This window comes from Mobula hypostoma, chromosome 14 (assembly GCF_963921235.1).
Source record: "Mobula hypostoma chromosome 14, sMobHyp1.1, whole genome shotgun sequence".
Taxonomy (NCBI): domain Eukaryota; kingdom Metazoa; phylum Chordata; class Chondrichthyes; order Myliobatiformes; family Myliobatidae; genus Mobula; species Mobula hypostoma.
In genome coordinates this window covers 22,413,892-22,480,749 of record NC_086110.1, presented here as the reverse complement: position 1 = coordinate 22,480,749, position 66,858 = coordinate 22,413,892, and the positions used below count along the sequence as shown (strand labels likewise).

At 40.9% G+C, this 66,858-nt stretch overlaps 1 protein-coding gene across 1 annotated transcript; it reads left to right on the top strand.

The window, feature by feature from the left end:
- Window positions 1–17,506: 17,506 nt before the first annotated feature.
- Window positions 17,507–48,568, top strand: ctcf (CCCTC-binding factor (zinc finger protein)). The gene is made up of 11 exons (XM_063066803.1): window positions 17,507–17,684; window positions 22,207–22,968; window positions 35,595–35,765; window positions 37,040–37,173; window positions 38,206–38,326; window positions 38,912–39,061; window positions 40,180–40,340; window positions 40,809–40,991; window positions 43,770–43,905; window positions 44,403–44,585; window positions 46,866–48,568. The coding sequence occupies exons 2-11, from the start codon at window positions 22,212–22,214 to the stop codon at window positions 47,027–47,029; spliced, it is 2,160 nt and encodes a 719-aa protein (XP_062922873.1). The 5' UTR covers window positions 17,507–17,684; window positions 22,207–22,211; the 3' UTR covers window positions 47,030–48,568.
- The last annotated feature ends 18,290 nt before the right edge of the window (window positions 48,569–66,858 follow it).

Below are 66,858 nucleotides of genomic sequence, written 5' to 3'. Positions count from 1 at the left end.
CATGCAGAGAGTGAGAAACATTGCCCAGAATTGCTAGGATTTTCCTTGGGGTCCTTTGTTCTACCACAGCCTACAGTGTGTCCAGTTTAACTCCTATAACAAAGCCAGACTTTCTAATCAGTTTATTGAGCCTGTTGGCATCACCCATGTTGATGCCATTGCCCCAGCACACCAATGCATAGAAGGTTGTACTGGTGACAACAGACTGATAGAACATGTGAAGGAAAGGCCTGCATACTCCAAAGGAACTCAGTCCCCTCAGGAAGTAGAAATGACTCTCATCCTTCTTGTACACAGCTTCAGTGTTGGTGCTCCACTCCAGTCTGCCATCCAGGTGCACCCCCAGGTACTTGCAGGTCCTCACCATCAATAGTAACAGAGAGCAATGCAGGCTTAGTCTTCCTAAAGTTCATCACTATCTCCTTTGTTTTACTGATGTTGAGCTGCAGATGATTCAGCTTGCACCATTTGATAAAGTCCTCCACCAGGGCCCTGTATTCATCCTCCCATCCTCCCTTCATACACCTAACTATTGCTCAGTCATCAGAGAATTTCTGCAGATGACACGACTCAGTGTTGTATCTAAAGACCAAAGTGTACAGGGTAAACAGGAAGGGAGTCAATACATTCCCCTGTGGGGCCCCAGTGCTGCTTATAGCCATGTCTGACACACAGCTCTGAAGCAGCACAAACTGTGGCCTGTCACTCAGGTAGTCCATTATCCAGGATACAATGGGAGTGCCAGCCTGCACTGTATGGAGCTTTTCCCTCAACAATGAGAGCCGGATGGTATTGAAGGCACTTGAGAAATCAAAAAAACATGGTCCTCATGGTGCTGCCCTGCATATCCAGATGGCAGCAGGCTCTGTTACTAATTCAGTTTCTAATCTTGATTTCAATGAGATAGGATTTGACTTCATGGGTTAGTACACGGGAAATACATCCAAGATACTACTACTTACTATCCTAAAGGTTGTGTCAGTCTTTAAAAGCTGTTGCCCAATTTTTGTAATGTCTTACTGTTTTAAAAAAACAAATATTCCACGAAAATCACAGCCTTGCAATAGAGAGACTAGCTGGCCAGCCTACCACTACCGAGATATAATCTTACCAGTCTTTTTTAAAATTCCACTCAATTTTTGGATTATCATGGATTGCAATATCTCTGAGACAATAACAGCATAAAATTTCAATGGTAGGTCATCTGAAAGATATAATGAAAATTTATTTGATAGAAACTAGATTCACTAAAGATTTAATGGATTCCAAATAATACTTTGGGTGCATTTTCAACAATTTAACATTTCAGAGCTGTTAACTATAATGAAAGTTAATAAATACAACATTTTATTAATTCTTAGAACATTTCTTTCTAGTTAGACAACACATCACAAATAGCATTACAATCTTCCACTGCCAACATAGTCTATGCCTTTTGCAACATCCAAGCCACCACATTTGGCCAGATTTTACTGCCATCATCAAAGTTTCTTTTGAAATTGCTGGCATTCAGCCCCACCCAGATAGGTAACACGCCATCCCTCTATAAATCTGTCATCTGCTCAGTGACAGGTGCTGGCACACGTCACTTTGCTTCTTCCAGATGGGCTTCAAATGCAAAGCCCAAATGTGAAAATTGGGAAGAAATGAAAGACTAGTGTATTGCTGAACTATTTACTTGTATTTTAATGTGTTCTAATTTTATTAAACTTTTTAAGTGCAAAAACTTCAGTTTAAACTAAAAATACCTTCATTGACAGAAGGTGAGGTTCTACTTTTCCTCCTTTAATGGCAGTCAGGAGATGTAGGGACAGGTCCTCAAATGTGTATCTGCCTCAGACTTGTTATATCTCACTAGTAGACTCTCAAATGTGTCCAGTTCTCCACATCCACCGAGGTAAATATGGCTGGGTAAGAGTTCCAAGGCATGTCCAGCTCAATCCAATGGGATCTAACAGTCCACAGCACAAGCAATGAATTATACCACTCCAGAACACAGCCAACTAACTTCCTCTTCCACAATCAATCCCTGCACTCTTCCAATGTACAACTAGAGGGCACAGGTGATTGATCTGTTGTAGAAGGTACGTATTATGCTGGACAATGTCTCCGCCTGTGCTGTGTGCCTGCTGGAACTTAGAACCACTGGCTATTCTCCACAATCGTGCCTCAGCAGGAAGTTTGTTAATTCTGGTCAGTTTAGTCCTTAACCCACCTCTTATGTCAAATTATTGTAGCAGATGACAAACTGTAATTGGGGCACTCCTCTGTTTTTGTGGATGTTGACGAAGAAAAAGAATTTCAGGATGTATATTGTATACATTTCTCTGACATTAAATGTACCTGTTGAACCCTATTGAATAAATGTTTACTCCAAAGCATAAATACTTTGGTAGTGAATCTGCAAGGGGCAAATTTCCATTACCTTAGATGCTGCAACATGAGGGTACCTAGAAACTGGACCCATTAGTTAATGCATAAAATTAATCCAGTTTAGCTTTAGTTCTGTTTAATATATAAAATTAATCCACCTTAGTTCAGTTAATTTCCAGCTAAATTTCCATGGATCAGGAAATTGTACTTAGCGTTTCTAGGCATGATTCACCCAGATGCGGTTGTCAATTTTCAGGGCATCAATGTGTGCATTTAATGATCTCATTAATGATTTAATTGTGCTTCATATGACACAGAGGTAAACCCCACAACAAGTTGTCAATCGTACTCAAATGCAAATGTTTTTGCAGGACATTGATACTTTGCTCTCCTATTGTTCTTGTCTCATTGTAGCAGATCCTTTCTGTACATTTAAGTGTTTGCAGTCGTACTTCACTGCAGAAGTCACAGTTCTGATTTCTGCTTGTATTATGATCTCGCCTCACAATGGCTTGGAGCTACTTCGAGCACAGGATGGATGTGTGCTACGATGATGACGTGTGGTTGGAGCAGGGGCAGTGTGTGTGTGTGTGTGTGGTCAAAGTGAAGACACATTGACCCATTCCCCAACAGTTTACCTCTGTTCCAGCCTTTTATATAATTCTATGGCTGCACTGAAGTCAATAGGTCAAGTCTCTGGCACACTTCCCATAATGCCTAGTCATTGTCTCAGCAGCTGGAATCTCCCAGCAATCAGAATCAGGTTCACTATCACCGGCATGTGTTGTGAAATTTGTTCACTTAGCAGAAGAAGATTAATAATAAGTCAATCAATTATGGTATACGTACATTGAATATATTAAAAATCATGCAAAGAACATAAGAAAAAGAGTGAGGTAGTGTTCACGGGTTCAATGTCCATTTAGGAATCGGATGGCAGAGGGGAAGAAACTGCTCCTGAATCACTGAGTGTGTGCCTTCAGGCTTCTGTACCTCCTACCTGATGGTAACAGTGAGAAAAGGGCATGTCCTGGGTGCTGGAGGTCCTTAATAATGGATGCTGCCTTTCTAAGACACTGCTCTTTGAAGATGTCCTGGGTACTTTGTAGGCTAGTACCCAAGATGGAGCCGACTAAATTTACAACCCTCTGCAGCTTCTTTCGGTCCTGTGCAGTAGCCTCCCCATACCAGACAGTGATGCAGCCTGTCAGAATGCCCTCCACTGTACATCTATAGAAGTTTTTGAGTGTATTTGTTGACATACCAAATCTCTTCAAACTCCTAATGATGTATAGTTGATGTCTTGCCTTCTTTATATCTATATTGATATGTTGGGACCAGGTTAGATCCTCAGAGATCTTGACACCCAGGAACTTGAAATTGCTCACTCTTTCCAATTCTGAGGATTGGTATGTGCTCATTCGTCTTACCCTTCCTGAAGTCCATAATCAGCTCTTTCATCTTACTGACATTGAGTACAAGGTTGTTGCTGCAGCACCACTCCACTAGGTGGCATATCTCGCTCCTGTACACCCTCTCGTCTCCATCTGAGATTCTACCAACAATGGTTGTACCATCAACAAATTTATAGATGGTATTTGAGCTATGCCTAGCCACACAGTCATGTGTATAGAGAGAGTAGAGCAGTGGGCTAAGCACATACCCCTGAGCTGCACCAGTGTTGATCGTCAGCGAGGAGGAGATGTTATCACCAATCCGCACAGATTGTGGTCTTCAGGTTAGGAAGCCGAGGATCCAATTGCAGTGGAAGGCACAGAGGCCCAGGTTCTGTAACTTCTCAATAAAGATTTTGGGAATGATGGTGTTAAATGCTGAGCTATAGTCGATGAACAGCATCCTGACATAGATGTTTGCATTGTCCAGGTGGTCTAAGGCCGTGTGAAGAGCCATTGAGATTATATCTGCCGTTGACCTATTGTGGTGATAGGCAAATTGCAATGGGTCCAGGTCCTTCCTGAGGCAGGAGTTCAGTCTAGTCATGACTAACCTCTCAAAGCATTTCATCACTGTCGATGTGAGTGCTACCGGGTGATAGTCATATAGGCAGCTCACATTATTCTTCTTAGGCACTGGTATAATTGTTGCCTTTTTGAAGCAAGTGGGGACTTCTGCCCATAGCAGTGAGAGTTTGAAAATGTCCTTGAATACTCCTGCTAGTTGGTTGGCACAGGTTTTGAGAGCCTTTCCAGGTACTCCATTGGGACCTTCTGCCTTGCGAGGGTTCACTCTCTTTAAAGACAGCCTAACATCAGCCTCTGAGACAGAGATCACAGAGTCATCAGATGCAGCAGGGATCTTCACAGCTGTAGTTGTGTTCTCCCTTTCAAAGCAGGCATGGAAGACGTTGAGTTCATCTGGTAGTGAAGCATCGCTGCCATTCATGCTACTGGGTTTCACCTCGTAGGAAGTAATGTCTTGCAAACCCTGCCAGAGTTGCCGTGCATCCGATGTCGCCTCCAATCTCGTTCAAACTTGTCTCTTCCCCCTTGAAGTAGCCCTCCATAAATCAAACCTGTTCTTCTGGTACAGATCTGGGTTGCCAATCTAGCCTTCAGCAGACGACGTGCCTCCTGGTTCATCCACGGCTTTTGGTTTGGGAATGTACAGTAGGTCTTTATAGAATCACAAAGGATGCCAAAATGGTGCTGGGTTGGTGAGGGCTCTTACTGGCCCTTTGAACAACAAACGTTTGTAAATGTAACGCTGTACCCTTTAATCACTATAGTTTATGACCACTTTGATCATGTTATACTTGCTCTAACTGAGTTCTTTCTTGGGAAAACTGTCTAACTTGTTTTTATTTTCCTGATTATATAATGCTACGTGCCTGTGATGCTTCTGCAAGCAAGTTTTTCCATTGCACCTGTTCAAACATGTACTTGTGTATATAACATTAAACTTGACTTTGATTTTGTCTTTCTGTTTTTGACCTTCAACTACTACTAGTAACTACTGGACTGAACTTACCTTATTTGAAGCCAAGGTGCCAATGCAAACTCATTTGATTTTTTTCTAATAAAATGGTCAATCAGATCGATTGATTGATTTATCTGTTTATTTATTTATTTATTTACTTTCTTGCTTTATTTAATTATTTGTTTATTTGATTATCACATGTACATTGGAATATACAGTGGAATGCATTGTTTGTGTTAATAACCAACACAACCTACAGATGTGCTGGGGGCAGCCCACGAGTGTTAATGCACATCCTGGCACCAATGTAACATGCCCATAATGCAGGCCAGAACAACACAGATCACAACAAGCAACAAAACCAGCCCCTTTGCACTTTTATACATACACACACACACACACACACACACACACACACACACACACACACACACACACACACACACCTACCTCCAATCCAGGACAGGCTCCAGGCCTCCAGTGGACTTCACCATGTAGAACCAGGAATTCAGCCTTCAGGGTTCAACTTCCTCACCTCTGTTTGACTTCCAGGACTAACTGATGATGGGAGCCTGAACTCTGGACTCACTGATGAAGGGGTCCAGACTGGCTGACTTGCAGACCAAAGAGGATCACCAGCCCTCGTGCCTCCTGCTTGCACAGCCGTTTGAACCTGGGACCCCCTGACTTGGAGAGACTTGCTGACCCAGTGGACCACGAGCTCTCATTCTCGTCCACTGCACTTCCCAGCCCGGCACCCAGCATCCATGTCACTGGCCTTGGAGTGCAAAGCAGGGGCCTAGACTCTGGCTGTCCTTCCTCCCATGACCACACCACTGGTCTTCATGCGGGGAGCAGAGGACAAGACCATCTAATTCCTCAACATCCCGGTCCGTTAACCCTAACCCCCTCTCTGTCCCCAAACCAATCCCTATGATTTTGAAAAAAACGCTAAATCTGAGCCACGACTTTGATGGAGATCGCCATCTTGACTGGAAGTCTAATATCAACCCAGTGACAACATAAGGTTTATGGTTTTTAAAAAAATTTTTACAAGCAAAAGATAAATTAAGAACACATTTGATTATTACAGTTTTAAACCTTTCTTGATATGTTGACATGATAGACTGTAAATGCTGGAATCTGAAGCAAAAAAATGAAGTGCTGGAGGAATTCAGCAGGTTAGGTAGGGTAGGGGGAAATTTGTGGTCTCGGCCTGAAATGCCGACTGTCCATTTCCCTCCACAGATACAACCTAACAATCTCTCCAGCAAATAAGAGAAACATGTGGGATCTCCCAGTGGCCAGCCATTTTAATTCCACTTCCCATTCCCATTCCAATATGTCCATCATGGCCGCCTTCAGTGTTGTGATGAGGCCACACTTGGGTTGGAGGAACAGCACCTTATATTTTGTTTGGATAGCCTCCAACCTGATGGCATGAATATCAATTTCTCAAACTTCCGGTAATGCCCCTCATTCCCCATCCCCTTTTCCCTATCTCACCTTATCTCCTTGCCCACCTATTGCTTCCCTCTGGTGCTCCTCCCCACTTTTCTTTCTTCCATGGCCTTCTGTCTTTTTCACCAATCAACTCCCCAGCTCTTTATTTCATCCCTCTCTCTTCAAGTTTCACCTATCACCCTGTGTTTCTCTCCACTGCCCCCCCCCCCCACCACCTTTTAAATCTACTCCTCAGCTTTTTTTCTCCGGTCCTGATGAAATGTTTCTGCCCGAAACATCGACTGTGCTCTTTTCCATAGACGCTGCCTGGCCTGCAGAGTTTCTCCAGCGTGCTGTGTGCGTTGCTAAGTCTCTCCAGCAGCTAGATTTTGTTCTTCATCATGCTGCTCACTTATGAGTCATGAATAGCTCACTGAATCTGGACTCTGTTATGCAGGCCACGACTGGGTCTGAATCTTCACAAACCAGGACTGTGCTGATGAAAAGGTCATTAGATTTAAGGGTTGTGGGGAAAAAGGCAGGTAGGGGGAGATGAGTCCATGGTCAGATCTTATTGAAAGGATGGCAGAGTGGGCTCAACAGGTAAGATGGCCTACTCCTGCTCCTATTTCTTATGTGCTTATGTAGATGGTTAAACCTTTAAAACAAAGTCAAGAGATCAGTGGTAAGCCCCAGGGACAGAATATTGTTTTCCTGGACAGAATGTTTTAGCTTGTCTTTAAATGGGCTTGAGGAAGGAAAGAAATTCAGTGAACCTTAGTGATAGGAATCAATTAACCCTCGCTGCTCAGTGCACGTGTTTAGATGTTGTGAAAACAGAACTGGGCCTAACTTAGCAATGATCCCTCTGTTCCAGGATGACCTCTATCATATGCTGAATTATTGGTTACAAGAAAGCTCACACATCCAGTCCTAAATTCACACACATCCTAGCAGAGGAATACATATTTCTTTAATGGTCAATTGTGTGGTGGTCAGCAGTTATTTTCTTTTCCTTCACTCTATTTGTTTTAGATGAGCCCAGAGCACACCTCAAAGCAGCCCACTACCTCAGAGTACATGGTGTCACTGAGACCAATCGATTGTTTACTCCTTTCAATTTTTGATGTCCACAATTTTTTTTTCTTAAGATACACATTCCAAGTGAAAGTATCCTTTTGCTGGAGGACGTGGAGGAGAGTGATATCAGTGAGGAACTTGTTAATATGGTTTGGCTTTTTGAGTTAATTAAATCTCTTAAAGAACAATGAGGTGGCTAAGGCCTGATGGGGTATACCCCAGGTTTTTGAGACAGGCAAAAGAAAATGATCTTTCAAAAATCATTGGACTCTGGCATGGTGCCAGAGGACTGGAAAATTGCAAATGTCACTCCACTCTTTAAGACTCCACTCCACTCTCTACTTTCTGCGAAAGCTGAGAAAAGTCCATCTCCCACCCCACATCCTCACCACATTCTACAGAGGTTGTACTGAGAGCATCCTGAGCAGCTGCATCACTGTCTGGTTCGGAAATTGCACCATCTCAGATCACAAGACCCTGCAGCGGATAGTGAGGTCAGCTGAGAAGATCATTGGGGTCTCTCTTCCCGCCATTAGAGACATTTACACCACACGCTGCATCCGCAAAGCAAACAGCATTATGAAGGACCCCGCGCACCCCTCACACAAACTCTTCTCCCTCCTGCCATCTGACAAAAGGCATTAAGTATTCAGGTTCTCACAACCAGACTATGTAACAGTTTCTTCCCCCAAGCCATCAGACTCCTCAATACCCAGAGCCTGGATTGACACCAACCTACTATACCCTCTACTGTGCCTATTGTCTTGTTTATTTTTTATTGTAATGCCTGCACTGTTTTGTGCACTTTATGCAGTCCTGGGTAGATCTGTAGCCTACTGTAGCTTTTGTGTTGTTTTACATAGTCCAGTGTAGTTTTTGTATTGTTTCATGTAGCACCATGGTCCTAAAAAACGTTGTCTCATTTTTACTGCGTACTGTACCAGCAGTTATGGTCGCAATGACAATAAAAAGTGACTTGACTTGACATGAAGAAAGGAAAAAGGCAGCAGAAAGGAAATTATAGACCAGTTAGCCTGACCTCAGTGGTTGGAAAGATGTTAGAGTCAATTGTTAAGAATGAAGTGATGGAGTACTTGGTAACACAGGACAAGATAGGACAAAGACAGCATGGTTTCCTTCAGGGAAAAGCCTGCCTGATGAGCCTGTTGGAATTCCTTGAGGAGATAGATAAAGGGGATGTAGTGGATGTTGTATATTTGGACTTTCAGAAGGCCTTTGACAAGGTGCCACACCAAGTTAAGAGCCCCTGGTATTATAGGAAAGTTACTGACGTGGTTAGAGCATTGGCTGATTGGTAGGAGGCAGTGAATGGGAATAAAAAGATCCTTTTCTGGTTGGCTGCCAGTGACTAGTGGTGTTCTGCAGGGGTCGGTGTTCTGACCACTTCCTTTTATGCTGTATATAGATCAATTAGATGATGGAATAGATGGCTTTGTTGTCAAGTTTGCAGATGATGCAAAGATTGGTGGAGGGGCAGGTAGTGTTGAGGAAACAGGTATGATGCAGAATGACCCAGACAGATTTGGAGAATGGGCAAGAAAGTGGCAAATGAAATATAATGATGGAAAATGCACACTTTGGTAGTAGAAATAAATGTGTGGGCTATTTTCTAAATGGGGAGAAAATCCAAAAATCTGAGATGCAAAGGGACTTGGAAGTCCTTGTGCAGAACATCCTGAAGGTGAACTTGCAGGTTGAGTTGGTGGTGAGGAAGGCATTTGTCATGTTAGCATTCATTTCAAGAGGTCTAGAATACAAGAGCAAGAATGTGATGCTGAGGCTTTATAAGGCACTGGTGAGGCCTCACCTTGAATATTGTGTACAGTTTTGGGCTCCTCATCTTAGAAGAGATGTGCTGGCATTGGAGAGGGTCCAGAGGAGGTTCACAAGGATGATTCCAGGAATGAAAGGGTTATCATATGAAGAACGTTTGATAGCTCTGGGTCTGTACTCACTGGAATTCAGAAAGATGAGGGGGATCTTGTTGAAACCTTACGAATGTTGAGGACCTAGACAGAGTAGATGTGGAAAGGATGTTTCCCATGGTGGGGGAGTCTAGGACAAGAGCGCACAGCCTCAGGGTAGAGGGGCTTCCATTCAAAAAAGAAATGCGGAGAAATTTCTTTAGCCAAAGAGTGGTGAATTTGTGGAATTTGTTGCCACATGCAGCTGTGGAGGCCAGGTTGACGGTGTATTTAAGTCAGAGTTTGATAGGTTCTTGATTGGACATGGCATCAAAGGTTACAGGGAGAAGGCCGGAAAATGGGGTTGAGGAAAAAAGGATCAGCCGTGATTGAATGGCAGAGCAGACTCGATGGGCCAAATGGGCTATTCTGTTCCTATGTCTTATGGAGATGAGATTGCAGGGGCTTTGACTAGGATCTTTGTTCCCTCTTGGCTACAGGTGAGGTCCCAAAGGACTGGCAAGTAGCTAATTTTGTTCTCTTGTTCAAGAAGAGAAATAGGAATAATCCTGGAAGTTATAGACTGGTCAGTCTCTCCTCAGTCACAGGAAAGTTATAAGAGGGGATTTTTTTGGGATAGCAACTTTGAGCACGTGGAAAAGCACAGCCTATGTAGGGACAGTCAGGATGGCTTTGTGCAGGGCAACTCAACTTGATTGAGTTTTTAGGAGGTGACAATGTAGGAGGTTAACAGGTGTGGATGTTGTCTACGTGGATTTTAGTAAGATGTTTGACAAGCTCCCTCATGGTAGGCTTATCCAGAAGATTAAGATGGATGGGGTTCACAATGACTTGGCCATCTGCATTCAGAACAGATTTGCCCATGGAAGACAGAAGGTAGTGACAGCTGGGTGGAGGTCCGTGACCACTGCCGTACCCAGGGGTACACTGGGGCCTCTACTGTTTGTGATGTACTTAATGATTTGGATGAAAATGTGGTTGGATGGGTAAGTTTGCAGATGACACAAAAAGATTGGTAGCATTTTGGCCAATGTAGAAGGTTCCCAAAGGATACAGAGAGATATAGGTCGGCTGCAGATGTGGATGGAGAAATGGCAAGTGGAGTGTAATCTAGGAAAGTGTGAAGTACTGTTCTTTGGGAGATCAAATGTAAAGGGAAAGTACACAATTAATGGCAGGACCCTTAAAAGCATTGCTCTTCAGAGGGACTTTGGTGCCAAAATCCATAGCTCCCTGAAGGTGGCTGCTCAAGTTGATAAGATGGTGAGGAAAGCATAAGGCACATTTGCCTCTCTGAGTTAAGGCACTGACTTCAAGGCTTAGGAAGTTATATCATAAAGATGTGAAAGTCTACAGATGCGGGAGATCCTAAGTTACACACATAAAATTCTGGAGGGACTCAGCAGGTCAGACAGCATCTATAGAAGTGAGTAGATGGTCGGCGTTTCGAGCCAAGACCTTTCTTCAGGACTGAGGAGGTAGGGGGAAGATGCCGGATAAAAAGGTGGAGGGAGGGGAAAGAGGCTGGCCGGGAGATGACAGGTGAAGCCAGTTGCGTGGGAAAGGTCAAGGGCTGGAGAAAAAGGAGCTTGATAGGAGAGGAGGGCAGGCCACAGGAGAAAGGGAAGGAAGAGGGGAACTAATAGGCAGGAGGGAATGTAAAAGGTCAGAGTGGAGAAATAAAGGAAGGGATGGGGTGAAATTTTGTTTATTGGAAGGAGAAATCTATATTCATGCCATCAGGCTGGAGGGTACCCAGACGAAATATAAGGTGCTGCTTCTCAACCCTGAGGGTGGCCACACCTTGGCACGAGAGGAGGCCATGGATCGACTTGTCGGAATGAGAATTGTAATTAAAATGTTTGGCCACCAGGAAGTCCCATTTGTGGTGGATGGTGTGGAGTTATATGGCAGCTTCATAAAACTCTGTTTAGGCCACATCTGGCAAACGGCATTCAGTTCTGGTCACCCCATTATAGAAAGCATGTGGAGGGCACAAAAGAGGTTCACTGGGGCACTGCTGGATTAAAGGCATCAGGACAGGTTTGAGAAGCTAAGGTTGTTTTATCTGGAGTAGCGGAGTAGACAGAAGACCTGATAGAAACTTACAAAATTATAAGAAGCATAGAGTAATCAGCCAGTATCTTTTTCCCAAGGTCAAAATGTCTAGTAATGGAGGGCATGAATTTAAGGTGAGAGGAGGAAAGTTCAAAGAGATGTGAAAAAAACAGAGAGGGTGGTGGGTAGCTGGAATGTACTTCCGGTGGTGGTGATGGAGACAGGTGCGACAGAGGTGTTTGAGAGGCTCTCAGATGGAATATGCGGTGAATGGAGGGATATGGACCATGTGCAGGTTGAAGGGATTAGGTTCATTGGTTTAATTAGTTTTGCACAAGATCATGGCTGAATGGCCTGTTCCTGTGTTGTACCGTTTCATATCATGTGAATGCAAGACAGGAAATTGTTTGTAGAGACAAAATTCTGGCAACCACATGCAATCTCTGATGTATGGATTTGACATGGGAGAATTATTATTTTTACCTTAATGTTTGTGACATTAGGTTCAGTGGCTGATAAAGTTAAGGCTTTTTCATTATTGTTGGTTACAGTGTGGCATTTCTCAAGTTCTCTGGAATCCTCTCATATTGCTTCCACATCACTTTTTTTTACTTCAATTTCATAGACCCAAGCTGTCTGTCATCCAGACCTCCAAACCTGCTGATAGCATGGTTTTTTTTATGATAGCATGTCTTATTTCCTCAGGTAACAGTGGGTTGGCAGGTATATCCGTGAACAATTCTCCTTCAACATTGAAAAGCGGATAAATCATGACACGACATAGCTGATCTATGGTTCAAAAGTGTTCCCAACTGCTCCTTCCATTATGCTTTGATCAATTTCTATTCCTTGGAGCTTAGCGTTGCGTTGCCTTTTGTGTGTGCTGCTCTCTAGCTTTGGCTCAGGAGTTTTTGGCCACAACTGCCGAGAAAAAAAACCTCCTAACTTCAAGTTTATAAATATGAAGTTCAATCTTTTCATTTTTTTCTTGCAATCAATTACTTTTGATAACCCAGATCTTTCTTTGGACCTACATCTCAAACTGCTGATGTGATTCTACTGCTAGAAGAGAATTTTAGTCCTGCAGTATGTTTTTTTTTATTCAGCAGGTTTGGACATCTGCACCATTCTTGTTGAACTAATCGTAGTGATGACAGATGACATAGTTCAAGTTTATTGTTATTCAACCATACACGTGTATACCGCCAAATGAGATAATGTTCTTACGGACTTGTCGGAGGATGGATGTTACTATAGTTCTGTGATTTATGGATTGGACTGGACTCTTTTCGGTTCTATATCTATTACATTCTGTGTTTTCGCCAGTTCTTTCTGAGCAATTAATTTTGGCATGATCTGCGTGTTTTTTTTGCGGGGGGGGTGTGGTTGTTGATCTTGCTGCTGCTGTATGATTTAAATTTACCGCAATTTGTGCTTGGAGTTAATGTTCTCGCAGTTCAATTTGTTTTTCTGCATTGTGTGGTTTGATGTTTTCTTTGAACCTCTATGGTTTTCTTTTGTTTCATGGCTGTCTAGGGAAGACGAATCTCAGAGCTGGAAACTGCATATATACTTTAATAATAAATGAACCTTTAAACGTCACAGTACATATAACTTAAACATATTACACAAAGTAAGATTACTACAAATAAATTAAAAAATAATAAGATGCAGATATGGTACAAGTTTATAAAGCAAACAGGATAGCACTACCGGATCTTCATATGCGATGAGACGTGGGTGGACACAGTCCGTTCAACAGTTTTATGGCCTTGGGGAAGAAAGGTACCTCCTGCCTGATGGGAGGAGGTCAAAGGGATTCTTGGACATATGGGAGGGATCATGGACAATACTAATTGCCCTGCATAGCTAGTGCTGAGAGAAAGAAACACTTTCAGATATTTTTCTTATCATTAGCAGCTGTAGGCTTGATGGATAGACCCCCATAGAGACGCTGTAAGAGTCACTAAACTTGAAATGACTTGGTATTGAAATTCCTTCCCATTCATTTCAGCCGCTCATGCCTAAAGCAATCTGGATATTCATGGCTGTTTTGACAAGGTCATGATTTGCCCATCAGTGAGTGTTTACATGCACAACCCCCTATGATGCAAATGTGCCTCCATTCTTAAAGTCTGTTGAAAATCTCATCCTATATTGAAATCTCAACAAAGAGATACCAGTGTTTGGAATGAGTATACCTCAAAGTAATCTTACACTTTCCACTCTGTCTGAAAATAGTTTCTGAAGACAAAGCTACATTTCATGCATTTACTCTGAAGTGGTTTGTCATGGGAGTTGTTTTCAGTGTACATTGATAGGAGTCATAAACTGTGACCTGACCACAAAAAGCAACTGAAGATTGTCAGCTCTAAAAGATATCCTTTGGTCTGACCAAAGCTTGTTGGTCGTCTAACACAAGGGGCTTATCATAACCAAGTGTAGCAGACTGACAGAACTAATCACTCAGAGACACATTGTGCCTCCACCGTACCCTTAAGGCTCCTTCAGACGGCCAATAAATAGGCTGTTGATGGAGACGGTGAATTGACAAGAAAAATACAATGACCACTTGTGCTAATGTCATGACGTGAGAGCAAACGACAAGGAGAGAAAGTGTTGGCATTTCAAGTCTAATGGATGTTCACTGAGCTATAATTTAATCTTATTCACAGATGCTGCCTGACCTCATGAGTAACTCCAGCATTTTCAGTTATTTCATGTTTCCAGCATCTGCAGAATGTTTCTCCATGATTCATTATTATGATTATAGAAAAAATGTAGTACAGACTGTCAAATTTAGTCTGTCCTTATCCAAAATACTCAGACTTACTTTGCTACCTGCTGATCGTTGAACCATAACGGATCTCCTTATGCAAACAATGAACCACAAGACGGTTATGACACACAGCAAAGAACACAAAGAAATCAGTTTAATTCAGATTGTTTTACTTATCTTTAGATTAGTGAGAGAGTGATAACATAATGTATTGTAATGATCCCACATACAGCCAGTGAAACTGGTTTTGAAATACAGAATTTAGCATTTTTACACTCACAACACGCTGGAGGAACTCAGCAGGTCGGGCAGCATCCGTGGAAACAATCAGTCAACGTTTCGGTCCAGAACCCTTCGTCAGGACTGTAGGGGGAAGGGGCAGAGGGGGCACATCCTGACTCTTACAACAGGAATTCTGTAGATGCTGGAAATTCAAGCAACACACATCAAAGTTGCTGGTGAATGCAGCAGGCCAGGCAGCATCTCTAGGAAGAGGTCCTGACGAAGGGTCTCGGCCTGAACCGTCGACTGTACCTTTTCCTGGAGATGCTGCCTGGCCTGCTGCGTTCACCAGCAACTTTTATGTGTGTTACATCCTGACTCTTCGCATTTTTACATCACTGAACCATAAATAACCATGTGGAAAATATTTAGAAAATTAATTAATTGTAATGTCAATGGCAGCAATTCTAATGATTATTTCATTTTGCTATTAGTTGAAACACAACGGAGGGAATGATTTAAATTGTGGGAAAAATTCTCTCTTCTCAATTGTCTGAAAATATTGTCAAAGTGTCGTGCTTTAGGATCGCCCAGTCGGTATCCAGTCACCTTTGTAAGTGCACATGTTGATTTTGGTTGAATCAACATGGTTATTATGTCCACATTCTTTTCTTCCGTATATTAGTCCCTCCCCTGCACCACCATGGACCGAAATCCCACTTCCCTTCAGCACTTCTGCACTAAAACCCACCCGGCCCCTGCTCCCTTTCCTCTACCATTCCCACTTCTTGCTCATTCCTCCCGTCCTCTTCCTACTTGACCCCTCTCGCACCCTTCATGCCTCCTCCTACCTTCCCCCTTTCTACCAAACCTTCTTGTCATCTAGACTCTCCTTTCTACATTTCTCACTCAGCCGCCATCAATCCTCCCTACCACACAATTGTGCTCTTAATCCCCCTTGCCCTCTCCTTCCTCATTCTCTTCCTCCCCGTACCCAAGGCATTTCCCTCCCCTCCCATTCCCTTTCCCAACCTTCTCCTTATCCAATATTCCTTTCCCAGCACCCTTCCCTCCTTCCTCCTTTGCCCCAGTCCCCTCCCACCCTACCTGCCCAGCTATCCCTTTACCATATGATTGCCCATTCCCTATCTGTATCCCCTTCAACACACACAAAATGCTGGAGGAGCTCAGCAGGCTTGCAGCATCTATGGAAAAGAGTACATTTGATGTTTCAGGCCGAGACCATCCCCTTTCCAACTTGCATCCTTGCTCCTTTCTTTTTCCTACGTTGCCTCCACAATCCCATGGTCCCCATCTCTTGCCTCATCACTTCAGCTGCACCCATTCCTCGTCCCCAAAACTTCCACCCAGCCCCATTTTCTTCCAATGTGCTCCTAACACGTTCTTCCCTTCACCCACATTGTTTTCTCAGCACCCCCACCAAAGCACCAAACTGCAGCCTCACCAATAGCAATCTGCTTTTGTCCTCCACCGAAAGAAGGCCCACTTTGACCCCACTCATCCCTCTTTGCAACCCACCAAAATTCACCCCCTGCATTTCTCCACTTGCCCCCCAATATTCCCACCCACCCCATCACCAATACTCACCCTCTGTCCCCAGCAATTCTCCCCCCTTGCCTCCGTCACTGATTCTCCCATTGCCCCATCACCAAATCTCCTCCCTTGCTGTCACTGATTCTCTCCCCTTGCCCCCATTGATATTCCCCCTTGCCCTGTTATTGATTTCCCTCCCTTGCCCCCATCGACTCTTCACTGCCCTCCAGATTCTCTCCCCTCTTGCCCCAGTCCCCGTTTATTCTCTCCCCTCTTGCCCCAGTCCCCATCGATTCTCTCCCCCTTGCCCCAGTCCCCGGCGATTCTCTCCCCTCTTGCCCCCAGTCCCCATCGATTCTCTCCCCCTTGCCCCAGTCCCCGTTGATTCTCTCCCCTCTTGCCCCTAGTCCCCGGCGATTCTCTCCCCTCTTGCCCCCAGTCCCCATCGATTCTCTCCCCTCTTGCCCCCAGTCCCCATCGATTCTCTCCCCCTTGCCCTTCACCCCCATCGATTCTCTCCCCTCTTGCCCCACCCCCATCGATTCTCTCCCCTCTTGCCCCCAGTCCCCATCGATTCTCTCCCCCTTGCCCCAGTCACCCCCATTCGATTCTCTCCCCTCTTGCCCCAGTCCCCATCGATTCTCTCCCCCTTGCCCTTCACCCCCATCGATTCTCTCCGCTCTTGCCCCCAGTCCCCGTCGATTCTCTCCCCTCTTGCCCTTCACCCCCATCGATTCTCTCCCCTCTTGCTCCGTTACCAATTACCCATCTGTGTGCAGATTGGAAACATGAATTAATTTGTGGGTTAAAATGTCCTTCTGTGATAGGCTGGAAAGTTTTGCCCTGTGCTTTAAACTATCTGACTGAATGCACCACGTGTTTGATAGGCCCACCGCCACCCCTCGGGGAGTAATGCCAGTCGGGCCAGAAAATTCCTGTCTTGTAATTGCTGAATCATGCAGAAGGAGGCGCCATGCCCCATTACCTACGTCACGCCCGATGAGCCCCTCCCCCTCCTGCCGCCGGCGACCGTTTAAAACGTTTCTTTTAAAAAAAATGTTGGCGCGATTTTTCCCCACTACCCAGCGTGCTCCGCGCGCTTCCCCACAGTTGTGGAGCTGCCGAGCATGCGCAGTGGCGCCGGCATCCGCCATTTTCCATTCCCTGCTCTAATGGGAACGTTTTAACCGATCGGTGCCGCGCTTTCGGGGTGTTTCGGGCTGCCGGGAACCTCACGCAGGCACCGAGAGACACCGAAAGGGACTTTTTCTGCAAGAAAAGACGGTGAAAATGTAAGTGAAGGCGGTTATAGGGGCCGAATGCAGGTCCTTTGTGCCGCCTCTAGGTGTCACGGTGGGGCTTGTCGGCGCTGGGTGTGTTTGTCTCCCTCTATCGTTATATTCGGACAGAAAAATGCTCGGGAAAAAAACCTGTAATCGTGCAGCTAAAGAAACCCCAAACGGCGAACACAGCCGCCGAGAAAACATTCACCTGTGCGCCCCGGGGCGACACGGGCGTCGCGGCTGTGCGGGCGGCAAGGCCTCTCTTTGTTGGCGGCTGCGCTTCGCCTCGGCTCCCCGGCTGCAAACGCTCCAGCAGCGCCTTTGCCCAGTGTGACCGCCTGCCTCTCCCTCTCCCTCCCCTCCTCTCCTCTTGCGTGTGTGTCGATTTCAAGGGCCCGCTCGCTCGGTGGCAGTAAACTGAAAAGAGCTCCCTCTACAACCGGGCTGATCGCAGGCGGCTGGGCAGTGGCGGGTTATTTCTAACGGAGGTGGCGGGGGGGACCTGGCCTGGCGGAATCGGAACATATGCTGCTTTCGCCCTCCGTCTCGTCGCCATTTTATGCAAACCGGACACATTTTAATGAAGCTTTTGCAATCTTTTTAATCTAACGTACAATGGCAGTGAATTCCACTGCACTGTTGTATTTTCGTTGTTTTCGACCCGAACGAATAGATTATGCAACTATCTTCCTTAAAACTTTTATTTCAAATAAAGAGAAAGAAAGGATGGCTCCCTTAATCGCAAATGCAGCATGAAAAGGAAGTAGTGTGTAGACTGTGGCCTGTACTCTTCCTCCGGCGTTAAGCCTACCCTGAGCAGACCTACGATAATCTAAACTCCCAGATCTTGAACTTGCAAAAATTAAAGTCATACTTCATAAATATATGCATCTGAGTCAAATTTACTGTGAGCTGATATGTAGATTATCATCGATATTTAAAATTGGTTTGGATCTGAGACTAGACCATGGTAACATTAATGAAAACTTAAATATTTGTTGTATCAATTATTATCTATGTGGTAGATCCAGTGAAAATAAATTCAATAATCTTCATATAATTCAGTAATTTCTTTGCATTTCTCTCGGATTGCCGCTTACAATGAATTGAAAATAAAAGACACCCTCTGATGTTATAGTTGTGCTGTCAACAGATAATCCATAACTCTGGAAGGTTGTCTTTGATGTCTCAAGTGGGTGTCCTGCCCATTTTGGGAAAATTTACAGTAGTCAGTACAGAAAGGCTTTTTTGAAAGAAGGGCGCTTTCGAAGAAAGCTTGGTTCTAATTTTGGGCTTGCAAATCATGCATCTTAATAGTACAAAAAAAACCTACAGGTTATCAGCCAACTGGAAATCAGTAAATATATTTCTGCAGGAAAAAAACACTAGATCCTTTTTTTAGTTCTGCTTTATTAATAACAAAAGAAAACATGTGAGTTATGTTTCAGTTCAATTTGACCTGATAACATAGATGTCTGCAGATTTAGTGTACATAACATAAAGTAGGTTTGAAAGAATCCTACATTTTAAATTTCTTTTTTCACGTTTTTGAAGTTTATGTCACCAGTTTTTTTTTACTTGCACTGAAAATGAAATGGGAAAGTGTGAACTTGCACGATGAAATCTCCCAAAGGAACTGGTTTTGTAGCAATTATGTTGAGATGTCTTTGAAAAAGTTAACCATTTCAAGCTGGCAACATTATAGCCTTTGCAAAATTAAACTTTGAGTTGTAAGCAAGAGCTGCAAGTAAGTTTTGTACAGGCTGACCCCAAGTAGTGAGCAGGTTCTGTTTATACAGAAGTCCATTTGATAACTGATTTAATTGGTTTGGCACAACATTGTGGGCTGAAGGCCCTATCCCTGTGCTCTACTGTTCAATGTATATGTTGATTTTATCCATAAGTTGAAAAGAACACAAAATATCTCAATATAGTAACCATACCTCCACAGTATTGTAATGAATGGCATCCGGAGATAAAGGAGAACTATTTTCGTAAGAAGAGGGAAGAAACTAGTTCTGTCATTCATGGGCAGGAATGTATGTACAGAATTTTAATTTTTGCATTTTATAGTTTTGGACCTCTTTTATATATAATAGGTGTTCATGAGTTGGGCATTTGTAACCCAGGGATAGTCTGTATTCAGAAGAAAGTGCCAATGTCGAGTGTTCGTTGATCGAAGCAAGATGCAACATGCTGGTAGTTGACTGTAATGTAGGTTCAATAAAATGGGATGAGTGTAAGACGAGTGAAAATGGGTACATAACTATCAGTGCGAACTCAGGTGGACTGAGGTGTCTTTTTATTCATGCTGTGACTCAATAATTCCATGACTAAGATAGCTAAAATCACTGACCAGATTGCTACTTCGTATTCCTCATGGTAGCAAAAAAAACCCTCAGTATCTCAAAATTAATACTTTGTCTTACAAGAATATTCACTATTCTCTCAAAATATAAGTTAGCAGTAAAGTGAGCTCATTGATTGCAGGGTTTGTGGTCTTACACATAAAAGGGAGTAACATATTTCAGGAGAATTTAGTTGCTGAACTTCTGTTGATAAATTTTGGTAAAAAGTAAGAGGAGAGACTGATTGAAATGGTTCAATTTTGAAGAGTGAGCGAGAGTAGAGGTATCGGAAGGCATGTTTGTGTACCTTTTGAACATGAAGCTAAGAACTGCTTTATTTCTGATTCATAAGTTTTTTTAAAAAAACTATTGATTTTAGGGCTTATGTTGTGAAACTGGAGAAGATGAACTCTGCAGGAAGATAAGAGATTTGATGGAAGGAGAATTGTGAAAGGCTTTACACAATAAGGGGAAAAGTGTTGCTCATCACAGAGCAAAGGTTAAGGTGATGGGCGAGCTATGTCAGTTGCTAAGTTACCTTTAATTTTTAAACTTTTCAAAGCCATTTGTTGGACTTGGGAAGCATATTCAATTGGAACATATTCAAAGACTAAGGGGAAAATTGGGAAACAGGGAAGTGACACTCAGCAGATTTCTTTTAAATTGTTCGTAAGAGTCACAATGGGCTGACAGCTTCTTTCTGTGCTATTTGTTGTTGTTGTTCAGTCATTAAGTCGAGTCCGACTCTTTGTGACCTCATGGACTCCTGCACATTAAGCCTTCTTTTTGGAAACTGCCTCTCTAAGATCCCCCAAGGTCATACACATTGTCTGAGTAATATTATCTATCCATTGTAGCCTCTGTCGTCCTCTCCTTTTACTCTCTGTTTTACCTAACATGAGGGTCTTCTCCATGGAATCTTGTCTTCTCATGATATGGCCAAAATATTTGAGCTTTTGTCTTGTAATCAAGCAGTCTGGCTGTATTTCTTCAAGTATTGACTTGAACTCCAATCCATGATTGTGTATGAATTAAACAAAATATAAGTTATTACTGAAATGGTTTTTAAACTGAGGTATTGTGTTTCACCCACTTATATTTGCAGTGTAGTTTGTTATTGTATGCATTTTTATTTCTCTAGATTTGAGGCAATCACAAAAAACATTAGCTGTGGTATCTTAGCTATAGATTTTAAATAATTGAGTTTCAAACCTTTTATTCTTGTGTTCCTTAATTTATATTTCTTCTTATAAAATTGCCTATATCTCAATTTTCCATTGCACAAACCCACTTTTTCCCCATTGAATTCCATATTATAAATGGAGATGCATTCATGTGGGGAGTTTTCTCTCAATAGAAATGCTCTCGATGAAGGGAAGGGAATTCTGATTATATTGCAGGTAGATGAGATATGGTTGTTACATTGGTTACAAAGTATTGTACAATTATCAATAGAAAAGATTGATAGTTTCCAAAGCAGTCTTTCCTATTGATAATTGAACAACAATCGCAGGCTGCCATTTCACAGTGGGAGAGAAGTCACTTAAGGGATTTGCTCTGGAAATTATCAAGGTAAATCCCTTAAGCCATCTTCTACTGTGAACCAACAGCCCTGTGATTGTTGTCATTATTCTCTGCATACATTTTATGTTTATTTTCTTCTACGTAAAATTCCGTAAGAGGAATTTTTAAATTCTATCTTTTTTTGTAATTTGTGATTTCCATTATACAAATTACCCTAATGTGGGTGTGTACTGACTAATTAATTTACATCCAATAAGTTTACTTGTTTGCTTACTTTCACTATGGGTGAAGGGGGGGGGGTACTGCTTCCACAAACTAAACTACCAATGCAGGATGCAGTTCATAAATCAGATGCAGTAGATAAAACACACATTGCACTGAAAATGTTAACTTTTGAATAATATTCAAATATTATTAATATTATACACTTGTACAGAAAATACTTTTTTCCTGCTTTAGATGAATAGCTGTTTTTATGCAATGGAATGGTTTGAAAGACAGGTAAGCAAGTTCTGGCTGGCAGTAGTTACAAATCTAAAGGATACTTAAGTATAGAAATTGATAAATTTATTTTTAAATTGTGTGGTCTGCAGTCATAAAGTGAAATTTAAGAACAAAATTCTGTATTTATAGTTAATCATTTTCTACTTAAATTTCAGTTGCCATGGCGACAGAATCAGATAATGTGCCGGTGGAGGATTCTGAAATGTTTACAAAGGTCAAAGAGCACAAAACGTATCATAGGCGACGAGAGGGTGGACAACCAGAAGATTCTGATGGGCAGCAGAAAGAGCCAGATGGTGCTGAGGTAGCACAAGACATGAACAGCAACATGCAGGTGGTAATGATGCAACCATTGGACCCTACGTTACTACAAATGAAGCAACCGATGGAGGGGACAGCTCATGAGTCAGAGACAGTAGATGATACACAGATCATCACACTGCAAGTGGTGAACATGGAGGAGCAACCAATAAACCTTGGGGAACTGCAACTAGTTCAAGTAGCCCAAAGTAGCATTGATGAACTGCAAGGAAATTATGACAATGAAGCTCCCAAGGATGGGCTTCAGGAAGGAGACCCTGTAATCTGTCACACCCTTCCTTTGCCAGAAGGTTTTCAGGTTGTTAAAGTAGGTGCTAATGGTGAAGTGGAGACGGTAGAGGATGGGGCAATAGAAGTAAGGGAGGACGAGAATGCTTCTGCTGCTTGGCAGAAAGATCCTGATTATCAACCACCAGTCAAAAAAGTTAAAAAGAAAAAGAATAAACTGCGCTACAAGGTGGATGATTCTAAAGACGTTGACTTGTCTGTATATGATTTTGAAGAGGAGCAGCAAGAAGGTTTGCTCTCAGAGGTTAACGTGGAAAAGGCAGTTGGAACCATGAAGCCTCCAAAACCAATGAAAATTAAAAAGAAAGGTACAAAGCAATGTTATATTCCAAACTAACATGTTGATTACAGGTCACAGGTAAAAAAAAGTACTGACATTTATTTAAAATGAGTGAAACTTTAATGACCACTTTTTAGACATTTCTTCAGTTACTTTGGTGAATGATTTCCTTTTCCTTCCCTCTTTCATTACCTTCCTTCTCCTTCCCTCTTTCATTACCTTCCTTCTGACTGTCCTACTTCTTTTTCTCATTCTATTTCAATGCACTCCGTTGTCTTACTCCTGGGTACACTTCCATTTATATCCATCTTTGTTTTGGGGAAGTGCCCAGTCCAGCTTAAATTATTTGATCATTATTGCTGAGACCATCATTGAACTGGGTCAGTATTAACTTAGCATCTTCATTTGTAATATGTTTAAAGAATTTGTGTTTATTTTCCCCTCTTGCTTAAATTTGGTTATTAGGATTTTATTCATTTATAGATGTAGTTATCATTAATGAAACCTGCCCTGGTCTTTCTCTATTGTCTTGTAAAATGAGCCTGAGTCTTGAGCCATTGAAGAACGAGCTCCCATGGTACTCTTGAGTAGAAAGTTCCAGAGTTTGGTTCCAGTGACCTTGACACAGTGATGACATATTTCCAAGTCAAGGTAGTATATGGGTTGTAGGTTGTCGTGATCCCAAATGCTCTGCTCCTGCCTTTGTCGCTGAGGAGGCAGTACTGGGTTAGAGTAGCTCTGCCTAATAACTGCAATATATTTTGTTCTGTTTCCATGGTATATCATAGATAGGAGGTGATACTGATTTGACAGGAGTGTTGGGAGTCAGTGATGGGGCTGCAGATAGGGATGTTGGTTTACGGGCAGAGGTAGTGTATAGTGAGACTATCAGGGAGGACAGGCAAAATTGCTGTCAGTGAGATAGTTGCAGTGTAAAAGGGGGACAAAATTGAAAAGGGTGACATACAGAACTGAAGTTGTTATATTTGAGTGCACAGAGTATATAAAATAAGGTAGGTGATAGAACATAGAACAGTACAGTACAGTACAGGCCCTGGAACAGTACAGCACAGTACAGGCCCTTCAGCCCACAATGTTGTGCAGACCCTTAAACCCTGCCTCGCATATAAACCCCCACCTTAAATACGTCCATATACCTGTCTGGTAGTCTCTTAAATTTCACTAGTGTACCTGCCTCCTCCACTGACTCAGGCAGTGCATTCCACGCACCAACCACTCCCTGATCTTCCTCTAATGTCCCCCTTGAACTTCCCACCCCTTACCTTAAAGCCATGTCCTCTTGTACTGAGCAGTGGTACCCTGGGGAAGAGGCGCTGGCTATCCACTCTTATCTATTCCTCTCAATATGTTGTACACCTCTGTCATGTCTCCTCTCATCCTCCTCCTCTCCAAAGAGTAAAGCCCTAGCTCCCTTTATCTCTGATCATAATCCATACTCTCTAAACCAGGCAGCATCCTGGTAAATCTCCTCTGTACCCTTTCCAATGCTTCTACATCCTTCCTATAGTGAGGTGACCAGAACTGGACACAGTTCTGGACACTCCAGCAAGTGTGGCCTAACCAGAGTTTTATAGAGCTGCTTCATTACCTCGTGACTCTTAAACTCTGTCCCTTGACTTACGAAAGCCAACACCCCATAAGCTTTCTTAACTATCCTATCTAACTGTGAGGCAACTTTCAGGGATTTGTGGACATGCACCCCCAGATCCCTCTGCTCCTCCACACTACCAGGTATCCTGCCATTTACTTTGTACTCCGCCTTGGAGTTTGTCCTTCCAAAGTGTCCCACCTCGCACTTCTCTGGGTTGAACTCCATCTGCCACTTCTCTGCCCACTTCTGCATCCTATCAATGTCTCCTCTACACTATCTACAGCACCACCAACCTTTGTGTCGTCTGCAAACTTGCCAACCCACCCTTCTACCCCCACATCCAGGTCGTTAATAAAAATCACGAAAAGTAGAGGTTCCAGAACCGATCCTTGTGGACACCACGAGTCACAATCCTCCAATCCAAATGTACTTTCCACCACGACCCTCTGCTTTCTGCAGGCAAGCCAATTCTGAATCCACCTGGTCAAACTTCCCTGGATCCCATGCTTTCTGACTTTCTGAATAAGCCTACCGTGTGGAACGTTGTCAAATGCCTTACTAAAATCCACGTAGTTCACATCCACTGCACTATCCTCATCTATTTGCCTGGTCACCTCCTCAAAGAACTCTATCAGGCTTGTTAGACATGATCTGCGCTTCACAAAGCCATGCTGACTGTCCCTGATCAGACTATGATTCTCTAAATGCCCATAGATCCTATCTCTAAGAATCTTTTCCAACAGCTTTCCCATCACAGACGTAAGGCTCACTGGTCTATAATTACCCGGGCTATCCCTACTACCTTTTTTGAACAGAGGGACAACATTCACCTCCCTCCAATCCTCCGGTACCATTCCCGTGGACAGTGAGGACATAAAGATCAGCAATCTCTTCCCTCGCCTCATGGAGCAGCCTGGCGAATATTCCATCAGTTCCTGGGGACTTAACCGTCCTAATGTATTTTAACAATTCCAACACCTCCTCTCCCTTAATATCAATATGCTCCAGAACATCAACCTCACTCATATTGTCCCCACTGTCATCAAGTTCCCTCGCATTGGTGAATACCGAAGAGATATATTCATTGAGGACCTCGCTCACTTCCACAGCCTCCAGGTACATCTTCCCATCTTTATCTCTAATCAGTCCTACCTTCACTCCTGTCATCCTTTTGTTCTTCACATAATTGAAGAAAACCTTGGGGTTTTCCTACTCGCCAAGGCCTTCTCATGTCCCCTTCTTGCTCTCCTCAGCCCCTTCTTAAGCTCCTTTCTTGCTACCCTGTATTCCTCAATAGACCCATCTGATCCTTGCTTCCTAAAACTCATGTATGCTGCCTTCTTCCACCTGACTAGATTTTCCACCTCACTTGTCACCCATGGTTCCTTCACCCTACCATTCTTCATCTTCCTCACCAGGACAAATTCATCCCGAACATCCTGCAAGAGATCCCTAAACATCGACCACATGTCCATGGTACATTTCCCTGCAAAAACATCATCCCAATTCACACCCACAAGTTCTAGCCTTTTAGCTTCATAATTTGTCCTTCCCCAATTAAAAATTTTTCCTGTCCTCTGTGATTCTGTCCTTTTCCATGATAATCTTAAAGGCCAGGGAGCAGTGGTCACTGGCCCCCAGATGCTCACCCACTGAGAGATCTGTGACCTGACCCGGTTCATTACCTAACACTAGATCTAGTATGGCATTCCCCCTAGTCGGTCTATCAACATACTGTGACAGGAATCCGTCCTGGACACACTTAACAAACTCTGCCCCGTCTAAACCATTGGAACTAATCAGGTGCCAATCAATATCAGGGAATTTAAAGTCACCCATGATAACAACACTGTTATTTTTGCACCTTTCCAAAATCTGCCTCCCAATCTGCTCCTCTGTATCTCTGCTGCTACCAGTTTGCCTATAGAATACTCCCAATAGAGTAACTGCTCCCTTCCTGTTTTCTGACTTCTACCCATACTGACTCAAGAGAAGATCCTGCTACATTACCCACCCTTTCTGTGGCTGTAATAGTATCCCTGACCAGTAATGCGACCCCTCCTCCCCTTCCCCCCCTCTTATAGTGCAGTGAGAGATTGGCATGTATGACATTGTGGGTATCACAGAGTCCTAGCTGAAAGATGTTTGTAGTTGGGAAATTAATATTCAAGGAATCACAATTTATCAAAAGGACAGGCATGTGGTCAGGAGAGGGAGTGGCTCTGCTGGTAAAAATGAAATCAAATTCTTAGAAGGAAGTGATATAGGATCAGAATATGTGGAATCCTTGTGAGTGAAGTTAAGAAACTGCAAGGAAAAGCAGACCCTGATGGGAATTATTGCAGGCCTCTGAACAGTAGCCAGGATGCAGTCTACACATTGCAGCAGGAGATAGAAAAAGCATGTCAAAAAGTCAGTATTAAATTAGTCATGAGGGATTTCAATATACAGATAGATTGGAAAAATCAAGTTGATGCTGGATTCCTAGAGAGAGAATTTGTGGTATACCTCCAATATGGCTTTTTGGAGCAGCTTGTGGTTGAGACCACTAGGGAATCAGCAAATCTGGATTGGGTGTGGTGTAATAAACAGGTAATGATTAGGGATGAGCCAGGTATGAGATAGACTGGACTTGTAACGTGAGAGGGAGAAGCTAAAGTCAGAGGAATCAATATTATAAAGGGAAATTCGGAGGCATGAAAGGGGACCTGGCCAAAGTTGATTGGAAGGGGACACTGGCAGGGATAATGGCAGAGCAGCAATGGCTAGAGTTTCTGGGATCAATTCAGAAGGCACAGGATAGATACATACCAAAGAAGAGGAAATATTCTAAAGGCAGGATGACGCAACTATGGCTGACAAGGGAAGTCATAGCCAACATAAAAGCAAAAGGTAGGGCATATAATAAAGCAAAGATTAGTGAGAATTAAAAGATTGAGAAATTTTCAACAACCAACACAAAGCAACTTGAAAATAAAAGTAAAGGTGAGGGGAGAAAATGAAATATGAAAGTAAGCTAGCTAATAATAACAAAAATGATAGAAATTGTTTTTATATAGGGAGAAAAGAGAGGCGAGAGTAGATATTGGACTGCTGGAAAATGACACTGGAGCAATAGTTATGGGAAAGAAGGAAATGGTGGATGAACTGATTAAGTATTTTCCATCAGTCTTCACTGTAGAAAACACTAGTAGTATGCCGGAAGTTTGAGGGAGTCAAGGGGCAGAAGTTGCTCTTACTAGGGAGATGGATTTTAGGACAGTGAAGGTAGATAATCACCTGGACCTGATGGTTCTAAATGAGTTCAGTTAGCTTGATCTCAGTGGTTAGGAAGGTATTAGAGTCGTTCATTAAGGATGTGGTTTTGGGGTACTTGGAGGCACATGATAAAATATGCATGGTTTCTCAGGGGGAAAATCTTGTCTGACAAATCTGTTGGAAGTCTTTGAAGAAGTAACAAGCAGGATAGACAAAGGAGAATTGGTGAATGTTGTGTACTTGGAATTTCAGAAGGTGCTGCACATGAGGCTGCTAAACAAGGCAAGAGCCCAGGGTTTTACAGGAAAGATACTAGCATGGATAGAGCACTGGCTGATTGGCAGGAGACAAAGAGTGGGAATAAAGTGATCCTTTTTGGATTGGCTGCTGGTAACTAGTGGTGTTCCACAGGGGTCTCTGTTGAGACCGCTTCTTTTTATGTTGTATGTCAATGGTTTGGATGATGAATTTGATGGGTATGTGGCCAAGTTTGGCTACGAGTAAAGATGGAGGGGCAGGTGGTGTTTAGGAAGCAGAGAGGCTGCAGAAGTGCTTATACAGATTTAGAGAACGGGTAAATAGGTGGCAGATGGAATATAGTATCAGGAAGTGTATGGCCATGCACTTTGGTAGACAGAATAAAAGCATAGACTATTATCTAAAAGAGAGAAAATTCAAAAATCCGAGGTACAAAGGGATTTGGGAGACCTTGTGCGACATTCCTTAAGGTTAAATTAAGGATGAATTGGTGGTGAGGAAGGCAAATGCAGTGTTAGCATTCGTTTCATGAGGACTAGAATATCCTGTCAAATCGCTGGCAGGTGGTAAGAATGGGCTCCCTCACCTCTGACCCTCAACACAGGTGCCCCTCAGGGCTGTATACTAAGTCCCCTCCTTTACTCTGTATACCCATGATTGTATCGTCACCCGCAGCTCCAATCTGCTAATTAAATTTGCTGACGATAGTACACTGATTGGCTTAATCTCAAATAATAATGAGGCAGCCTATAGAGAGGAAGTCATCACCCTGACACAGTAGTGTCAAAAAAACAACCTCTCCCTCAATGTCGACAAAACAAAGGAGCTGGTTGTGGACTACAGGAGAAATGGAGACAGGCTAACCCCCATAGACATCATTGGACCTGGGGTTGAGAGGGTGAACAGCTTTAAGTTCTTTGGCATAAACATCACCGCGGATCCCACGTGGTCTGTACATACCGGCTGTGTGGTGAAAAAGGCACAACAGTGCCTCTTTCACTTCAGACAGTTGAAGAAGTTTGGTATGGCCCCTCAAATTCTAAGAACTTTCTATAGGGACATGATTGAGAGCATCCTGACTGGCTGCATCACTACCTAGTATGGGAACTGTGTTTCCCTCAATCGCAGGATTCTGTAGAGAGTGGTGCGGACAGCCCAGCACATCTGTAGATGTGAACATCCCCCTATTCAGGGCATTTACAAAGACAGGTGTGTAAAAAGGGCCCGGAGGGTCATTGGCGACCCGAGTCACCCCAACTACAAACTGTTCCAGCTGCTACCATCCGGGAAACAGTACTGCAGCGTAAAAGCCAGGACCAACAGGCTCTGGGACAGCTTCTTGAACCAGGCCATCAGATTGCTGAATTCATGCTGATGCATGAATTTTTATGTTATATTGACTATCTTGTTGTATTTATTATAAATTACTATAAATGCACATTTGATTGGAGATGTAACGTAAAGAATTTTACTCCTCGTGTATTTGAAGGATGTAAGTCAATTCAATTCATAGATCTTTGCTTTTATAAGGCACTGGTGACGTTTCACTTGGAGTATTGTGAGCAGTTTTGGGCCCCTTATTTAAGAAAAGATGTGCTGGCATTGGAGAGGGTTCAGTGGAGAATGATTCCGGGAATGTAAGGGTTAGCAAATGAGCAGTTATTGAAAGCTCTGAGCATGTACTTGCTGGAATTTAGAAAAATGAGAAGGGATCTCATTGAAACATCAAATGTTGAAAGGTCTAGATAGAGTGGATGTGAAGAGGTTGTTTCCTTTTGTGGGTGAGTCTAGGACCAGAGGGCACAGTCTCTAAACAGAGGGACGTCCATTTAGAACAGATGAGGAGGAATTTCTTTAGCCAGAGGGTGGTGAATCTGTGGAATTTGTTGCCACAGGCGTCAGAGGAGACCAAGTAACAACGCATTTAAGGCAGAGCTTGATAGGTTCTTGATTAGTCAGGCCATAAAAGTTTATTGGGAGTGGCAGGAGGATGGGGCTGAGAGGGTAATGGATCGGTCGTGATGAAATGGTGGCACAGACTCAATGGACTGAATGGCTTAATTGTGCTATGTCTTTTGATCTTATCATGTTCTGATCCATTCATGTTGACTGAGTAGATACATAGCACTGTAGAGCCAGGAATTGTTCTTGTAGCTATAGGATGCCCTATAATCTAGTAAAAGGGTATGTAGTCTTTCAGGTCTATAATGTAGTGAGATTGTGGCTGATTGTATGCCTTGTCCATTTTCCCAGTAGTACCTTGACTAAAAGTCTGGAAATGTTACCCGTGAAAATACTTAATTCTGCCCCAGACGGGGAATTCCAAAGATTTGTAAACACCCTTTTTAAAGTTAGTTTTCATAATGATCATTTTCCCAGGTTCTAAACTCTCTGGCAAGCTACATACCTTCTCAGTTACTCAATCAATCCCATTTATTAAGTCGAATGCGTGCCACCCTGGCTTACTGTCTGTTTGCATATCACTGCAAGTCCAACTCTGTTAAGACTTGACTGTTGCAGCTATTCCATGAGATGAAGTTCGCAAGTGGGAAGTTATGCCCTCACCCTGTCTTGATGGTGTTCTGACTGTTCATCTGAGCCATTGAAAGATCAATCAAAAAGGCTGAAATAATAAAAAAAACCTAAAATCATATTTACACAATACTCTAATATGTTTATGCTCAAAGTTGATAAAAAGGCATTTGAAGCTTAAATGTGAAATATTGCATCCTGCATCAGGTTTGCCCTCCTGTGATAATTTATTGCTCCTTTGGTCCACTGACACAATTCTCACCTGAATAATGCTGGGAACTTCAACAAGACTAATTCAACTGTCAAGTCAGTAAGTCACAGTCAGTTTGCATTTCACACTGTAAGTGCAGAAATATATTACTTTGGTTTCAGCAGTTGAATGCAAACATCAGGAAAAATGGTTTTTAATGAAAAGTAAGTCAAAATATTTGTTCAAGTTTTCAGGTGTTTCTTAATGCCCATTACAATTTCTCCTGTTTTTGTGTCTCGTACCTGCATTTATTTTCTTCTTTTTTTAATATAGTCATGGGTGTTTTTACAGTCTTCTAAATCTCCTGCTCTCAAACTCTCTGGTTAATAACTTTGTTAGTCACGTGCTGCCACTTCCTCAGATGATTTCTGATTTATTTACTGTACACCTTTTTAATCTGATGTGATGCTTAAACTCTGTAATTAGGTCAGATTTTATCACTTTTCTCATTGACTTTTTCTCAGCGTAGTGATTCAACATTTTTATATTGTTTTGAATGCTTGCCTTGACTTACAGACAAAATTCCGAATTTGATTTCTCCATCTACATTGGGTATCTGTCTTTATATTCAGCACCCTCGTTTCTGAGTGATTAATGCCTTTTGAGTTCCAAAGGTTTATTCTCTTATCACTTGTCCATGTGGAATGGTCTCACCAAAGCCTTGAAGAGCTGTAGCAAGATCTCTATCCTATTTTAATTTATAGGCATTTTTTGGGTCCTTTTCCAACTTATTTTTCAGCTTTTTTAAATCCCAAGTTTGCAAAAAAAAATTTGCTTGGACACCTCATCTAATTCACAACAATAGATTCTAAGTGGCTCAGATCCAGCAGTGATTCTAGTGCCTTGCTTGTTGCAGCTTTCCTTCTTGAAGGTGAACCATTTATTTCAGTCTGCTACTCAAGTTAATGTATTAACCTTCAGTTTCATGAACCAGTATATTGCTTATCTAATTCAATTAAATTATTTATTGACTAGTTATATTTTCAAAAGTACTCAAAATTGCTTGTTAATGTTAGGAAAAATAGAGGGCTATGGGTAACCCTGGGTAATTTCTAAAGTAAGTACATGTTCAGCACAGCATTGTGGGCCGAAGGGCATGTATTGTGCTGTAGTTTTTCTATGTTTCTTTCCTTTCATAACCATATTGATATTTTTTTTAAAAACTTGACGGGGTGTGTGTCAGTGGCAAGGTTATCATTTATTGCTTATCCCTTTTTTTTGATAAATTCCTACAGTTTGGTAGAGTGTTTGAGGAGACACAAGAAAATGTAGATACGAGTATCTGGAGCTAAAAACAAACCACTGAAGATACCTGATAGGGCAGGCAGTTTCAAGGAGGGAAATAAACTGAAAGAGCAGAGGCAAGATAACCAATCTAAAGAAGTGAGCGGGAGAGCTGGGAAACAATAGATGGATCCTGGTGGGTTGGGATTTATTGGCGATGGGTGGCATAGAGACAGTGACAGGCTGAGTTGCGAGGTAATCAGTGAGGACAATGAACGGTTCAAGTTATGGAATGTGATAAGAAAGAACGTGAGGAGCGCAACCAAATGAAGGAGGGAATTGACGGGGGAAGGATAGGGGTCCAGTGGGATGATTGTTTAGATGATGGGCTGAAGGGGGTGATGGAAGAAACTAGGCGATAGGATTTATGGGAGGGGGGAGTAGGGTAGAATTTGGAAAGATGGGTGTGTATTATGGGACTTGGGTAAATCAGAAAGAGAAAAAGGGACCAAATGAGTGCAAGTTACTGAAATGAAAGAATTCAATGTACATGATGTTAGATTGTGCACAACCTGACTTAAACCAGATGAAGAGTCTCAACCTGAAACATTGATTCACTATTAGCCTTCACAGATGCTGCTTGACCTGTTGGGTTCCTATAGAAGCTCATTCTCCAATGTGTTCTTGGTGATGAAGGAATGGCAGAATTTTTCCAAGTCAAGAATAAGTCTGACTTGGGAAGGAACATTTGGGTGGTTAATTTCTCTTATGCCATGGAGGTGGTGGCAGAAGTTGCAGTTTTGTGGGGAGCTGTCAAGAGTTGTCTGCTATTGAGATGAGGCAAACTCGGGGATTGTTGTGGAGTTGTCTGGTAGAACACCAGGGACTTAGAATTCTAAATACAACATCAGGCTTTTGTTACTTCAGAACTATCCCAATATAGACACTAGTTATCTGATTTTACAAAAAGTATCTAGCCAGGTTGGTTGGGCTGGGTGTGTTATGCTTTGTACAAATTTGTTGCTGAGGTGCCAATGATGTCTATTTAGTTTTATCTCTTTACTGTTAACATAAAGTTTATTGTACAAATAAGTATATCTTTAAAACAAAATATTCTGCAAGTACAAACCGATTGAGGGTTTTCAAAGTGCAAAACACAGTTAATATTTTGGTCAATGGTTTTGTCTTTCTTTATTGGTGCTGCTTGAACTGAAATTTCCGTAATTTTTTGATAATAATTTAGATTTCTACCATCTGGAGTAGCCTGTTTTTGTATAAATAGGGCCTTGTTATCTTTGTAGGTAATATTTTCAGCTAAAGTTTCAAGACACCTGCAAGATTATTACCAGAATCAGTTTATACATTGACTTAGTGGAGCTTACCCAGTAGGCCATGCTGAATTAACTGAGAGAGGGAAAATGAAGTTTTTCTTTTGGGAGGGACCAAAACAGACAAGAATCCTTACTATATTTTGCTTCACAAAAGATGGAAGGGTACCTCATAGCTAATGATCTTGGCAACTTTATTCCTTGTTAGATGGTTATACAAAACACTTTCTATCTGTTGTAAGAATTTCATTAACTGGATCATTTGTCTTAACATGGAAGCTCTTTGTTTCTGTGTCCTTACTCAGATGCTGTGAGTGTGATACCTAAATTGTTCATAAATATTGGTCCACTTTTAAATCATCATTAGTTCATATTTGATAGAATATTTCAAATTCTGGTCATGGTGGTAAATTTTTCCATGAATGCTGTTTTTAGAATTGATATGTTTTTTGTCTTGTGTATAATTCCATCAGTTTATAAATGTATCATGCACTGCTCAGTGCTTTCACTATCATAGACAGTAAAGTATCCTCGATATAAGTCAAGTCAAATATTATTAAAATATGCATATGCTGTCATTCACTACCTTGAGATTCATCTTGCAGGCAATTACAGGAAAATAAAGAGATACAATAGAATTTATGAAGTACTATACATTAAAAAACTGACAAACAGCCAATGAGCAAAAGAAGACAAAATGTCAAAATGAAAAATAAATAATAGTGAGAACATGAGTTGTAGAGTTCTTGAAAGTCATTCTGTAGGTTGTAGAATTGGTTAAGAGTTGTGAGTGAAGTTATCTTTGGTACAGGATCTTGATGGTAAAACCATTCCTGAACCCAGTGGTGTGGGACCTGAACCTCCTCTACCTTATGCCAGATTGAAGTAGCTAGAAGTTGGTGTGATATACTGTGTCCGGTGCTCCCGATGTGGCCTTCTATATATTGGCGAGACCCAACGCAGACTGGTAGACCGCTTCGCTGAGCACCTACGCTTTGTCCGCCAGAGAAAGCAGGATCTCCCAGTGGCCACACATTTTAATTCCACATCCCATTCTCATTCTGACATGTCTATCCACGGCCTTCTCTAAGTCGAGATGAAGCCGCACTCAGGTTGGAGGAACAACATCTTATATTCCGTCTGGGTAGCCTCCAACCTGATGGCATGAATATTGACTTCTCTAACTTCTGTTAATGCCCCTCTTCTTCTTCTTACCCCATCCTTTATTTATTTATTATTTCCCCCCCCTTTTTTCCTTTTCTCTTTTTTCTTTCTCTGTCCTTTTCACAATCACTCCTTGCCTGCTCTCCATCTCCCTCTGGTGCTCCCCTCCCCCTTTCTCCCTAGACCTCCCATCCCATGATTCTCTCCCTTCTCCAGCCTTGTATCCCTTTTGCCAATCAACTTTCCAGTTCTTAGCTTCATCCCTCCCCCTCCTGTCTTCTCCTATCATTTCGGATCTCCCCCTCCCACTTCAAATCTCTTACTATCTCTTCTTTCAGTTAGTCCTGATGAAGCATCCCGGCGGGAAAGGTCAACTGTACCTCTTCCTATAGATGCTGCCTGGCCTGCTGCGTTCTACCAGCATTTTGTGTGTGTTGCGAGAAGAGATCATGGCCGGATAGTGAGAATCCTTACTGATGAATGCTGCTGTTTTGTGGCAGCACTCCATGTAAATATGCTCAATGATGGGGAGAGATTTGTCTGTGATGGACTGGGCTATATCCATCTCTTTTTGTAGACGTTTATGTTTTTGGGCATTGTTTTTTTTTCCATACCAAGTTGTGATGAAGCCAGTTACAATACTCGCCACTATGCATCTATAGAAGTTTGTCAAAGACTTTAGTGACATGCTGAATCTGCACAAATTTCTAAGAAGAAAGAGGTGCATTCATGCTGCCTTTTTGATGGCGCTTGTGTTCTGCTCCCAAGGAATTTAAAGCAGCTGATCCCCAAGTGGGACTGGCCGGCTTCCTCCTCCTGTAGTCAATTATCTTTGCTTTTTGCTTTTGCTGATGTTGGGTTAGAAGTTGTTGCATACACAGAAGGTATAGTAGACTCTGAACAGCAAATTTTATGTTGAAGACAATTGTGAACAGTGGCTTTTGAAATCAGTTTTATACCCTATCTCCTGTAGAAAAATGTATTCTTAGGCATATAATTGAACATAAACGTGTTTCTTTTTACTTTAGGGGTAAAGAAAACATTCCAATGTGAATTGTGCAGCTACACTTGCCCCCGACGTTCTAATTTAGATCGTCATATGAAAAGCCACACTGATGAGCGGCCGCATAAGTGTCACCTTTGTGGGAGAGCTTTTCGAACAGTTACATTGTTGAGAAATCATCTCAACACACACACAGGTAACAAAACTAACTTTGAATTAAGTATTTATAGTGTTGGAATATTTCAAAATTATCAATGCCAGAATATAGTTCTATGTTTTTGCACAAGATTTATGGGAAAAAATCCTGTGTATTGTCTTAAGTTCATGTTTGATTTGTACATTAGCTCAGAAAATAATTTGTCACACAAGTTAGTTTATATGTATATTCATTGTTTAATTCAAAAGCTACCTATTAAACTTTTTTTTCCATGTACAAACAAATTAAAATCTCATCTGGGATGTAGGGAAAAGTTTGCAGTTTCAGTTGGCAAAAAGTAACTCTACTCATTTGGCTAGAAGAAATGAAAAATAACTTGACCATGATGGAGACATAATTAAGAAGTGATCAGGTTTCCTTTAGAAGACATTTATATCAGTGCATAGCATGCAGAACCAATCTATGCCAGAGGTAGTCCATTCATTCATAGAAGTGGTGCAGCTAGTTGACAAAAATATCTAACTTTGTCTTAAATATATTAAATAAGGTAGCCTCTACTGCTTCCCTGGGTAGAGAATTACACAGATTCACTACTCTGGGAAAAACAGCATCTCATCACCTCTGTTTTAAATCTATTCTGAATTTTGAGGCAATATCTTCTAGTTCTAGTCTAACTTATCAGTGGAAACATCTTTGCTGCTTTTATCTTAGATATCTCTTTCATGAATTTTGATTATAATCCATTGGTTAACCATTTTATTGCTTACAGAAATGCAACCAATACAGGACAGAAGTATAGAGAGGTTTACCAATTAGTATAACACTCTACAACTCTGGCAATCAGGGTACAAATCCCCCTGCTGTTTATAAAGAGTTTGTATGCTCTCCCCATGACTGTGTGGGTTTGCTCTAGCTGCTCTGATTTCCTCCCATATTCCAAAGATTAACCAGTTAGGGTTAATAAGTTGTGGGCATGCCATGTTGGTGCCAGAGGCAGGCTGCCCCAAGCATGTTCTTCGACTGTGGTCGTTGATGCAAGTGGTGCATTTCACTGTGTTTCTATGTGCATGTAATAAAGCTGATCTTTCAACTATGTATGGATCTGCATGAATGAAAATTCTCAATGGGATTATTTTGAAAAATAAGTTTAGTTAAATTTGACTAGTAAAGTTTAAAAAAAAATTTAAAATAGTAGGTGATAAATAGATGGTTTAAGTTCATAAAGCTAAAAGTTAAGGATTCACTACTAATAATTTTGCACGTAGTAAGAGGAATGATATGAAATGAGAACAATATGATGTTTGTAATTGTAGGTACTAAACCACATAAGTGTCCTGATTGTGATATGGCATTTGTGACCAGTGGGGAGTTGGTACGGCATCGTCGCTACAAACACACCCATGAGAAACCTTTTAAATGTTCAATGTGTGACTATGCTAGTGTGGAGGTAAGAATAAAATTTTAAATCTTTGTCTTCATTAGGTTCATGAAACGATAGTAAATGGCAAATTGAAATTCTATTTATGCATTAGAATAAAATTAAAATTTGTTGTCGTAATATCTGCAAGGTTCAGATAGAATTCCCTCATCACGAAAATCTTGTGTATGTGTGATGTAGGGTGCAGATTTGCTGCATCATCTGATTTTGACCCTTCATTTTCTTGACCTTTAAGAACATTGTTTGCCTTCTCTACCTCACTTCATTCGTTGAAGTTTCCATTCATTCAGTTTCTACTCCGTCTTGTGCTTTTCTGGCCAGTTTCCCATGCTGCATTTTCCACAAGGCTACAGATCTTTGACTATCTATCCTGAAAGAGTCTACATTAGGCCATATCTCACACAACCAAAAGTTGGAGTACAGGAAGGAGATAGAGTGTTTAGTAATATGGTGTTATGACAACAACCTTTCCATCAGTGTCACTGAAGCAAACGAGCTGGTCATTGATGTGCTTCTCTCAGCATCAATAATATTAAGGTTGAGAGCTTTGAGTTCCTAGAAGTGAAAGCACATACCACCAGTCTCAAAGACAGCTTCTACTTTGCAGTTATCAGATTTCTAAATGAATCCTTCCCTAGAATGATAAGAAGGACTCTTGACCTCGCAGGCTACCTCGTCATGATGTTGTACCTGCACTACACTCTCTCTAGCTGTTATGCTTTATTTTCCATTATTATTATTTTACTTTGTTCCACCTTATTACATTTTAAAAACAGTCCTGAAGAAGGGTCTTGGTCCAAAACGTCGACTGTTTGTTTATTTCTGTAGATGCTGCTTGACCTGCTGAGTTTCTTCAGCATTTTGTGTGTGTTTCTATAGATTTCCAGCATCTGCAGGATCTCTTGTGTTCGTAAAATTATAATGCATTTTAGGGAGTTTGTTAGTGATATTGGGCAGCAAAATGTAAATACTGGCAATAGTTAGAATTGATTATTGGTCAAACAAATTAAAAGGGAGTGAAATATCTGTTTTGGTTTTCAGGTCAGTAAGTTAAAGCGTCACATTCGCTCTCATACTGGAGAACGCCCGTTCCAATGTAGTCTTTGTAGCTATGCCAGCAGGGACACCTATAAACTGAAACGACACATGAGGACACACTCTGGTACAGTAATATATAGTGTATTCTGCTATTTGCAATTGAGTGCAATGCTTATTTCTCTACTTATTACGTATGCACCTAAGTTGTGACATAAAAGAGTAATTAATATTTACCTGACGCCTAGCTGGCAATATTCAGTTGTGTGCATCATTAATTCCTCGTAAAGTAAATGATTGGTGATGTTACTTTATGTTCAATGCTTTATATTTATAGTTTGATACTTTTCAAAATCCTTCTCAGCAACAGTTTTTATTCTGAAATATGCCTCTTCTAGAAAGAGGGTGATAAACAGAATTCATACTAGTGTAGGTCTTACATTTTGGACAAATGCATGGGCTTGCCTCTTTGTTTTCAAAGTAGTGCTGTCACTATGTGATGTTTATCAGCTTTAAAGATCTCCTTCAACCATCAAACTCCAGTAATATAGATGGTCAACTTCAAAGGTGAAGAGCTTTCTTATTTCTGAAAAATTCTAGTGTGCTTTATTATTAACATTGAAGCCTATTGTGTGGTATTGTAATTTATCAATTCATTACCAGATTTTGACGTTTTTAAAGTGTGTTCTTATAATATGAATGTCTCAAACAGGTGAGAAACCGTATGAATGCTACATCTGTCATGCTCGCTTCACTCAAAGTGGAACAATGAAGATGCACATTTTACAGAAACATACAGAAAATGTGGCCAAATTTCACTGTCCACATTGTGACACAGTTATTGCTAGAAAAAGTGATCTGGGTAAGCGCATTTATATCTTCAAAATTTAAATATAATTGTACAAAAATGGGGAATATAATGATCGAGAACTATTGATGTGTTTCCAGACAGACGCTATTTCTAATACAGTTGTACAAGTTTTAATGCAAACAGTATTACAGTTAGTTTACAATTTGAATATTAAACAGAATCCATATCGAAGAAAATAACAACTAAAGACATACAGCTTGTGCTCAGAACTGATGTTTAACCCCACATGAACTATAGTTCATTAAATCTTGTGGATGTTACCAAAGTATTAATCTTGTACCTAGTTTAGGCACTTTTGCTTTGCACTTGGATGTCAGAGGATGGATGTTTATTTTCCATTATCTTTCCTTTGTTTTTGTGTTTTTATCCTTTCCTCTTCTTCTGTTTCCAGGAGAAAAATATATCAAAATATTGTAGAATAATTCATGTAAAGTTTTTCACTTCAACATTATCACTGTTAATTTTAAGTATCTAAATTTTTTACGTTGAATGTGTAGCACATTTTTTTTAAATGCAGTGTTTCTTAGACACTCAGTGAACTGTGTGATCACAAATGATGAATTATGACTGAGACACGTGGTTGTTCCTTCATTACCTTCAACACATTACATTATTGCATGTATGCAATATTGTCATTAATTTTCTGGCCACTAGATTCTGAATAACATGAAATATATTTATTGCAAAGAAAGTTTGACTTCAATTCTTATTCTCAAGGTGTTTCTAAAGAAAGTTGTGCATTATTTCAATTTGTTTCTCACGTTGAGCAATTTAAACTTTTTATTAATTTTAAATAAATATTAATTAGACTACATTACCACTGTGGCAAAATGAAACTTCAGCAAAGTTCTTTGCATTAATGTAACATATCTTTTTCCTATACCCTGTTCTATGTATTATTTTGTGTCTGGGAGATTTGTGTACGCTTACACAAAAAGCAACAGTTTATGTATCTCTGGCGCAGATTGTCACTTAGGGTACTTGTATATAAATAAGCTACATTACTTCCATTAGATGCTGAGGTGGCATCCCTGTGTAGTTCTCTCTATTTTATGGTAAATAATGGTATAAAATGCAAGTTAAATCTCATCAGACCATCCTCTTCACAGGTGTTCATTTAAGAAAACAGCATTCCTATCTTGAGTCAGGCAAAAAGTGCCGTTATTGTGATGCAGTCTTCCATGAGCGATATGCCCTCATACAACATCAGAAATCTCACAAGAACGAGAAACGCTTCAAATGTGAACTTTGCGATTATGCATGTAAACAGGTATTGTAGTTGTACAATCCTTAATATTACTTTGGGTAGCAGGTGGGGTATTTAGTAAGATTTGGATTTTTGGTGATTGCAACTTTAGGCCAAAAAATGGGAATTTTATTTCCATTGTTGGTCAGCACCTATGGTAACATTGAAATGAAATTCAAATGGATTAGGGCAGGTATATTTTGGACACAGTTTATGAAGTGCAACTAGTGGAAAAATAATCTAACACTTGTATAAATGTCACTAATTGAAGATGAATGAAAATGAGCAATTTTGTTCATGAACAACATTTTTGAACTGCAATTGTTTTCTTTCAGAACGAATGAGTGACAGGTATGGATTTTGAATTAAAGTTGGAGTCAAGGTGTACATGTCAAGGGCTAAAAGTAGTTCCTCAAGTATCCCTAACATTAAGCAGATGTCGTTTTACTATCTTCATTTAATGCTGCAGTTTCCTTCATTCCCATCCTGCAGGAGCGTCACATGGTGATGCACAAACGTACTCATACTGGAGAAAAGCCTTATTCTTGCAGCCAATGTGATAAAACTTTCCGGCAAAAACAGCTGTTGGACATGCACTTCAAGCGCTACCATGATCCGAGTTTTATTCCTGCAACTTTTATGTGCACAAAATGTGGCAAAGCCTTCACTCGTAAGGTATCTAATATTTTAATGTTTAAAATTCCTAATAGTTTGCATCTTTGCAGTGTCATTTATGTTGAGGCACTGAAATAAGGGATGACTTAAGTTATATTAAAGATGTAAGTGTAAATGTGTAATAAAAGTGGTCAGTGAGGTTTCAAAGGGTAGGGTAGAACTGAAGATATTTCAGAAAAGATGACAATGTACAAAAATTTGACTAGAAAAATGTAAAGCTCAAAGAAGTGATGTGCTGCCCCTTCATAAATTAATATGAGTTTTTTCATGTGTGATATTATGAGATTTTCTTCTAGAGCATATTTTGGTACTTGTTATCCCTAATCTATAGCACTTGTTACCTGAGCTGTGTTTTTCAATTCAAGAGATTAATATGCTATCCAAAAAGTTCATAAGGTCATGCAGCAAAGAAAAAGAAACCACTGAATTCATATTCACTATCAAGCCCCCATCTGGACTCATCGTATTTTTGCTCTTGCATGTCCAGTAGTTTAGACAATGGCACCATACCTTTAATAATTGCATGTTCTTATTCCTTTTGAGAGGCTGTCGCAATGATCTAGATATACAACTATCAATGCTAGACACCGTTAAAATGACAGTCTGAAATTGAGGTCTTATTTTGTGAATTAACTCATCATCAAGAGCAGGTATCTGTGTGTGAAAAATCTGTTGTCTCTGCCATGACTGTAATAAAGGAGCATTGGTGCTACTAAATGCCAGTGGCATTAGGATTATTGATTGGTGGAGTGCCACGCCATTGTCTTTTTCTGTTGGGTCTGGAATCTTGGCTTAGGCGGCTTCCTGTTTAAAGGAAGACCAGTGGGGAAGCATATCAATAAATGGGCACAATACAATCATTAGAGTAGTTGGACAAATAGCAGAAACTGAAAACTGTAGAAAAATACTATGTTAATTCAAGGAAATTTTATGTTGAAAATGAATTACTGCATCTTGATTGGCATATATTTCTAGCATTTATATAGTGGCGCTAGGAAGTTTGTGAACCCTGTAGAATTTTCTCTATTTCTGCATAAAAATGACCTAAAATATGATCAGGTATTCATGTAAATCCTAAAACTAAATAGAGAACCCAATTAAATAAATAACACAAACAAGATAATACTTTTTCATTTCATGAGAAAAATAATCCAATATTACTTGCATTTGTTGGAAAAAGCATGTGAACCTTCTACAAAAGTTATTTGGAATCAAGTGCTCCAATCAATGAGATGAGATTGGAGGTGTGGGTTGTGGAGGTGCCCTGCCCTATAAAAATGACTCACAATGTCAGATTACTGACAGAGCCTGCTCTTCTCAAAAAAAAAATCTGTTTATGGGCACCATGCCTCGATCAGAGCAACTTGGAAGAAGCATGAAGCTGGAAAAGGGCTACAAAAGCAGTTCTAAAGACCTGAGTGTTTATCAGTCTACAGAAAGAGAAATTATCCACAAATGGAGGAAACTCTCTACAGTTGCTACTCTCCCTAGGAGTGGGCATCCTTCAAAGGACACATCAAGAGCACAATGTGCAATGCTGAAGGAGGTGAAGAAGAACCCAAGGGTAAACAGCAAAGACCTGCAGAAATCTCTGGAACTTGCTGAAGTCTCTGTTCATGTGTCCACTATAAGAAAATCACTGAACAAGAATGGTGTTCGTGGAAGGACACCACAGAGGAAACCACTGCTCTCCAAAATAAACTGCTGCATGTCTCAAGTTTGCAAAAATTGATCTGTTTGGCAAAAATGCACATTGCTGAAATAGAGCACTGTACACCAACACCAAAACCTCATCCCCATTGTGAAGCATGGTGGAAGGAGCATCATAGTTTGGGGTGGCTTTGCTGCCTCAGGGCCTGGACAGCTTGCAGCCGTGAGGGAACAATGAATTCAAAAATTGTATCAAGACATTTTACAGGAGAATATCAGGGTAGCATTCCATCACCTGAAGCTTAATAGAAGATGGATAATGCAACAAGACAATGATTTGAAAGATGAGTAAATCGACAACAGAATGGTGAAGAAAATTTACGTTTTGAAATGGCCGAGACAAAGTCCTGACCTTAATCCTATAGAAGTGTTGTGAAGGATCTGGAGTGAGCAGTTCATGCAGGGAAGCTCACCAGCATCCCAGAGCTGAAGCAGTTTTGTAAAGAGGAATGGCCAAAAATTCCTCCAGGCCAGTGTGCAGGACTGATCAGCAGTGACTGGAAACATTTGGTTGAAGTTACTGCTATACAAGAGGGTCACACCAGTTACTCAAAGCAAAGGTTCACATACTTTTCCCAACAAATACATGTAATATTGGATAACTTTTCTCAATAAATAAGAAGTACAATGTTTTTTGTGTTGTTTGTTTAGTTTATCTAGTTTTAGGATTTGTGTGAAGATCTGATCACATTTTAGGTCATATTTATGCAGAAATAGAGAAAATTCTACAGGGTTCACAAGCTTTCCAGCACCACTGTATATTTTATATACAATTGGACTCTGGCAAATACCACTTCTCGAAGAAAAAAGTGTGTTATTTGGAATCACAAACAGAAAATCTGCAGATGCTGGAAATTCAAGCAACACACGCAAAATTGCTGGTGAACGCAGCAGGCCAGGCAACATTTTTTGTGTGTGTTACTTAGGATGTTCATAATATTTTTTAAAAAAAATTCCAACAAAGGTGTTTTATATATATATCAAAAACTTGTCTTTGTAACCTGAAGTTTTTTTTTCTTTTTAAAACTAAAATTGTTTGTGATGACCTTCTTGCTTTGCTTTTTATAGAATACAATGACAAAACATGCTGAGAATTGCAGTGGGCCGGGAGGAGAGGAAGGTGATGCAGTTGAACGCAAGAAGAGCAAGGGACGAGGGAGGAAGCGAAAAATGCAGTCCAAGAAAGGAGACTCTTCTGATAGTGGTAATATTATATTCATCAGTCCTCAACACTTAGCTCCATAATCTTGACTAAAGCCTTAATCAAAATCATCTGTATTATCTCTACAGTCAATAAGATTGGCAATGTACACGATTTAAAAACTAAATATCGAAAAACAAAATTTATGTACAATAGCTAGGGTGTCGAGTCTTTTGCACAATAATATGTTAGTGTTTTGATCTAATTAATTTCTGTTTTTCAGTGGTCTTCGCACCTTTTTAAAATCGCTTTTTTTTACAAAGTTCTATAATGTCTACTCAGTGTTTAGTGACTCGTAATGTGAAAAATTCAAGTCTGTATGGATTCATTCATGTTATTCTACCCATTGTGAATAGCAATATCAGACTTCATATAACAGTGAAAATATTACGTAAAAGAGCTCAAAGTACAAAAAAATGTTAAAAGAATGTGTTGACTTTAGTCCAGTGCTAAATTAGGTATGCTTGAATATTCCTGTTTCCATTACGTTACTTTTGCAGATGAAGATGATACTGCTGAACCTGAACTAGATGGTGATGAAGATGATGAGCCAGATGTGAGCAAGCCTGAGAAAGAGGAGGAGGAGGAGCCGCCTATTGTAGAAGTCATCCCAATACCTACGCCAGCCAAGAAACGAAGGGGTCGACCACCTGGCAAGACTAATCAGTCAAACAAGAATACTGGTACTCTGCTTTTTTAAAAGTTTTCATGTAAACATACTTTGCAGAAGTATCCTGTTTTTGGTATAGCTTTGACCCTGTTTAAATGTTAACTGTTGTATTAATGAGCCACAACCTGTCCTTCAGCAGTTATTGTATATCACGTATAAATTTTGGGTAGCAAAATTTTGAGCATCAGAGGCTACCTGTATGTTCCATATTTATTCTGAGCATGAGGCCATTAAGGACGATTTGGGTGACACCCAACTGATACCCTAGATGGGACAGATAACTTGATGAAATTGATTTGTTTGGCTTGGTTCCAGATTGAGCTGATGCTGGACCTAGAGCTTGTCTGTCTTTGTTTTACATATAGTTTTGCCTTTGAGTGGTTTGATGTTCTTCAATAATATGTTGACAGCATTAACTGTGGATTCAGTCTGTTATTGATCAGCATAATAGGTTCAGTTTGATGTTGATTCTAAAACAAGCAAGCCTTGGACTTGACAGTATTGCTACTTTAAGATCGTGATATGCTAAATTAAGATATTCCTTTTCATCAGTCGTTGCTTTGTCAGTGAATTCCACATGAAGGCCAGTGGCATAGCCCTATTCTACTTGGATTCCTCAGTCTCTGATCCAGTGACTGTCAGTTCTGGCGTACTATAAATGTACAAACAAGAGAAGCTGATGAAGGGTCTTGACTCAAAACATCAACAGTTTACTTTTTTCCATAGATGCTGTCTGGGCTGCTGAGGCCCACCAGCATTTTGTGTATGTTGCGCTGATATTATAAATGTACCTGTCTCTGGACTGAGGATTTCCTGAATGGAGATTAGGGAAAAAAGTCTTTTTCTACTAATTTATATTTACACTTTTTAAGAACAATTTACATCCTTTAGTAATAGTTTTAATTATGTTCAATATTGAGAACATAAGGCTTGCTTGCCAGCAAGATTTCTTGGGTTCAATAGTAATTGAAATAGTGGAAATGGATCTCAGAGTTGACTGGTTGTATATAATATAACCAGGGTTAATAAGGTTGTAAATAGAGCATTATGTTGGAAAATGTGAGGTTCACTTAGTAAAGTCTAAAAATATATATATTCTTTTATCTGACAAATCAATAAATACTGCTTACTGGATGATGAAAGATACCACAAAAAATAGGAAGGCAGGTGGTATGTTGACTTAAGGCAAGCGGGTTTGAAAACAAAAGGAAGGCAAGTTTGCTTCTATTGTATAGTAGTTTGTTGAGGCTTCTCAGTCTTGTGCACAGATTTGGTCCTTCATATTCGGGGCAAAATATGCTTCCACTGGAAGCAAACCCTGGATTGCTACTTGGATTGAGGAATTGCCCTCTAAGGATACGTTTGTGGAATGTTGGCTCTGTTCACTTAGGATTAGGAAAATGAAGAGTGAGGCGTACACGATTTTAAAAGGAATTGGTATAAACTGAGATGTTTCCTGTAGTTGGGAGTATAAAACTAGTGGAATTGGGCTTGAAATAAGAAGTTGGGTGTGAAGACATTTCTTTATGTGAAGCGCTATTTTAAAAAAAAAACAAAAATCATAAGAATCTCTGTTGAATGGGGATCATCATTCTCTGAATTTAGTTAAGTGTGTTAGGTTTTTGGTTACTAAGAGAATCAGAACAAAAGTGAACAAGAAAGTGGAGCAGGATAAGCTGTGATTTTATTGAATGATGAAACAGGCTTAAGGGGTTCTTAAGTTAGTATTCATTCATTACACAGGTTAAGGAGAAGAATTCGTATTATATTCTCTAGCCTGAGGAAATTAAAAAGGAGTAAGCAGATAGTGAGATTAATTAATACATTTGGTATGATCCCGAATGAGCATCTTGCATTACAAACTAAAATTCACAAATATTTAAAGTAGAAGAATGAGAACAGAAATTATTTTGAGAAAAACAGGGAACCAGGCTGTGTAAAGGTGCAGATATTAGTATTTTACAAAAGAGTGGTACTAAATTCCTGGCACTTAACTATTCCAGAGGAAAAAGACCCTGACTGTTAAACAGATCTGTCATGGCTATCTTTTAGACTTGGTAGTATGAAACAATTAGCTGCAATTTGACATGTTGTTTAAGGAAAGAATATCTTAATTTGCAGCACTATTGTGCGTCTTTTCAATGTAAAAAGATAGTCCATGTAACATTTGCTTCTCCTTGTCCAGTTTCTTGTTGGAATGAAGTACTTTTGTTCAATTCCCCAGCTTCCAAAGCGTGGTTCTGTTCAAGACACATTTACTTCTAGTTTTAATTTTGTTCTGTTTTCTGAACAGGAACGGGTCAACAGTTACAAGAACCTGGGACTACAACTATTGAAAACATCATTGTTGAAATAAAGAAAGAGCCTGAGGCGGAAGATGTACAGGCACAAGCAGGAATTGAGGCTCAGAATGGAGACATCACACCAGAGATGATCCTTAGTATGATGGACCGGTGATGGAGGAAGGCCAGGCATGCTAATAATATGGCCCTACGGAATAAAATAAACATGTATTTTTTTGCTTTGACACATGCTTATATGAAATGATTTAGGCCATTTAACCTTTTGAGTACTAGAGAATTTTTCATCAGGAAGCTAAATGAATATAGTCTAGTCCCTTCATATAGCATAGAATGCTATTTATGAATCAGAAATTGTTATTTTATTTGTCAAAAATGTCCCCGATATGTTTCTCTGAATAATTTCTCAGTACTGAAATGGTACACCATGAGATGCTTTGTACGCTTTATGTACACCGGCCAGCAAACTAGTTTGCTGTCCTTAAATAACAATTGTGTACAGTATCTGTGCCGTAGCTCCTTTTGCATAAGAGGAATGTTTTCCTGTGGCACGAAATATTGTGATATATATATGTTGCAAAGAACAAAGGCTATTTTTACCATAAAAATCCTGCCTTACTTAAGAGGTGAGTAGGTGGAAATTTGACTTGTAGTAAACTTTAAATACAAATGAATTGTGAATTTTTGGAAGAATAGCTATGACTTTGTGCAACCTGGTAATAAATGGTAAGACAATTTTTGGTTTCTTTTGCAATAGTTGGATGTCTCACAGTGCAAATCACTGATTTCAAATCTTTGTGTTACTGTTAAATTAAGTTCCAAGTACATGAATTATTTTAGAACTGACCACCCATAGTAACACTGACGTTTGTTGTGTGTTTGCCTTTTTTTTGTACAGGGCATCTCAAAAATGGTCATGCTTGTTGTAGATAACTTTTTTACATTTTAATCTTTTCTAGTGATTATGTATCAAAAGTGCAGGAGAGTAACATTTTAACCACTGCTTGAGACGTTTACAGATTATTTGTCACAAAGAGTCAAACTCTTCCATGTTTGTGAATATGTGCAGAATCATGTAAAAAAAAGAATTTGCAAATTGAGCTGTTCAGAGCAGAAAATGTCAAATTGTAATGAGCACATTCACAGCATACTACAGATCCCTTTAAAGTTGCAGATTTTAATGTTGTAAATTTTAATTACTTATTTCCATTATAGGTTGGTTGTCTCCCACCTATTACTTTTTGCTTCTCTGAACCTCATGTATCTGATATATTTGTAAGAGGGCATGATGGAACTAATCCTTTAAAACTAGAAGGCAGAGTTCTGAAGATTGATTATATCCATTTGTGCTTTGTGATGCAAAATAAAGTAATATGAAGTTTGCGCTGTTGCAGATACGAGAAAGATGTGCCACAAAAGTATGTCAGAAAACATATGCTTTATTTGCTGAATCAACATGAATTTTTTTTGTTCTAGATGAATTGCAATTAAATCTGCTTTCTGCCCCTTTTTAGCATTTGACTCTGGGTTGATTTTGTTTATTTTTATTGTGGCTGTACTGTTTTGGTGAAGGACAGGGAGTCATGCTGATGAGGAAGCAATGTAAAAATACTCTTTCAATGGGTTTGTGTAAGCTAGGGTAAAGCATCTAATTAATGTAGTGCTGTACAGCTGGTAAATAAACCATTTACCTGCCTTTCATGTGTTGTTTCATTTTGGTGAATTTATATTGCATTTGCATATTCATTAATTGATATTTGATATTTAAAAATTTTGACTATAAATAGCGTAACGGGACTGCATGGCTATTTTTATAATGGTTCATGAAACACTGAAATTCTGCTCTACTTTGCAAATTTAAGCAAGCTGTATTTTCATTTTATCTGAGATAATGCATTATATTCAGATTTGCTATTAATTTGGCGCATAAGATTCCATGCTAGATTTTATTCTCAAATGCATCTCAGAAAGGCTTATAGAACAAAATTTTTGAACTTAATAAAAACTTAAAAACTCTGAAATTCAAGGGCTTATTCCACTGGCACTGCTGCCAAGGGAATGAAATAAAAAATGTATAGTTTGTTGAAAAATGTTTGTTAAACAGTCATTTATTAACTAAGAAACTAATTTTGTATATAATGCATTATGTCCTGGTGTATATTGAGAATGTAATTAATTTTTAATTAGTTACTGAAATGTAGACCTTATTGCCCTTCACTAATTATGGTGCTGCTTTTGTTACCTTAAAACTGCTGCAGTCCTTTCCCACTGCCACTAGGAAGTTTTTATTTATCCTATCAGTTGGGCATTTTAATAGCTTAGTAGCTTGGGCATTTTAAAGGGCAGTTAACAGCTGACTATATGAGATCTGAAGCCACATACACTCGAGATCATGTAAGGACATGATATTTCCTCCTTTGAAGAGCAACCGTGATCCAAATATTTTTAAACTGTTGGTGACAGATTTTACTATATGTTATTTAAATCCTCTGATCTGAAGGTGAGATTTATATATGTTTGTATGATCAGTTGTCCATGGATACATTGTTATTATTTCAGCAACATGACCAAGCTTTTTGAACAGTATGTTAATAGAAGTATTGTGGGATATACTTCTGGATTCATTATGGAAAGTGTGCGTGTCTAATTTTCAAGAACAGGTAGTTGGAGGATTATGGTTTGGAACTGCATCAAAATCTACAATTTGGTAATAAATTTGCAATCTTATTTGACCAACTCTACATACATTCACTGAAAAGGATTAAGTTGCAAAAGACATGATGAAAATCTTTTGCTTTATTGTACCAGTTCAAAAGTTCAACAACTATGTTTTTGCTTGCAGCTTTTAAAAGAAAATGAATCATCTGGCACGGCGTTTCATCAACACGTTCATGACGTGGCTAGTAAAGTGATGTAATATTTTCTTTCAGTGCTAGTCAGGAAAATAATAATTTATAAATGGGATTAATTATTTTAAAGACTTTATAAAAAAGCAAAAGAATAATTTCAGATGTCAAGTGTGCAAAACTTCAAGGGAAGAGCAGGTTGGGATTACTAATTTGTTTTCTTTTGACCCTTGTTCCTAAATCATCACTAACCCTATCTGATGTCAAGATTTCAATTTGTACTGTTATTACACATAAATGAAATTCTGAAGTTGTATGCACCAGTTATTGCCTGTGCAATTTTAAAACGTTGAAGAGCTTGGTTTAAAAAACAAATGGAAAATCTCATCTTGAAATAAACTAGATTTATGTTTTTATATATTTGGTTTATATTTGTATTTAGAAGTAAGTAGTCATTTCAATCTTTAGTACAGATCATAAGTTGGAGGAAAAATACTGTAAACTTGTCAAGGACATTAACAACTGAGCATGGATTGATAAAATGAAGGACATGTTTGGCAAACCTTTGACAAACTTTTTAGGTGTTAATGATCTGTATCATTAATTAAGATGAAAATATGTCAGTTTGCTGATAATGCAAGGCTTGAATGGCAATGTTAGTCATGAAAGATATAGGGATCCTGGTGACATATGGTGCCTATGTAAAGAATTCATCCCCCTTGGAAGGTTTCATGTTTTATTGTCTTACATCATTGAATCAGAGTTGATTTTTTCACACTGGTCAACAGGAAAAGACTTTCCTGTGAAAGTGAAAACGGGTCTCTTCAAGGTGATCTAAATTAATTACAAATATAAAATAAAAAAATTGATTGCATAAGTATTCACCACCTTTAATATGACGCACCAAATCATCACTGGTGCAGCCAAATGTTTTTAGAAATCATATAATTAGTTAAATTGAGATCACTGTTAGCAGTCAAGGTGTTTCAATTGATTGCAGTAAAAATACAGCTGTACCTGGAAGGACCAACAGCTGTTGAGTCAGTGTCCTGGCAAAAGCTACACCATGAAGACAAAAGAACACTCCAAGCAACTCCATGAAAACGTTATTGAAAGGCACAAGTCAGGTGGATAGAAGAAATTCAAGAAATGGAAAGAATATGGCACAGCTGTAAATGTCCCTAGAGCAGGTTGTCCCCAAAAACTGATTGGCCATGTAAGAAGGTGACTAGTGAGGGAGACCCCTAAGAGACGTATGACAACTGGAGGAGTTAACAATCTTAAGTCGCTGAGGCACGAGTGACAGCATACAACTGTTACTCAGGTGCTTCACCAGTCACAGTTTTATGACAGGAGCAGACAGAAGGCCACCGTTAAGAAAAAGTAACATGAAATCTCAGCTGGAGTTTGATACAACCATTGTTGGTAGTATCTCAGGTGGAGATGAGAGGGTGTACAGATGTGAGATATGCGAACTAGTAGAGCGGTGTTGCATCAAAAACCTGGCATCTAAACATCAGTAAGAGGAAAGAGCTGATTGTGGACTTCAGGAAGGGTAAGATGAAGGAACACATACCAATCCTCATAGAGGGATCAGAAGTGGAGAGAGTGAGCATTTTCAAGTTCCTTGATGTCAAGATCTCCGAGCAGTTAACCTGGTCCCAACATAACAATGTGGTTATAAAGAAGGCAAGACAGCGGCTATAACAGCTAGAAGTTTGAAGAGATTTGGCATGTCAACAAATACACTCAACTTCTATAGTTATATTGTGGAGAGCATTCTGACAGGCTGCATCACTGGTATGGAGGGGACATTGCACAGGACCAAAAAGAAGCTGCAGAAGGTTGTAAATCTAGTCAGCTCCATCTTGGGTACTAGCCTACAAAGTACCCAACACATCTTCAGCGAGCAGTGTCTCAGAAAGGCAGCTTCCATTATTAAGGACCTCCAGAACCCAGGGCTTGCCCTTTTCTTACTGTTACCGTCAGGTAGGAGATACAGAAGCCTGAAGGCACACACTCTGATTCAGGAACAGTTTCTTCCCCTCTGTTATCCAATTCCTAAATGGAGATTAAATCTTTGGACACCACTTTTTTTTGGGTACAGTATTTCTGTTTTTGCATGTTTAAAAAAAAATTCAATATGTGTATACTGTAATTGATTTACTTATTATTGTTTTAAATTTTATTTTTTATTATTATTTTTTTCTCTGCTAGATTATGTATTGTATTGAACTGCTGCTGCTAAGTTAACAAATTTCTCGTCACATGCCAGTGATGATGAACCTGATTCTGAGATCATTTTGATATTGAAATTGTGTTAGTTACCGTGGGCGGCACAGTAGCATAGCTGTTAGCTATACGCTGTTGCCGCGGTAGCAGCCGGGTTCAATTACACCTCTGCCTGTGAGGAGTTTGTACATTCTTGCCATGACCACATGGGTTTCCTCCCACATTCCAAAGACGTATGAGGGTAAGGTTACTAAGTTGTAGGCTTGCTATGTTGCTGCCAGAAGCATGGCAACATGTGAACTGCCACCAGCACATCTTTGGACCCTTCTTTCGATACCGATGAAAATGGATAAATATAAAGGAATTCTGGTGCTTCTCAAATTAATAGAACAGAGTTGCCTTAGTAAAGTGGAAATCATTCAATAAAAACAACATTAAATAATAGCAGGTTAGTAGATGTTTTTACATGGCTAACAAATTAGTGAGACCTATTGAGATAGAAAGGAAACATCAAGAAGTTCTTAAAATATTGTTGAATTAAAGTACATTATTGACCATAAATTTAAGGGCTACAGTTGGATAGTAGAGATAATTAACATCAGTTTCTACCATCTAATTTTACACAGTTTTGAGTGAATGTAATACATTACTTACAACTTTAAAGGGGCTATAATATCTCAAAATCCCTGCACATTTGTACAAAATAAGCAGAATATATCTAGTTTTCTCTTCCCTTTGACACTATCTAAAAGAAAAACTTTGTCGAAGGAATTTCTACGTTCTCCCTGTGACTTTGTGTGGGCTTCCTCTGGGTGCGCTGGTTTCCTCCCACAGTCCACAGATGTACGAGTTGGGAGGTTAATTGATCATTGGAAATTGTCCTGTGGTCAAACTGGATTAAATTGGGGGTTGCTGGGCAGTGCGGCTTGAAGGGCCGGAAGGGACTATGCTGCACAGTATCTCAATAAATAGATAAAACAATGGTGGCACAAATTTGTCCAAATCAATCAAAGAACAATACACTTTTAAAGTAGCTTACATAGTTTCAAAGTTGTATTCTATAGAGTGCATGCTATAGCATGTGATTGAGCATTTGTTGTTCATGATGAACAAGTTAAAACCTGGCCATCACAGGATTACAGTAGATGGTGCAATGCTTAGCCACAAGATGGTGCTAAAGATCTAGCTGTGAGCTCATGGCAATGAGGCGTATAAAGCACTACTGCCTGGAAATCCAATTGCACCATGCCATTTCTTACCACACCTCTTGCACACCCCCACCCCATCCTTCAACCCTCAGTTTTGCAATTGAGTTGGTTTCATTTTACCCCATAAGTGAAGTAGGTAATTTTGACAAGTGCAAAGCCTCACAACGCAATCTTGATTGCCAGTAGGTGCAAAGCCTGGTTGCTATTGTCTCTTTGTTGTCACCTTGAATCAATCCATCGTCCCTTTTTTACACTGATATCTCGATTAAATGTTGAATTCATCCACTCTGATTTCAGCATACTTTCAGTCCTATTAACTAACGTTTCTTCAATCTTGATGCACTACTTTTTTTTTGCCTCAGTTCCTACTGTATTCTTGGCCTGTTATGAGTGTTTACTTTTAGCAGTTAACCACACAATGATCACCTGGAAGCCAGTGGACTTAGCTGTCTGTGTTCTCTACCCCATTAAAAGTCTGTTTTGTCCTGAAGAAGGGTCTTGGCCTGAAACATTGGCTGTTTATTCATTTCCATAGATGTTGCTTGACCTGCTGAGTTCCTCCAGAATTTTGTGTGTGTTCCTTTGCACTGCCTAATGACGCTATGGTATCACAGATTAGCAAAAAAAGCCAGAGCCTACAGGCTAAAACGGATTATGTGTAGCCTCTGGGGCCAAGCTTGCTTACAAAAAGGCAGTAAGAGGAAAGGAAGAGGCAGCACATTTGACATTCTTAAAATAAAGTAACCATAAATTTACTATGCATGAATTGAAACAACGCACCAGCAAACTAGATGATACACAAAAGGTTTTATTAGCTATGTGGTAATAAATGGTGGAAGGTGTGGATGCAATAGACTATGCAATAGCTCTAACTCCTAATATTGAATAACCTGATGCCATCCAGGCAAGGAGTTATAGTGAGAGGGAGAAAAAAGAGGGAAAAAGGGAGGAAAATAAATAAATAAGGGATAGGGTACGAAGGGGAGGTGGGGCATTAACGGAAGTTAGAGAAGTCAATGTTCACGCCATCAGGTTGGAGGCTACCCAGACGGAATATAAGGTGTTCCTCCAACCTGAGTGTGGCTTCATCTTGACAGTAGAGGAGTCCGTGGATAGACATATCAGAATGGGAATGGGACGTGCAATTAAAATGTGTGGCCACTGGGAAATCCTGCTTTCTCTGGTAGACAGAGCATAGGTGTTCAGCGAAATGGTCTCCCAGTCTGCGTCGGGTCTCGCCAATATATAGAAGGCTGCATTGGGAGGACCGGACGCAGTATATCACCCCAACCGACTCACAGGTGAAGTGTCACCTCACCTGGAAGGACTGCTTTCTGCAGGGATCGCTCCCTATGTGACTCCCTTGTCCCCCCATCCCTTCCCACCGATCTCCCTCCTGGGACTTTTCCTTGTAAGCGGAACATGCCCTTACACTTTCTCTCTCACCACCATTTTGGGCCCCAGACAGTCCTTCCACCAGCATTTTTTGTGTGTGTTGCTTCAGCCTCATCTATTTACCCTTATTAGTTGGAGTTCTTAGATGGTCTGGTAGCCGACAGAGGCAAAGCCAGACGCATCCTCTGCCCAGCACAGAGTTGTGTACGGAGAAACTTTTTTCTGCATGCCATCCAGGCAGATTGTGGAATAAATAAAGAAAATAGAAAGAAAACAAAATGCAGAATATAGTGCTAAAGCTAGAGTGAAACTGCAATGTAGGTAAATGGTGCATTTCTGCATCCGTCAGTGAGTTGTATCTTCAACGTTGGACTCTGAGCACTCGAGATGAAATTGATGTTTATAATTTGAATGAATGTTATAGATTCCTTTAAAGTTGCCCTTATCTACCCAGCAAAATGTGTAATTAAGCATAAGGGTGAACCTAGCTTAAGGTGACCTGCCAAATCTCATTATGGCTCTTTGTGTTTGGGTTGAACTCAAAGGTCTAAATGGTTTGGCTATTTTCTTATTAGTTCATTATTGTCACATGTACTGAGAAACTTTTTTTGAATGCCATTCAGGCAGATCATGCAGTAATCAGAAAGCAAAATGCAGAATATAGTCCTAAAGGTAGAATGAAACTGCAATGCAGGTAAATGATGTGCAGAGGCATTGAGGAGGTAGATTGGGAGATCACATAACTACAGGATTGAAACTGCCCTCAAGTCCAGTATGTGCAATTCAAGCTTTTGTAATTTCTGCATGATAGGAGAGGGTGAAGAAAGATGACGTGGAAGGGCTTCTTGATTATGATGGCGGCTTTCCTGAGTCATCGGGAAGTGTAGATGGATTCAGTGGAGGAGAGGCTGGTTTCACAACTCTCTGTCTTAAGCAGAGCAATTGCCCAACTGAGCTCTAATGCATCCAGATAGGATGATTTCTATGGTGCATTCATGAAAATTGATAAGCATATTGGAGACATACCAAATTTCCTTGGCCTTTTAAGGAAGTAAAGGTACTGGTGTGCTTTTTTGGCTGTAGTTTCAAAGAAACTGAACCAAGACAAATTTTTGGTGATGTTTACACCTCAGAGCTCAAAGCTTTCAACTATCTTCGTCTTAGCACCAATAATACAGACACCACGCTTCTTGAGGTCAATGACCAACTTCTTCATTTTGCTAATATTGGGGAAAAGGTTGTTAACTTGGCTTTCCATTTCCTTCCTATGCTCCACCTTGCCATTGTTTGAGATCTAGTCCACTATACTGGTGTCATCCACAAACTTGTAAATGGAGTTAGAACAGAACTTTCCCACACTGTTTTGAGTTCAGTAGTGAGTTCAGGGAGTATATATAAGGGCTGAGGATAATCTTGGAGGAGGCCTATCTTTGTTGGTTGCAGTCTGCTGGTCAAGAAGTCAAGGGTCTAGTTGCAGAAGAGGATGGAGAGTCCTAGGTCTAGGAGTTGGAAGATGAGGCCGTTTGGAATTATGGTGATTTTGACATGAGGTCCCTAAAATAATTTTAATTTGTTCTTCAGTTGCATTAAAACAGCTGTTCAAGAAGACAAGCAATATACAGTATAAGCAAATAAAGTAAATATTTTCTTGATTATTAAATTAAAACTGATGTGGTTCCTTTGTTGTCTACATGGGCCCTGTTGGAACATAAAAAGTTCCAGAATTTGGTGCATTTGGCAAGGCAATGGACATTAATTCATTCCCAAGATGATTAAGGACTCTGATGCTAATTTAGAAATTCAAATCCTAGAAATTTACAGCACAGAAGGAAGCTGTATCCCTGTGCCAGCCTTTCGCTAGTTAAGAGAATGAGAATGTTGACATATCAATGATACATCAACTGGAAGAATAGTTTATTAGTTAGTCATAGTACTGTTCTTTTGCGCAGCACTCTTGACAAGATATTCAGAAGTCAGAGCCATGCAGTTTTGTCTCCTGTTGGATGGTTGCAATTCCACTTTAGACTTAAATACCTTTTCACTTGTTGCTCTATCACAAATTTTGAGTAGGCATTATTTTTGTCAGGTGTTCTCCCAGTTGGATCGATGTGGTATCAGTTCTCTTTCACAACTGTGTTCTTTGAAAATCTGTTTACAATAGAACAGCAGAGTAATCTGGTAAGCATTATTCCCTTTCTTGTCTCCATCCCGGGATGGTCTGTATTCAACCCAACTATGAGATTTGAAAAGGAAATTAACTGGAAATGCTTTTTCTGCAATTTGATCAAAGCATTCAGGATCATTTTATTTTTATTAGAGTTAGATTTTTGTTCAACTATTCATACTCGTGAAGGGTCTTCCCCATCATTAATTCCTGATACCAAACATAATCTTTTTTTTCTTTATCCAATCCCGAATGTCCCTTGATACTCTGGGGTTCTCTACACTTGTTTCCACTGATCTTTACTCATACAGGAACATTTGAGCTACTCATCTCCAGTTATGTTAAAATAGACAAAGTCTTCCATTTCTGTTTTTAACAAAAAGTATATTTAATTGAAATACCAGTTAAAAATGATCAATATTGAGCTGAGGAAAATGGGAAATAGTTAAGTGTGTGTCTGTGTGTATGTATTACTCCAATTTCACTCCTGAATGTAGAGGGGAAGATTATGCTTGGTATTCTGGAAGAAAGAATATCTTCATTTGTGATAGAGAATGGATTAGTGAATACATCTGTGCAGAAGGCAGGAATACCAGGCTTCCTAGGATGCCTTGAACATACTAGTATGATATGGCATACCATCCAGGAGTCAAAAAGGTTGAGAAGAAATCTGGCTGTAGTTTGGCTTGATCTGGCAAATGTGTATGATTCGGTTCCCCGTGTCCTGATTGAGTTTGCGATGGAATTCCTATGGATTCCTGCTAAGGTGAGGAACTTTGTTATGCAGTACTACAACGATTTCCGGATGAGGTTTTCCACTCAGCAGTTTACAACTAGGTGGCAGAGCTTGGATGTTGGAATCCCAATGGGATGTGCGATTTCACCAATCCTTTTTGTGTTAGTCATGGAGGTCATTGTGAGGGCTGCAGAATCCGTGGGACCAGGTGTCGCACTTGATGGCGGAGGGGAGTTGCCACCAATACGAGCGTTCATGGACGATCTCACTCTTCTGGGTCCCAGCACAGAGGCAGTGGAAAAGGTACTATCTAGACTTGAGGAGCTAATGGATTGGGGAAGAATGAAGTTCAAGACCAAGAAGTCAAGGAGCCTTGTTCTTAGGAGAGGAAAGCTGGTTGACTTCCATTTCACCCTTTGTGGAGAGGAGATTCCATCCATTCAGGACCAACCAGTTAAGAGCCTCGAGCAATGGTACACAGAGGAGCTGACAGACACCAAGAGGGTTCAAGAGACAGGAGAACAGATCAGCAGAGGTCTGATGTCTGTTGACAAGTGTGACTTGCCTGGCAAGTTGAAGTTGTGGTGCTTGCAGTACGGACTGATGCCACAGATAATGTGGCCACTAACTGTCTATGAAGTGGCAATGTCCCATGTTGAGGCAATGGAACGGAAGATCAACAAGTATGTGAAGAAGTGGCTTGGAGTACCGAGCAGCCTCACCAACGTTGCAATCCACAGTAGCCAGAAAAAGCTTACCAACCCAGTGTAATCCCTTGTTGAAGAGGTCAAGGTAGCCAAGGTAAGATCGTTCTTGATGCTTCGAGACTCAAAAGACCCTGTCATCAAGAACACCCAGCCAGATGTGAGATCAGGCAAGAAGTGGTCAGCCCGTGTAGCAGTTGATGAGGCAGAGTCTAGATTGAAGCACAAGGCGACGGGTGGGGCTATCCAGCTAGGCCGCCAGGGACTTGGATGGACAACCCACAATTGGTGGTCATCTTCTACAGGTAAGGAGCGCCGTGAGCTTGTAACGCAAGAAATACTAGAGGTAGAAGAGGAGAAGAAGTTAGCTAAAACAGCTGGCCTGGCCAAACAAGAGGCTTGGACCTGGTGGGAAAGCATTGAACAACAACATCTATCTTGGAATGTTCTGTGGCAGATGGAACCGCTCCGCATTTCTTTTCTATGCAGAGCAGCGTATGATCTGCTCCCAACACCTGCCAACCTCAGCACCTGGTATGAAGATAAGACAGACAGGTGTGCTGCTTGTGGCGAGAAGGGAACACTTCAACATATGTTGAGTGCACGCAGAGTCAATCTTTCCAGCGGCATGTACACTTGGAGACATAACAATGTTCTCAAAGTTGTGACAGAAGCAGCTGAGCAGAGAGTACTGCAGCACAACTTATCTCATGCCCCATGCTGCACAGAACATCGCATATCATTTGTGAAAGAAGGCTCCAAGTCAAGGGTGTACAGCACAGGCTCACGATCAAGCATACTTTCTTCAGCCAGTGATTGGTGTGTCAAGGCTGAGCTGGACAGGAAAGGCAGTTCCCCAGAGCAAATAGCTTTTACCACATTGCATCCAGATATAATCGTATGGTCTGACACCAGTAGAGAAGTGGTTATTGGTGAACTCACAGTCCCCTGGGAAGACAACATCGAGGAAGCCCATGAGCGCAAGTTAACCAAGTATGCAGAATTAAGATCAGAGTGCAGAGACAGAGGGTGGAAGGTCTCATGCTATCCATTCGAAGTAGGCTGCCATGGGTTTATTGCGTTCACTTTCCAGAAGTGGCTGAGTGACCTTGGCTTCACTAGAAGAGAGATCAAGTCAACCAGCAGGGCTGTAGCTGAGGCAGCAGAGAAAGGATCAGCGTGGGTGTGGACCAGGTATGTCCAGAGAGGCAGATAGTCGGACAGTGTATACATCTTTTGTAAACCCTTCAGTAGTTGCATAGACACCTGAAGAGCAGACTTTCTGTTGGATGGAAATGACCAACAACTCTGATAGAGGCAGATGCCAAGTTTTTAAGCTCACCAGTGGGAGGTGGTGCTTTAGCACTGCTGGCCCACCACCTCGAGGGAGTCTTGGTCATAAGCGAGCTGAAACTCCTGAAGACAGGTGGCAGATCAACTGATGATCCCACTGGTGATAGCACAGGACAGTTAACATCTAAGTCCACGTGTATTTTTCAACTCTATAATATATAGAGTGTTTACCCCTCCCTTGGAAGTTTTCATGTTTTATTGTTTTACAACATTGAATCACAGTGGTTTGTGGTTTTAATTTGATGTTTTGACATTGGTCGACAGAAAAAGACTCTTTCATGTCAAAGTGATAACAGGTCTCTACAAAGTGATCTAAATTAATTACAAATATAAAATACAAAATAATTGATTGCATAAGTATTCACCACCTTCATGTCAGTATTTAGTAGATGCATCTTTGGTAGCAATTACAGCCATGAGTTTGTGTGGATAAGTCTCTATCAGCTTTGCACTTCTGGACACTGCAATTTTTATCCATTCTTCTTTACCAAACTGCTCAACCTCTGTCAGATTGCATAGGGATCATGAGTGAACAGCCCTTTTCAAGTCCAGCCACAAATTCTTAATTGGATTGAGATTAGGACTCTGGTTTGGCCACTTCAAGACATTAATTTTGTTGTTTTTAAGCTATTCCTATGTAGCTTTGGCTTTATGCTTGGGGCCATTGTCTTGCTGGAAAACAAATCTCCCAAGTCACAGTTCTCTTGCAGACCGCATTGGGTTTTCCTCCAGGATTTCACAAGATCACAAGACAAAGGAGCAGAAGTAGGCCATTCGGCCCATCAAGTCTGCTCCGCCACTCCACCATGAGCTAAACTATTCTCAGATCCATTTCCAATTTCCAGCTTTTTCCCCATATCCCTTGATACCCTGACTAAATAGATACCTATCAATCTTCTCCTTAAACACCCTCAATTATCGAGCCTCCACAGCCATATGCGGCAACGAATTCCATAAATCCACAACCCTCTGGCTAAAAAAATTTCTCCTCATCTCTGTTTTAAATGGGTACCCTCTAATTCTAAGACTGTGGCCTCTTGTCCTGGACTCACCCACCAAGGGAAACAGCCTTTCTACATCTACTCTGTCCAACCCTTTCAACATTAGAAATGTTTTTATGTGATCCCCTCTAATTCTTCTATACTCTAATGAATACAGTCCAAGAGCCGACAAATGCTCCTCATATGTTAGCCCCTACATTCTAGGAATCAACCTCGTAAATCTTCTCTGAACTCTCTCCACATCAGAACATCCCTTCTAAGATAGGGGGCCCAAAACTGCACACAGTATTCCAAATGAGGTCTCACCAGTGCCCCATAGAGCTTCATCAACACCTCCTTCTCTTATACACTATTCCTCTTGAAATGAATGCCAACATATCATTCCCTTTCCTTACTGCTGATCGAACCTGGTGGTTAACCTTTAGGGTATCCCGTACGAGGACCCCCAAGTCCTTTTGCATTTCCGATTTTTGAATTTTCTCCCCATCTAAATAATAATCTGCCCGATAATTTCTTCTTAACTTCACAAGCCTTCCAAGGCCTGCTGCAATGAAGCATCTCCACAGCATGATGCAGCTGCCACCATGCTTCATGGTAGGGATGGTGTTTTGCTTGCTCCAAACGTAGTTTTAGGCTGATGGCCAAAAAGCTCAATTTTGGTTTCATCAGACCATAGAACCTTTTTTTTGTAAATTATTTTTATTGAATTTCATCATCAAACAAACATTTCCATAAGGTATATTTCAGATACTCTACATATATATCATATAATCATATTTGTCACAAATCTTCATATAATATTTATCTGAGGTATACACTTATAGAAAGGAGAGGAAGGAAAGAACAATCGAAAGAAGAAAACTATGTACAGAGTAGGGTGTGATGTTTTTTTACAACATATTCATTGACTTGTGAGAATAAAATCAGGCCTATGAGATGTTATGTAGTTAAACGATTTTTTCCAGTATGAATAAAATTGTTCCAACTTATGATTAACAGATGCTGTTACCTTCTCCATTTTGTAAATGTCCGTTGTAATTTCCATCCATGCATTTAAAGTTGGGCTCTCCTGTGATAACCATTTCCTGGTAAGGGTCTTTTTACCAGCCACCAGCAGTACATTCATTAAATATTTATTTCTTTTCAACCATTCTTGAGGTATATACCCAAAATATACGGTCTTACTCTCTAAGGGTATTTCACATTTAAAGATGTCTTGTAGGGCATTACGTATCCCACTCTAATAGTCTTTGATAACAGGGCATTCCCAGAAAATATGATAATGGTTTGCATTATGATTTCCACAATTTCTCCAGCAAGCAGCAGGGTTACTATCAAAATGGAATTTCTGAGAGGGTGTAATAAAATATCTTATCAAGTTTTTCCACCCGAACTCCCTCCATTTCTGTGAACTGGTACACTTCCATTGCTACCTCCATGTTATTGTCCAGTCTTCCTCAGATATTATTATCCGTCTTTCCTTCTCCCATTTTGTTTTAATGTATGAAGTTGAATGTGTTTTAAGATTTGACAAACCCTTATACACGCTTGAAATGATTCTACTACCGCTATCTGAATTATATGCTTTTCTAAATAGCTCTATCAGACATGTACTTGCCTGGGTTACATTTTTAACCGTCTTATTAACATACTGTCGTATCTGTAAATACCAGTAAAAGTCTTGTTTTTCTAATAAGTGTTTCTCTTTGAGCATTTCAAAACTGAACAGTGTTCCTTCTTTCATTATATTGCAAATAGCTGTTATTCCTTTAGCTGTCCAGTCCTTAAATCTAGCATCCAGTTTATTCGGCGTAAAATCCAAGTCATAAGCACACCATTTAAGAATTGCAATGTCTCTCTCTCATTTATATTCTTTTATAATAGTTTTCCATATTTTAAGAGTCCATTTCACCCATGGGTTGTCAATATTATTTATGTAACTTTGTAGGTTGTTATCAGCCAAAATTGCCTGTGTGGGGATGGAAAGTATCCTCTCCTCAATGTTTTTCCATTGAGCGTCATATGATGGATTGCACCAGCGTATCACAGCTCTCAGCTGTGCTGCAAAATAATAATCTCGAAGAGAAGGTAGGCCCCATCCCCGCTTTTCCTTGGCTAATTGAAAAGTTTTGAGGTGAACCCTAGGCCTTTTACCTTGCCATATATATCTTGATAGCATCTTGTTCCATTCATTGAATTGATTTTGGGGAATCTCTATTGGTAGGGTCTGAAAGAGATATAGTAGTAGGGCAGTATATTCATTTTAATAGATTCAATCCTTGAACTGAGACCAAGAAAAGGAATTAGGCTCTGAAGGCGACCCTCTCTGCCATGAGGCGGTACTTGGTGTCCCTATCCCAGACCCTTCCACACCTTCGGGACACTTTCTTCGCCGTCTGTAATGGTCCTTCCCGTTATTTCATCCTCCGTCGGATCCATACCTACAATCGCCGTTGTTTTGACTTTGTCATGTTAGTCAAAGATCGCAAGATCTTACATCTGCAGACCCCAGAGCCTGCTGGCCCTGACGCTAGCAGGCATGAACTTCAGATTGTGGCCTCTGCCATTGATCTCGCCGGCTCCAACACCTCAGGGCATATTCAAAACCCGGACTCCAGCAACGACCATGGACACCTTCACAGCGATTGCGCAACCACCAACTGCGACTCCAGCCTTGAACTCCAGGCCGGGTCTTTATGTGCTGCTATTGTGACTCCCGTCTCCCCTTCCCCCACCAATACTCTGCAATTCCGTCTCCCTCAGATCCCACCGTCAGCTCCTGGGTCCTCAGAGGCTCCATCTTCCTCTCACCCCAACCCTACCCTCTCCATTGACACCCCCAGCCTCCCCCCTCCCCCCTCTGATCCCAGCTCTCATCCGTGCCGGGTCTTTACCATCCCCTCCGACCTTCAACTGTCTGAGGCAGAGCGCTCTGTCCTCAGTAAGGGCCTCACCTTTGTCCCCCTTCGCCCACACCTCAGCGAGTTCCGTGTTCGCCACGATGCGGAACTCTTCTGCCGCCGTCTCCGTCTCCGAGCCTACTTCTTCGGCAAGGACTCTTCCACCCCCATCGATGACCCCTTCTCCCTCCTCTTCTTCATGGATACCCCGCTCTGGTCTTCTGCATGCTCTGGATCTCTTTATTCCTAACTGCCGACGAGACATCAACTGTCTCGACTTCACCACACCTTGTTCCCATTCCAACCGCACTCCTTCCGAACGCTTTGCTCTCCACTCCCTCCGCACTAATCCTAACTTTACTATTAAACCCGCCAACAAAGGGGGTGCTGTTTTATTCTGGTGTACTGACCTCCACCTTGCCGAGGCACAGCGACAACTCGTGGATACCTCCTCTTATTTACCCCTCGATCGTGACCCCACTAAGGAACACCAGGCCATTGTCTCCCACACCATCACTAACTTTATCTGTTCAGGGGATCTCCCATCCACTGTTACCAACCTTATAGTTCCCACACCCCACACTTCCCGTTTCTACCTGCTACCCAAGATCCACAAACCTGCCTGTCCTGGCAGACCTATTGTCTCAGCTTGCTCCTGCCCCACCGAACTCGTTTCTGCATACCTCGACACGGTTTTATCCCCCCTCGTTCAATCCCTTCCTACCTATGTTCGTGACACTTCTCACGCTCTTAAACTTTTCCATGATTTTAAGTTCCCTGGCCCCCACCGCTTTATTTTCACCATGGATGTCCAGTCCCTATATACTTCAATCCCCCATCAGGAAGGTCTCTAAGCTCTCCGCTTCTTTTTGGATTCCAGACCTAATCAGTTCCCCTCTACCATCACTCTGCTCCGTCTAGCGGAATTAGTCCTTACTCTTAATAGTTTCTCCTTTAGCTCCTCCCACTTCCTCCAAACTAAAGGTGTAGCTATGGGCACCCATATGGGTCCTAGCTATGCCTGCCTTTTTGTTAGCTTTGTGGAACAATCTATGTTCCAAACCTATTCTGGTATCTGTCCCCCACTTTTCCTTCGCTACATCGACGACTGCATTGGCGCTGCTTCCTGTACGCATGCTGAGCTCGTTGACTTCATTAACTTTGCCTCCAACTTTCACCCTGCTCTCAAGTTTACCTGGTCCATTTCTGACACCTCCCTCCCCTTTCTAGATCTTTCTGTCTCTATCATCTGGAGACAGCTTATCTGCTGATGTCTACTATAAGCCTACTGACTCTCACAGCTATCTGGACTATTCCTCTTCTCACCCTGTCTCTTGCAAAAATGCCATCCCCTTCTCGCAATTCCTCCGTCTCCGCCGCATCTGCTCTCAGGATGAGGCTTTTCATTCCAGGACGAGGGAGATGTCCTCCTTTTTTAAAGAAAGGGGCTTCCCTTCCTCCACTATCAACTCTGCTCTCAAACACATCTCCCTCATTTCACCCACATCTGCTCTCACTCCATCCTCCCGCCACCCCACTAGGAATAGGGTTCCCCGGTCCTCACCTACCACCCCACCAGCCTCCGGGTCCAACATATTATTCTCAGTAATTTCTGCCACCTCTGACGGGATCCCACCACTAAGCACATCTTTCCCTTCCCCCTCTCTCTGCTTTCCGCAGGAATCGCTCCCTACGCGACTCCCTTGTCCATTCGTCCCCCCCCATCCCTCCCCACTGATCTCCCTCCTGGCACTTATCCTTGTAATTGGAACAAGTGCTAAACATGCCCTTACACTTCCTCCCTTACCACCATTCAGGGCCCCAGACAGTCCTTCCAGGTGAGGTGACACTTCACCTGTGAGTCGGCTGGGGTGATATACTGCGTCCAGTGCTCCCGACATAGCCTTCTATATATATTGGCGAGACCCCACGCAGACTGGGAGATCGTTTTGCTGAACAGCTACGCTCTGTCCGCCAGAGAAAGCAGGATCTCCCAGTGGCCACACATTTTAATTCCACATCCCATTCCCATTCTGACATGTCTATCCACGGCCTCCCCTACTGTAAAGATGAAGCCACACTCAGATTGGAGGAACAACACCTTATATTCCGTCTGGGTAGCCTCCAACCTGATGGCATGAACATTGACTTCTCTAACTTCCGCTAATTTCCCACCTCCCCCTTGTACCCCATCCATTATTTATTTTTATATATTCTTTCTCTCACTCTCCTTTTTCTCCCTCTGTCCCTCTGACTATACTCCTTGCTCATCCTCTGGGTTTTTTCCTCCCCTCCCCCTCTTCCTTCTCCCTGGACCTCCTATCCCATGATCCTCTCATATCCCTTTTGCCAATCACTTGTCCAGCTCTTGGCTCCATCCCTCCCCCTCCTGTCTTCTCCCATCATTTTGGAACACCCCTTCCCCTTCCACTTTCAAATCTCTTACTAGCTCTTCCTTCAGTTAGTCCTGACGAAGGGTCTTGGCCCGAAACGTCGACTGTACCTCTTCCTAGAGTTGCTGCCTGGCCTGCTGCGTTCACCAGCAACTTTGATGTGTGTTGCTTAGGTTCCATCTTGTCATATCTTCCTTAATTTTTTTATATATAGGCTGATAATTGCATCCTGATAATTTTGCCAAATCTTTTGACATAATGATGCCCAAATATTTGACGGACTCTATTTGCCATGCCCAAGGATATCTACTTTCAATTTCTCTTGGTGGGCTATAGTTATATGAAAGTAGTTGGGTTTTATCTATGTTGATCTTATATCCTGATAATCGGCCATATTGTTCAAAGGATTGCATCAATTTAGGTAAAGAGTATGTTGGTTGCCCTAGATAGATCAAAATGTCATCCGCATAACAGGCCAATTTATGCTCTGTCCCTTTAATAGTAATTCCCCTGATATCTTCATTTTGTCTGATATATTGAGCTAATGGTTCCAGATATAACGTGAAGAGTAGCGGTGACCATGCACAACCCTGTCTCGTGCCTCTTTCGAGGGTAAAACTATTAGATAAATATCCATTGATTTTAATCCTGGGAGTAGGATTATCATATAGTGCCTGTATAGTTTTAATAATTGTGTCGTGTGGACCAAATCTATGTAAAACTCTGTAAAGAAAATTCCAATTAACCGAATCAAATGCCTTTTCAGCGTCTATGCTTATCACTATTGCTTCAATTTCATTTTTTTTATATGATCCATAATGTGAAGTGTCCTTCGTATATTGTCTTGTGTTTGGCGTTGTTGTATAAAACCTGTCTGATCATTATGTATCAGTGCGGGTAGAAACTCTTTTAGTCGTTTGGCCATGATGGAGGTAAATATTCTATAATCCACATTAAGAACAGATATTGGTCTAAATGACCCACATTCCATTTTATCCTTGCCTTCTTTTAGTATAGCTGAGGTTATCGCCTCCTTCCAGCTGGGTGGCATTTG

Excerpts from the sequence above, each read along its gene's own strand:
- ctcf (XM_063066803.1), top strand. The coding sequence starts at position 22,212 with ATGGCGACAGAATCAGATAATGTGCCGGTGGAGGATTCTGAAATGTTT. Across the intron at positions 40,992-43,769 it reads GCAAAGCCTTCACTCGTAAG|AATACAATGACAAAACATGC; the intron begins GTATCTAATATT and ends TGCTTTTTATAG. Across the intron at positions 43,906-44,402 it reads AGGAGACTCTTCTGATAGTG|ATGAAGATGATACTGCTGAA; the intron begins GTAATATTATAT and ends TTACTTTTGCAG.